At 51.0% G+C, this 69,809-nt stretch overlaps 3 protein-coding genes across 5 annotated transcripts; 1 reads left to right on the plus strand and 2 right to left on the minus strand.

Annotated features, from left to right (window-relative positions):
• Positions 1–18,608: 18,608 nt before the first annotated feature.
• On the minus strand, positions 18,609–30,866 carry Tspan17 (tetraspanin 17). The gene is made up of 9 exons (XM_026398186.2): positions 30,640–30,866; positions 26,897–26,947; positions 26,659–26,805; positions 24,998–25,168; positions 22,406–22,531; positions 21,574–21,621; positions 20,908–21,024; positions 20,769–20,830; positions 18,609–20,193 (listed from the first exon to the last, which is right to left on the minus strand). Exons 1-9 carry the CDS (start codon positions 30,724–30,726, stop codon positions 20,157–20,159), a joined length of 846 nt encoding a protein of 281 aa, XP_026253971.1. The 5' UTR covers positions 30,727–30,866; the 3' UTR covers positions 18,609–20,156.
• Positions 30,867–32,707: 1,841 nt separating this feature from the next.
• Eif4e1b (eukaryotic translation initiation factor 4E family member 1B) lies at positions 32,708–35,544 on the minus strand. The gene is made up of 8 exons (XM_026398175.2): positions 35,527–35,544; positions 35,344–35,412; positions 35,168–35,301; positions 34,720–34,815; positions 34,037–34,100; positions 33,232–33,345; positions 32,983–33,122; positions 32,708–32,822 (listed from the first exon to the last, which is right to left on the minus strand). Exons 1-8 carry the CDS (start codon positions 35,542–35,544, stop codon positions 32,708–32,710), a joined length of 750 nt encoding a protein of 249 aa, XP_026253960.1.
• Positions 35,545–45,317: 9,773 nt separating this feature from the next.
• Sncb (synuclein beta) lies at positions 45,318–53,987 on the plus strand. Of its 3 annotated transcripts, XM_026398238.2 has the most exons (5): positions 45,318–45,438; positions 48,654–48,695; positions 48,895–49,013; positions 53,363–53,452; positions 53,827–53,987. In XM_026398238.2, exons 1-5 carry the CDS (start codon positions 45,318–45,320, stop codon positions 53,857–53,859), a joined length of 405 nt encoding a protein of 134 aa, XP_026254023.1. In that variant the 3' UTR covers positions 53,860–53,987. The 3 variants fall into 3 exon arrangements, with proteins under 3 accessions (XP_026254023.1, XP_026254026.1, XP_026254025.1); XM_026398241.1 differs by lacking the exon at positions 53,363–53,452; XM_026398240.1 differs by lacking the exon at positions 48,654–48,695.
• Positions 53,988–69,809: the final 15,822 nt, after the last annotated feature.

Genomic DNA, 69,809 nt, shown 5'->3' on the forward strand with positions numbered 1-69,809 from the left:
AGTTGTTAAAAAAAAAAAGCATCTCATAATCCTTGCAACTTGACTCCCCAGAGAGTTCTGGAACTTGTGAGTCTTTTTTCTCAGGACAGAGAACGTAATTCACACCAGGCCAGTGCTGCCATTCCCTACCTTCTCCTATGACATGCATCCCTAAGTGTTGGGACCAAATGATGCCATGATGTCCCACGGACAGGGGCCTGAGTAGGGAGCCTCAGCCTCAAACCCCATGGACCCTTGGGTTAAGTCCCCTATGCTCAGGGGACAATCCTGATCTCTGTGCTGCAAACAGGAGCCAGGACCCTAGAGGACCCTTCTCTGCCTAAGCTCTGCATATCCCTGCCCTCTGCGGGCACCACCCAGTGACAGGTTTTACCTCTTACCCTGGTCCTGCTGGCTTTCCTGCCTCTTACCCACTCTCCACCCCATGTCTGTGGGCCACCATTCTCCAGATCATGCCTGCTTATTCTTTGCCTACCTCACTGGAAACCCCTGCCACATATCTGGTGGGGTCATGGCCTGGAGCTCCAGAGACCCTTCCATGAATTGGGTCTCCCCTCTTCTGCTCTGCTCTGACACCCTGACCAATCAGGTCTTCGCTGCTCCCCTCTCCACCATCCACATCCTGCCCAAGACAACCCCAGGCAAGAATCTTGGGGCATTTCCCGATCACAATCACCTGGGCAACAGGTAGAATCTGTCCCTGGGCTGAGCTGGCTGGAGCCACACAGGGAGAGACACTGGACAGCTATTGGGCAATGTCTCCTCCAGTCAAAAAACACACATACACACCTATAATCCCAGAGGCTCAGAAGGCTGAGGCAGGAGGATCGCAAGTGCAAAACCAGCCTCAGCAAAAGCAAAGTGCTAAGCAACTCAGTGAGACTCTGTCTCTAAATAAAATACAAAAAAGGGTTGGGGATGTGGCTCAGTGGTTGAGTGTCCCTAGGTTCAATCCCCAGTACCAAAAAAAAAAAAAAAAAAAAAATCACACACACACACCTCCAGCAAGTTCACTGCTCATCTGCTCCCAAGAAAGTTTGTCCCAGTGCCCAGGAAGAGGACAAGGATGTCCCTGGCAGCATCATTTTGTAACTGTGAAAAGCTGGAAGAGACCCAAGTTCATTGAGGGGACGTGGGGTAGTGAGCCACAGACAGGAGTACCATGTGGCAGTGCCAGGAATAATCAGACCCATGTGTATCCACGCAGAGCTCAAAAGCATATCGAGCAGGGGACAAAATTGAATGATACAGTACAGCACCTGTTAAGAACGGGGAAGAAAATCCTCAAAAGAGTACTTCCACTTTTAAGGTGTCTTTATGTATCTGTAAAATCAAGGGGGCAAAGCATCCGAATAGCAGCCAGTCCCATGGAAGGGGGGGGGGCAGATGGTCAGGTGGTAGCGGGGGCAGGTGTTACAGGTCTTACCTGTAACATTCAGAATGTTCTAACTTCTTCAAAAGAAGAATGTATGACACGTGTAATTTATCCTAACTGAAGAAAGACAAAGAATTCCAACAGCTGGGCCACATACCCCTTGTTCTGTGTCTCAGGGACCCTCCTGGCTCCCTCTCCCCGCCCTCCTCCCCCTCCCCCCAGGCCCTCCCTCAGTTCTGGCCTCTCCATGGACCCAGAGCTGGAGGCTGTTACATCTTCCATTTAAAACTCCTCATCCTTGCTCACATTGGGGAGTTTCTTATTCCCTTTCAGATGTAACTGTCTGTCACCAATAATAGTCTTTTTCGATTTCATTTCCTTCAGCTCCTGCCAGCCACTCCGAGAGCCCCTTCCCGTCCCTCCGCACCCCCCCCAGCCCCAAGTCAAGGGAAAAAAATACATTTTTGCCTTTACTATGATGTATGCGATCCCATAAAATAGTGAAACAGATATGAAAGGTTGAGAGAAGGTAGATAAATGGCTCCTATTATTCTACCAATCAAATGAAATACCTCTCCACATCCTCATTTGAATGATAATAAAACTCGGAGAGGCTGCTGGTTCGCTGTTGTCATTGCTGGCAGCAGCTCCAGCCTGCAGAGCCACAGGCCAAGGTAACCTTGGGGTGTCCTCTGCAGGGGCCTGCATTCCCCCTCCATCCACAGTCCCCCAGCCTCTACCGCTCCCCAGGGAATCCCCCCCCATCCCCTCTCCCTTTTGTGTCCCAACACCCCCACCCCCACCCACCTCAGCCCTGGACAATTGAGCTCCTGTTTGTCCCACAACCAGCTCCCTCCAAGGTCCACAGGGCAGAGGAAGCAGCCAGGGTCCCCCAGGAACGTGCTTCTGTGCCACCGCCTCTCACTGCCCTGCTCGGCCTTCCCAGCCCAGACTACCTCTGAAAGCCCCTGACCACCACCTGTCCAGCCGGATCACCCCTCTTGGGCATGTCCTTGCCATCACTTGCTCTGTTCGGTGACAGGACCACAGCTTTGAGTTTGCCTCTGTCTGTTTGCGCTGTTCAACTGGAAATTCCTGGCAGGCAGACCCAGGAGGACAGCCTCAGGCTTGTGCTGAGCTCACTAATTTCATGGACATTTCACAGACCTGTGAGAAGCCCTCTTAGGTTCTCGGCTGGGTCAGAGGAAGAGCAGGTGGGAAGTTCTTCCAGGGGCGGCTGGGTCAGAGGAAGAGCAGGTGGGAAGTTCTTCCAGGGGCCGCCTGGCCTTTCAGTGCTGGCTGAGAGTGAGACCACCTCCTCTCTGAGCCCCACAATTCCAAACAAAGCCTTCTGTCCTTTCTACCTCTTGCAGTTTGCAGTTCAGTGTTGCATGAATCTGAAGTGCTCCTCTGAGCTGCCTGCCACCACTCCCCACCCCCGCCCAACCAGAGGACACCTGTGGCTTTTGTCCTCTCTGCATCCCCACTTGTCAGGGAGCAGCACCTGGGGGCCTACCCCTTCCCAACCACAGTCAGGTTGGCAGGCTGTGACTCCTGAGCCCCACCTTCCACCCTCATGGAGTGACCCAGGCCAGGGAGGCCAGGAAGACCCCTCTCTGAGATTTCACATCTTCATCAGAATTTCTTATCCTGATGACAATATGTTGAAGACTTTCCTTTAGCTTCTCACCACAGATCATCCCCAATGATTTCAACTTCACAGTGATGCAAAAGTGTACTCCGTACATTCTTTTTCTTAAATTTTCAGCTCGTTATTCAATAAACTATGTGAGCAGCACTTTATAATGAAGTAGGCTTTGCGTTAACGATTTTGCGCAGCTGATGTAGGCTAATGGGAGGCTTCGAGCCCATGTCTGTGCCGCTGGGCTAAGCTACGACGTTCCATGTATTCATAGTATGAAATGCAGCTTTGATTTTCGATGTATGGCAGGTCTATGGGGAGGTGACCCCGTTCTAAGTTGAGGAGCAGGTTTAGACCCCAGTGCTGCCCTGACTTTTGCCCTTTTCTTTCAGTGAATCCCATAAGGTAGACAGTCGATTTTTGGCCCAAGGACTGATCAAGGTATGGAAAACGCCCCAAGTTGGCCCCTCGGATATTGGGATTTATTGTCATCTACTTTAACTGTGGCAACTCATTGTCTGTCTCCCCATTAGGTCTGGATCCCTTTCCTTCCCCCCGTCCTCCACTCCCCGGCTCCAGGACAGTGGTGGCTTGCTGGAAGAGACTGATGGCAACGAATGACACAGGGATAACGATACCCACTTTAGAGATGAGGAAGATGAGCCCTAGGCAACCAGTGACTCAGGACCAAAATCTCCATCTTTGCTCCCCAAGCCTGGGACTGAGCCTTTGCACCAGTAACTCTCACGTACCAGACTGTCCCTTTCCTGGAGCCAAGAAAGGGGCAGGAAGCAGAGTCCAAAGGGAGCGTCTCCCAGGAGACAAGCTGGCGCTGAGGCCTGTGGTCCGCAAGGGAGGGGAATGTCAACTACAGTGTGAGGGGTTCACTGACTGGGAGAATGGACAGCTTCTGGCTGCTTCAGGAGGTTGTCAAGCAGCTCACTGAATTGATAATAGGCCCAAACCCAGGCCTGGGGAAAGCGAGGAGCAAGGGGTCCTGGAGACCGCTCCAGCCATCTCTCAGTCCTGTATCAGGCCTCTGCTCAGCGCTCAAGGCCCTGTGACAGAGATGAGCCAGCCTGCTGAGTCCCAGACATGCCTTCCTCCTCTGGACAGCATAAGGCCTTGACCAGCTTCCAGGCTTCCCCACCTGAGCACGCGCCATGGAGGAGCAGGAGCCCCAAAGTGAAGCCCCGGCCTGAGGTCAACAAGGCAGGTTCCAGCCTCCCTTGGCCTCCCGAGGGCTGCTTTGGGATTCGGGGTGCGGTCTGCCCCTAAAGCTCAGATTTATAGCTGGGTTAGAATCACAGGCTTAGAAAGCTGCTGGGTCCTTGGAGGGAACGCAGACTGTACATTCTGCAGCTGGGGAACGCAAGGCCCACTGTCTTCATCCATTTTCTATTGCTATAAATGAACACCCCAGACTGCACGATTACAAAGGATAGAGTGGTATTTAGCTTACAGTTCTGGAGACTGGGAAGTCCAAGAGTACTATTGTGGTTTAGATATGAGGGGTCCCCCCGGAACTCCTGTTAAGATGATGCCAGAATTTTCAGAGATGCCATGATTGGGTTATGAGAGCCTTAACCTAGTCAATGGATTAATCCACTGATATGGATCAACTGAGTGGTAACGGTAGGCAAGTAGGGTAGGGCTGGAGGAAGTAGTTACAAGAGGTGTGATTTGGGGGTTTATATTCTATCCCTGGTGAGCACACACACTCTTGCACTCTTGCTCGTTGATCTCTCTCTCTTTCTCTCTCTCTCTCTCCCCCACACCTTCCTGGTGGCCATGTCCTGAGCTGCCTTCCTCTCCCAGGTCCTTCTGCTGATGTTCTGCTTCACCTTGGGCCCAGAGCTATGGAGTTGGCTATCAATGGACTGAGACCTCTAAAACCATGAGCCCCAAATAAACTTTCCCTCCTCTATGTTGTTCTTGTCAGGTCTTTTGGTCACAAAAATACGCTAACTAAAACAAGCACGGAGTTGCTATCTGCTTGTCACCTGGTGAGGCCTTCTTGGTGCATCATAACATGGCAGCGGGCCTCACATGGTGAGAGCGAGCAAGTAGGCTGCGGAACTCACTTTTATTGAAAAAAAAAAAAAAGCCACTCCCAAGATAAACCAGTAAAGCCTGACTGGATTAATCCATTCCCAAGGGCAGGTCCTCTATGTGAATCACCTCCCACAGGTCCCACCTCTAGCAGGACATGACAGAACCAAGGTCCTTCCTGCCCTGCTGTGGAGCCAGCTCTGAATAGGGCCCCTCAGGCTCTACCAGGGAAGAAGCAGTGAGTACCAATGACAGTGGCTGTGAGCCACATGCAGGCCATCAGAGGGCTGAGCTCCATCTCCTCGTGTATAAAATGAGGCTATACTACCAAGCTATTATGAAGAGTCAACAAACACTAAATTTATTTACCCACATGAAAATACTTAGACCAGAAGTGAAAACATATGTCCACACAAAGATTTGCACACAAAAGTTCATAGCAGCTTTCTTCACAATCACCCCAAACTGGAAATAACTCAAATGCTCCATCAACTGGTGATAAAGAAAGAAATGATGGTGTGAACACATGGTGGAATACTACTCAGCAGTAAAAGGAACAAACTCCCAACCTCTCGGATGAATCGCAAAAGCATTATGCTAAGTGACGGAGGCCAGATTCAAAAGGCTATATCTGTAGAACTCCATACACGGGTGAGTCCTAGTATGCAGTATGCCTATAAAGTCCCCCAAAACACTAAATTTGCCAGTTCTAAAACATTACTGATAGGAAAACACAGGATGAGGTTCCTGGGAGCCTCTGGTCACAACATATTTGTCAACCGATCAAAGCTTTGTAGTATATGTGTTTCTGTTTTAAAGACACCTTCTCTAATATATATTGTTGATTTACAAGCACCGAACTCATGGCCAACAGCTCCGTAACTCCTGCCTGAAGAAGCTTGTCTAATGCACATATTTTCTGTAAAAGCCACATCACAGCCTTCTTTTTTTTTTTTTTATTTTTTTTAGCCTTCTTCATTTTTACTCATTTATTTTTATTTTTTATATTCTTTGCAATACTGGGGATTGAATCCAGGGGCGCTTAACTACTGAGCCACTTCTCCAGCCCTTTTTACTTTTCATTTTGAGACGGGGGTCTCACTAAGTTTGAGGCTGGCCTCAAACCTTGTCTCCTGCCTCAGCCTCCCAAGTAGCTGGAATGACAGGCGTGCCCACTGTGCCTGGCTGTCACAGCATTCTTGTGTTTAGGAACACCACCAGCCCTTCACCCTATGCTTGGGACCATTTTAAACAGTGAAAATTCCAAGAAATAACACAGAAATGCAGAAAATATGGTGCATTGCAAAAAAAGACACTTCTTTGGTTTGAGACCTGAAGCAAGAAGGTAGAGCCCCTTCTTGGTCTGACCTCAGCTGGAAACCTGTACAGAAGGGAATCAAAATCTTCACCACTCTGCAAGTGGCCATGATTGGCCACGAAATCACCACCGGTATTGATTCGGGGATCACAAATAAATTTTTGTGGGTAGGCAAATTCGCAAATATGGAATCTGAGAACATCTAAGATTAAATATGCAGTTGCTCCTCCATCAGTGACAGGGATTGATTCCCAGGCCCCTGAGGCCAAAATCTATAGACACACAAGTCCCCTATAGAAATGGCACAGTATCTGCATCTGATCTATGCACGGATACCTTCAATCCTCTCAGATTCCTTATGATCCCTAATGCAATGTAAATTCTATTAATTAGTTGTTCTACTGTCATTTTTAGGGAAGAATGATAAAAGTCTGCACGTGTTCAGTAGAGATGCAATTTTCTTTTCAAATATTTTCAGTCAATAGTCAGCTGAATCTGAGGATGCAGAGCCTGCAGAAATGGAGGGCCAAATGTATATGAAACTCTAGAGGAAAAAAAAAATTAACCCAAGGTGACAGAAAGCAGCTCAGTTATCTGGCAGGTGGGGAGGAGCGGAGATTGATATGAAAGACCCACAGGGAAACTTCTTGGTGACAGATCCTGTCTATCTTGTCTGGCAGGTGGTGGTTACACAGAGGAATACATTTGTAAAACTCACTGAAATATGCACTTAAAATGGGTACATTTTATGACCTGTAAATTATACCTCAATTAAGTGGATGATTCAAAAATGGGTAATTAGCACGAAGCTGATTGTTCCTCAATTCCTTTTGGGATCTTGGGGCCAGCCCGCTGGGATGTTCAGTGTAGGAGGGACGAAGGAGCAGAGCTTGCCACCTCAAGATCCATTTAGAAAATCCATTGACATCTTTTGCTCCCATGAGACAGCATGTCTGACCCAGGCTTCCAAGTTCTCCCTCCTTTCCCTGCCATGGTCAATCAGGATTCTTTTTGTTTCAGATGATAGAAACCAAATTTGACCACCTTAGATTAAAAACAAAAAGAGCTCGGCCATCAGACATGGTTACAGATAGGGGCTCCATTCTAGTCACCAGGTCAAGGTTGGCCACCTATCCTGACTTGGGGACCATGGGCAGGAAGGTACGGCCAGCAGCAGCTCTGTAACATCAAACAGAAGCATCTTTGTCCCAGCAAAACCCAGAACATCATCCTTTGCCCACTTTTCCACGGCCAAGGGAGTAGACCATGCTGGGGGGAATGCAGTCTGGGCCCTGTGCCCATTCTTTTGAAGAACATGGACTGTGGGCTCCAGGAGAGGATCCCACCAAAGAAATATCCAAGTGCCAATGCCAGAATGTGGGAAAAAAAATGAGGACCAGGCAGAAACAGTAAATGCCCGGGCCCAGTGTACTGCGAGCCAGGGCTACTTTTCCTGAAACACATCAAGAACCCAATCCTGGCCAGGCATGGTGGCACACGCCTGTAATCCCAGTGGCTTGGGAGGCTGAGGCAGGAGGATCATAGGTTAGAAGCCAGCCTCAGCAATTTAGCAAGGCCCTAAGCAACTTAGCGAGAAATAAATAAATAAATAAATAAATAAATATGGCTGGGGACTTGACTCAGGGGTTGAGCACCTGTGGGTTCAATCTCCGGCACCAAAAAAAAAAAAAAACAACAACAAAAAAAAAAAACAGAACAACAACAATCCGGGAGGGAACAGATGGGAGGTAGCTCAATATTCTAGAAGCCTACAGAAAAGAATAGGCTATTCTGACACTATCTATCCCAAGGGAAAGAGCAGAAAGATGTCCCAGGGTCCAAGCCTCTGATTCCTGCAGCCCACACTGGCTAGAAAATGCTGCCTGGTTTTCTTCCTCCAGCCGGCTGCTCCAGAATCCAGGTACCGTCTATTTCTTTTGTCACAGAGATCCCATTGACCTAAACATCTTGCCCATATTTTTAGACCAACACCAGTTATTTTGAAAACTGTCTTTTCTCAGCAGAACAAGACTCTCTCATTCCACTCTGTCTTTAGAGGAATATTGTGTTTCTCTTTTTTGGCAAGTATATGATCAGTGGAACCTCTTGAGGACCCGTGAATTTTCTCAGATTCTTGCTGTTAGAGGGTTGTTCTGTCCCACATCCTCTAAGAACTTTCTTTATAGACATACTGAATTTTCTTCAGTTTAATAAAAATTTATTAAGTATCTGCTAACAAGAGATAAGAGATGGGTCCTGCCCTGTCTTTTCTTCTCATCTTTATACTTCTTATTTATTTTCTTGTGCTAATGCATTGGCCAGGACTCCAATACAATCCTAACTGCAGCAGTGAAAGTCAGTATCTTTGTTCTATTCCTGCTACTAAATATCAAGAATAAAGATTTTTTTCTATATGACTGATAGATGTCTTTTATCAGATTAAAAACTCCTATTATTTCTGGTTCCTAAGAATAGTCATTTTTTAAAATCATAACTTGATGATGAAATTTAGCCAATGCTTTCTCTACATCATAGTCTGCTGAGATCTGTAATCCAAAAGCTGTGCAGCCATCCCTAAGTATCTGCAGCAGACTGGGTTCCATGAACCCATTTAAGAACAAAATCTGTAGGTGCCGAGTCCCTATATAAAACGACATAGTACTACACGCAAATGGTGCACACATTTAGTCTCAGCTACTCAGGAGTCTGAGGAGGGAAGATCACAGATTTGAAGCCAAGCTGGGCATCTTAATGAGAGCCTCCCTCAAAATAAAAAAATAAAAGGGGTTGGTGATATAGCTCTGTGGTAGAGCGTTCCCAGTACTGCAAAAATTGAGTAAATGAAATAAAATAAAGAGCTGGTTATGGTTCAGTGGGAGAGAACTTACCCAACATGTACAAGATCCTGGGTTCAATTCCCAGTACCACAAATGTCTAAATAAATTAAAATACAATAAAATGGCTTTATAAATACAATAAAATTCATAGAACATCCTACTGTGTACTTTAAATCAACTCCAAATTAATTATAATGCCTAAATATGCTATGTAAATAGTTGATATAACATATTGTTCAGAGCATAATGAAAGGATAAAAGTCTGTGCATGTTCAGTACAGATGCAATTTTTAAAAATACTTTTGATCTAGATGCGGTGGTGCTTGCCTGTAATTCCAGCAACTCAGGAGGCTGAGGCGGAAGAATAGCAAGTTTGAGGCCAGCCTGGGAAACTTAAGGAGACCCTACCTCAAAATAAAAAAAAAAAAATTAAAAGGGTTGGGGGTGTGGTTAGGTGGTAAAGCACCCCTGAGTTCAATTCCCAGTATAAAAACAAAACAAAACAAAAACCCTTTGACCTTTTGACTTATGACTGAACCTGCTGATGTGGACTCCCAGATCCAGGCACCCACTGTACTGCCCTTTTCTGTAGTAGAGAGTGTGCGGAAACCTAGAGGAGGGAGCAGGGAGGATCAGGTCAGCAGATCCTTCAAGAATGCAAAGGAAGAGAGGATGCCTTTTGGTTGCAGAGACGATCTAAGCAAAGAGATGAGGGTGTAAACATTTCATCAGAGGGAACTAATCTGCATGGTCCTTCCAGGTAAAACCCTACCCTGGTTTGGGAACTCTTGCCCACGGTGGGTTCAGCTCGTGCCTCAGCCCCATAGGAACCATAACGGCAAATCCAACTTGGGTATTCACAGAGAAGTCAGCACATATGGCAAAAATCAAGAGAACAGTCAAGATTATCCTCGAAAATTGCTTAAATTGCCCATAAAAAAAAACATACGTAGATTTTATGTCTAAAACTCAGAAAGAATTCTAGAAGGCTCCTGCTTGCCTGCCAGGCTGACTGTCCTGCTTCAGTTTGAAGCTTTGCAGTGCCACCTTAATGCACATGAGCAGATTTCTTAGTTGCTAGGCGGGTCACCTGAATTGGGCTTACAAATTGGCCAGAAGTTTCACCACGTGGCAGGCCACTGTGCCGGGCATGCTGCAGAGAGTGGATGCCTTGTCCCAGAGGACCAAGAAGGCCCCTTTGTCTCTCTTCTCAGTCTGGCTGACGCTGGCCCAGACACACCTGGACGTTCCTCCCTTCCTTTGCAGGCACAGTGACCAGGTAGAGATTGCCATCTCCCCAAGCCTGGCTTCTCTGGGATCCTCAGACCCAGTTTGCTCAGGAAAGACCTTCCCCTGCCTTTGTGATCATTCAGTACTACCTCAGGAAAGGTGTCTGGCCTATCATGACCCCTCAGACCTGGCAGCTGTGACTATCCTTGCTTTCCTATCAACAATTTCTCGCAGCCACAGTAGCCTGTGAGAAAGAGTGAGCAGCTTGTATTTTTCCTTAAGTGCTCCAAGATCACTTCTACCTCAGGACCTTTGCACTGCTCATCCTCTTGGCCTGGACTGCTTTTCTCTCTCACCATTAAGGTCTTAGCACACATGTGTTCTCCTCAGAGACATCTCCCAGATTCCCTCTTATATAGCAGCTTTATCCAGTCACCCCTCATCACATAACCTTGCTCATTTTCTTCTGAGCATTTATCTCTATCTCCCACCCACAGTCAAGGATTTTGCCTGGCACACAGCAAGCACTTAATAAATACCTACTGATTGACTGAACAATGGAATCTTGTCGCGGTTCCTTGTCATTGGTCTGCTCTATGGCTGCCCTATCCATCTTTGGAGTGTCTTCTTCCCTCCCTCACATATAACTGGGGACACTGCACTGCCTGCCTAATCTTGGGGTCCCAGTGCTGACAACTCACCCCCAGGCTCTCCTGAAACTCATCCCACCTCCATCCTCCTGTCCCCAAGGCCTACTCCCCCCCCACACACACACACAACCACAGGCAGCTGAATTCCAAAGCCACCCTACCCACGTGTCCTCTCGTCTTGCCCCAGGGTTGGGGCTGGATGGTGCCAGGGCCAGAGTGGGCAGAGGCAGCTGTGGACATCTGAATCGCAGACCTGCCCAGAGTGTCTCCATCTCCTGCCCGCCTCTCCTCCCCTCGTGGGCCTCCAAGTGATCATCCCTGGGCGACACCTCCCGCCCCATTCATCCCCATTAGCCGCTGTCCACACCGGTCCAGAGGGAGATCAATTACCAGCGCTGGCCACTGAACCGTGCTAATGAGGATGTACACTCCCTGGGCTGGCGGCAGCCGAGTGGGAGGGCCAAGGGGGGCGAGGGGCGGAGAGAGGCCCGGGGGCTACCTCACTGAAGGCTTGGGGACAGCCGCCCTCTGCAAGATCCCTTTTTCGGTCCCCTCACCCCTTGGAACTGCGTTTTGGCTCAACTGTGAGAACAGCCCTGGGCTGGAGCGTTAGGGTGGCCCAGTTGGACAATGTTCCTGGACAATGTCAGTGTCCCCGGCCCCCTTCCCTCTGCCTTGTCTCCCTGCTTCCCCACACACCAAGGACCAGACTCCTAACCCTCTGCCCACCCTCGCCCCAGGCAGAAAAACCACAGCAGCCTCCAGCTCCCGCAGCCCCTGGGCCCTTGCTCTGCATAACCAGCTCTACTAGATTGTACTGATCTGTATGAAAAGACATTTAACCCCTCTCATAATGAGAGCCGCAAGGAGAAAAACGTTTTCTCCTATCAGATTGGCATAGATGGAAAGGGTGGTTAAAGGCAGTGTGGGCTCTGGTAGGGGCTGTCAGGAGGGGAAGGTCCCATCCTCTCTTATTTCTGAGACAGTAAATGGGTGTGACCTCTCTGGAGGGCAATCGGCCAATAGCTATGTAAATGAAAAATGCAGGTGCCCTTTAACCCGGCTGTTCTCTCCCAAGCATTTATCCTGCAGAAATACAAGTGTCCACACACAGAACAGGGATGATCAGTGCCTGGAAACACCTCACCGTCCATCTGGAGAGGCCAAATAGGCAATCGCACCCTGTCCGCACAGGGGGGCTTCCTCACCTGGAGGGTGGGACAGCCGAGTCTTGTCTCCCAGGGGTTGTGAGGATTAGGTCGGTTAACACAAATGAAACGTGCCAAGGAGTGTCCAGACAAGGCAAGTCTGAGTGCTGGCTGCCATTACGGGTTCGCTGTTGTGGAAAAGAACTGGCGGATCTGAACACACTGACGTGTGGTTATCTCCCCAAATGCTGGTAGGTGAAAAGCACACAGGGGATGTGGATTTGGTTCTGGCTTGCTTTGTTCCTTGAGATGCACGTTCTAACGAGCAAGCCATTTCTGGGAGGTACAGACAGAACTGGGGACAGTGGCTGCCCCTGGGGACCAGAAGGAGACAGAGGTGACCAGGGGCTTTGCGCTTATTTTTCCATGCAGTTTGTGGCTTTTAACCACCTGCCCATGCACCGTCTATCTGATCAAATGAATTACTGTGAAAGACTGGTATGTGCCTGTGTCTCCCACCAGACTTGAGCTCTTTGAGGACAAGGGCTGAGCCGACTGGGATCCCACGTGGAGTTCTGCAGAATCTGCCCAGGGGTGATTCCAGGGAGATGCCCCTGGATAGGGGTGTGGTGTGCTGCCTGGTCAGGAAGGGTTAGCCTCAAAGAAAGCAGCTCTCTGAAGTGGGAAGCAGACCTAGAGAGCTAATGCCCAGGAAGGACCCTCCCTGGAAGTAGGACTTGCGTGTGCAGATGCATCCAGGCTTCTGGGCATCTGAGGCAGCCTTCAGTCAGGGCTGGAGGCTTGGGCTGCAGCAGAGATCCTCCGTATGCAAGCTGATGTCTCCATCTCTCCATTCAACAGCAAAGGGGACCAAGGAGGCATTACCGTGGCAACAGCCACAGTGTTAATTGTGTGACTTGCACATGCCTGATTGGTTCAGTTCCAGGTCCCCGGATACATGGTGATTCTGCCCATCCAAAGCTGAGGAGCAGAAATGGGACCCCCCCCCCCCAGGCCCCAGCAGAGACCTGTTGGGGTCACCTCTGCCTTCAGTCTGACTTGGGGCCCTCCCCTCACTCACATTCCTCATCTTCCTGCCCAGTAAAGCTGTGGCTGCTCCAGCCAGAATCCTGGGGGAGAAAGCTTGGCTAGGCCTCTCACTAATCTAGGTGTGGAAAAAAGAGACCAAAGTGGGAACAGAGTAATTCTCTTAATGGGTGAAGAGGGAAAACATGGCTTATTTCTGCTAAGAAACGCCCATGCAGCCCCAAGACACCAACCAGCTTGATATGTGTGCACAGGGCTAGGTCTTTAAAACACTTCTTGGAGCTGGGCACAGTGGTGCATGCCCGTAATCCTAGCAGCTTGGGAGGCTGAGGCAGGAGGATCTTGAGTTCAAAGCCAGCCTCAGCAAACTTAGTGAGGCCCTAAGCAATTCAGTGTGACCATGTCTCTAAATAAAATACATAGGGTTGGGGATGTGGCTCAGTGGTTAAATGTTCAATCCCCAATACCAAAAATAAATAAATAAATAAATAAAAATAAAAAAGCTGCTCAGTGGTTCAATCCCTGGTACCAAAAATAAATAAAAATTTTAAGATATAACACATCTTGGAGACATAAAAACAAGATACAACAAGATGGAGACAGTGTCCCAATACTTAAAACACTCAGGAAATAATACTACACATTTTTCTATGGCATACAATATGAATGCAAAGTTTTTTTAAATATCTATTTTTTATAGTTGTAGTTAGATACAATAACTTTATTTTATTTATTTATATGTGGTGCTGAGGCTCGAACCCAGGACCTTGTAGGTGTGAGGCGAGTGTTCTACCACTGAGCCATAACCCAAAGTCCCACAAATACAAGATTTTTTAAAGGTGAAAAGTCTGAAGTTTGTCCAGTTGGCCTTCTGTATACATGCTTGGGTTCTGCATTCAAGGGCTCAATCAACCACAAATGGAAAATGTTTGGTAAAAAATGTTCCCTTGTTCCTGATGTGGACTGTGGAGTTAAGCTTATGATGGCTGTGTCTGTACGGAACAGGTACGGACATTTTTCCTCATTATTATTTCCACATAATACAGTATAATAATTAGTGACACAGCATTTATGTCATATTTGGAATCATAAGTAATCCCAAGATGGTTTGAAGTATAGGGGAGAAGCCATCAAAAGGAATGAAATCCTATCATTTATGGGAACATGCATGGAACTGGAAATCATGTTAAGTGAAATAAGGGACAGAAAGGGACAGAAAGACAAGTACTGTGTGACCTCACCCATATTGGAATCTGAGTTGATCTCAGGGCTGTGGCAGAGTACTTGTCTAGAGGCACAGGCTTTGGATTTGATCCTCAGCACCAACGTCATTAATAAATTAATTAAATTTAAAAGTTGAGCTGGGCATGGTGGCCAAAGTCTGCAATCTCAGCGACTTGGGAGGCTAAGGCAAGAGGATTGCTAGTTCGAGACCAGCCTCAGCAATTTACCAAGGGCCTAAGCAATTTAGTGAGACCCTGTCTCAAAAACAAAACTTTTTTTAAAAAAGGTCTGGGGATGTGGCTCAGTGGTAGCTCCCCATGGGTTTAATACCCAGTACCAAAAATAATTAAATTAATTGAAAAGTTGACCTCATAAGCTGGATACCTGGATGTACACATTTAATTCTCCCTCCTCAGGAGGCTGATGCAGATAGATGAATTGCAAGTTTAAGGCCAGTCTGGGCAACTTTGCAAGATCCTGTCTCAAAATAAAAAAGTAAAAAGGGCTAGGGACCTAGCTCAGTGGTAGAGCACCCCTGAGTTTGATCCCAGTACTTTATTAAAAAAAAAGTTTATCTCACAAATAACAATAATGTATTGTAGATTTCAAAAAGCTAGAAGAAAGAATTTTGGAAGTTTCATCACAAAGAAATGATAAATTCGGAGGAAATATTTCTAACCTGATTTAAACATTATGCAATGCATACATGTATTGAAGCATTATAGGATCCCACTAATATGTACAATTTTTGTTTTTTATGTATTAATGAAAAAATAAATTTAAAAAAATAGCCCAACATGATGGCACATGCCTGTAATCCCAGCAGCTCTGGAGGCTGAGGCAGGAGGAATTGTGGGTTCAAAGCCAGCCTCAGCAGAAGTGAGGTGCTAAGCAACTCAGCAAGATCCTGTATACAAATTAAAAAATACAAAATATAGCCGGAGATGTGGCTCGGTGATTGAGTGCCCCTGAGTTTAATCCCCAGTACCCGCCAAAATGATAATAATAGGATGATTCACATAGGTTATACTGTATAATATTATGCCATTTATTGTGAAAGGGACTTCAGCACCCATGGATTTTTGTATCTGAAGGGTTCCTGGAACCAACCCTCCATAGATCCTGGGGGACAATTGTATAGCCTACACTGGGAGAGCCTGAAAGGGGCCAGAAGAGAATAGTAAAGAGGCTTTAGTTTCATCCATTTTTAAAAATGGAATGGGTTCCTATTTTACTTGTGTTATTTTAAAAATCTTAAAATTAAAATAAGAGGTGTTTGCTCCTTTTGCTTTTTCAACAAGGCCCATCCTGACCACCCCACAAACCTCAAGGCCTGCACCACCCGGCAGATGCCCTCCGCACGCTCCTTCCTGGCTCTGATGGTTCCATGGCACACAGCGCCCCCCACAGGTCAATTCCCCAATATGATCTTCACGGTAGAGCAGAGGTCAGCCAACTCAGCCATGAGGCAAATCCAACCCCTGGCCTCTTTTAATCTAGCTTGAGAGCTAAAGATACAGTTTTCTAATTTTTAATGATAAAAAAATTAAAGGAAGTCTGGGTGCAGTGGCGCACACATGTAATCCCAGCAGCTCGGGAGGTTGAAACTGGAAGATCTTGAATTCAAAGCCAGCCTCAGCAACGGTGATACTCTGTCTCTAAATAAAATACAACAACAAAAAAAAAGGTCTGGGGATGTGGCTCAGTGGTCAAGTGGCCCTGAGTTTAATCCCTGGTACCCTCCCCCCCAAAAAAAAAATTAAAAGAAGGATGATAATTAGATGAAAGTCAAATTCCAGCATCCTAAATAAAACATTACTGGAACAAAATCCCACCTGTTTGTTTACACCTTGCTGTGTTTGTTGTTGTTGTTATTGGGGATTTTTTTTTCTTTTGTACTAGGAATTGAACCCAGGGGCACTTAACCACTGAGCCACATCCCCAGCCCTTTTTTATATTTTGAGATAGGGTCTCACTGAGTTGCTTAGGACCTAAATTGCCGAGGCTGGCTTTGAACTCATGATCCTCCTGCCTCAGCCTCCCGAGCCACTGGGATTATAGGCATGAGCCACTGCACCAGGCTCACCTTGCTGTTTTCTTCCATGAAGGTGAAACTGAGTGATTGTGCAGCATGTGTCTAAAATGTATCTCTTTGACCCCTTGCAACAAAGTCTGCAATGCCTGCTCTGCATAGCTCTGTAGCCAGTGTGTATATGTTATCTTTATTTTGTTCCCTTATGTATCCCAAGTGCCTACAATGGTGCCAGGCTCATAGTAGGTACTTAATAAGTCTGGGTGAATAAACAGAGAAATACATGAATAAATACATGTGTAGTGCTACTTCAGCCTCAAAAAAGTAAAGTGACACCCACCATTGCACACACTTTCTCCAGGTCTGGCAGCCATCACTGACAGCCCTGAACGCAAGCTTGGGTTTCCTTGGGCATTGCGAGAGGCATCCATGGGGCTGGCAGTGTTGTTTGCTCCAAGTCCCAGAAGAAGACAAAGGGCGGCAAAGCCTGGATTTGTTACTAACCAGGTGGGCTCCCAGGACTCTAGAACAGTGGTGCGGCTATGGGGATCACCCCACAATGACCCCTACACCTGGAGAGCAGCTTGCTGAGTGGAGCCACTGTGCTGCATGGGCTGCGCTTTGGTGCCCTCTGGTGGCCTTCTGGAGTGGCATCTCCAAGGAACATGCTTGCCTTCACCAGTGGTAATCTTTCTTCAGTCCTTATGACCACCTCACAGGGCCTTGTCGCCCCAGCTCTCATTCCCACCTGATTCTTCACTCCAGCGCTTGAGCTCTTGCAGACGTCTGGGGTAGCCTAGTGTCACAGATGATGGGGAATCTGCTGTCAGCCTCCCCTGTGGTTAGATTAGGCAGGTCCAGAGCTCCAGAGCTCCCAGGCTATGAGACATAACCCTAACCCTTGTCACTACCAGAGTGCATTCCAACCTGGCAAAGGGCAGGAGGGTGACCTTGGTCCCCACGGCCCAGGGACCCACCTAGATTTCTGGATGGGGACAGCCTTATACATTTACTCTGCATATATGGAAGGCTATTGGCTGCAGGTAAGGGCCCCTAGGTGCAGGGAACTGTTCCATGTCCTTCTGTGATCACAGCTAGCTGTGGTCATCACATGCCTCTCACATTGCACTCACTGCCCCAGTAGCTGTCGCTCCCTGTCTGCCTATGCCAAGGACCTGTGGCAAAAGGGAGGGCAGGGGCACAAGAACCCTGGCCCCTGGTCAGCGCCTGAGTGGATAATAGCAGGTTTGGGACAAGTGAGTGAATAGATGGACAGATAGGTGGACAAGTACATGGACAGGTGAGTGGGTGGATGAATAGCTTGATAGGTGGATGAAGAATGGATGTCTTGTAGTAACTGAGCTTCGGAGAACTCTGGGCCCAGCCAGGGCACCAGTCCTACCCAGTATTACCACCCCATCTTGCCAATCCTGTCTCCAGATATCCTGGCTCCACCACTTCCCTCTCTCCCTCATCCACTCCCCGTCTCCCAGCTCTCTTACACAAGCCCACCATAGCTTCAGGGACTCTGTGGAAGCTGGTACCAAAATTAGAACACTTCCCCCAGAGCTTCCCAGAGATGGTGCCTCCTCCCCCAGCCCCTCCCAGGCTCCCTGGCAATCACTTATTTTCTTCACAGCACATATTACTAACCACACTGTGTGCCCTCTTGTTTTCTCTCCCCCATGAGACAGCAGCACAGGGTAGGGACCTTGCCCTTCTCTCTTCTCTATGTATCCAGCATCTAAAGTAGATGTCCTACTCTCCTTAGGAGATGAAGGTTTCGTTACAGCCCTTGGTGGTGGATTCTCTTGAGTACACAGGTTTCACCTAGATGTCCCGAGAAGGCATGCTGGGTGTGGTGCAAACCTCTGGCTCGAGGTCAGAGCTGGTGCCTCCTCCCCGCTGTGTGTTCTGCATGACCTTCCTCCCCCTCAAGTCCCAGTTTCCTCATCTGGAAAAGAAACCTCACCTCACAAGGGTGTGGTGAGATTTGCGGAAGAAAATGAAAGCAAAGACATTTGAAATTAGAAAATGCAAGGCACACACAGAGTATTTTGAGCTGCATTTATTGTAGCATGAGCAGAACCACCAGTCAATGCCTGTCAGGAACCCTGGGGCCCCATCCAGACTGCGCGGTGAGCAACAGTGCTGGGTGTGTGCCTCACACCTGCTGCATGACAGCAGCTCCCAGCACACCTGAATGGCTAAGCAGCCAGGGCCCCAGTGGGGACTGTCCCCCAAGGGATCTACGGTGGCACAGAGATCAAAGTTGGGCCCTATGCTGTTTGTTTGGCTTACAGAGTTGATTTTTTTAACTAGTTGCCAACAACTTAAAATCCAGACTATCTCACATCAAAATCTGGGTTTGTGGCTTCTCTGTATTTCTGCCGGCTCCCATATCGCAGGAGCCAGCCACAACTGAATAGCAGCTACCACCTTATGATGAAGACCTGTATTTTGCCACAGTCCCCATGACATACTGTTCTCCAAGGCAAGTTGCCATTTTCAACTGGACTGCACAAATGTTCCTCTTGTCACAAAGTACAATGTCTCTGTGTCTGGTCTTCAGGTGGTCAAGTCAGACTGAAGCAGGCCTCAGACTCTAAAACCATCTTCACTCACTTGTATAACCCACCAGGCCCTGAGGGCCTCTGAAATCCAGACCTCTGTACTAGCCTGCCACCTCCTCCTCTTCATCTGTGGCCCAGGAAGGGGTGCGGCAGAGTCATTCCACATACACCCCTTCACATAAGAGGCAGACTTCCCAAGCCTGAGCTAGTTTGCTTCTTTAGAGGTTTTCAAATATGCAAGCCTGGAAGCACTAGTAAGCAGGGTAGGCCCTTGGCTCCATTGGGGTGAGCGAGGTTGCAAGAGGAAGAAGCCAGACCCACGGAATGCTGTGCTGGAGCGCCCTCTGGTGGCCACCAGATAGCTCTGCAGGCAACAGGGAAGATTTTCAAACCCGATTCCAAGCCCAGGAACCAACCCCAAAACAGGTTCCTTTCAACTCCATGGGGCCATACTTTGGGCTTCCAGTTGCTTCCTTTGCAAAATCTTCTTGACTCCCATCCCACCTCTCAGCCATTCCCTGGGCATTCTGTCACCCACCTCAGTCCCCAGCAGGGCCAGACTCCTTCCAGGTAGACCCTCTTGGGGATGGGGTCCAGCATCGCGGTTCTTCATATCCCTGTGCTTTGCTTGAGTCTTGGCCACAGCAGCTTTTGTGACATTTGCAGGGAATAATCCAGAGGCAGGGGAAGCCAACTCCCAGCCTACTGGGGGTGAGGCAGGGCACTTAGGTGAGAATAGGCCAGGCGGGACCTCAGTGACCAAGGAAGCTTTATGTCCCAGGTAATGCTGCCACTGAAGAGCTGGTGTGGCCCAATGGTCATTCTTCAAGAGAAGCAAGGAATCTGGACTTTTATGTGAAATGTACCAATTTTTAAAGGTTGTCTCAAATGCATAAACTACCCAGGCCAAAGACACCTTGTAGAGAGGTTGGGTCTGGGCCAAAGGCCCTCACTGGAGAGCTCTGTTGAGGTCCCACAGCTGACAGAACCTCCAAGTTGGTGGGCACAAGCCAGTAGTTTTCAAAGTTTTATCTGAGTAGTTTGTAGCCATCATCATGTTTGATCCTGAGAGGCAAGTGAGAGAAAGAAAATTCTTGGACCCATTTCAGAGTCAGACACTGAGGCCAAGGTGGGCTCCTGGCAGGCTTAAGAGCATAGCTATAGAGAAGAGCGCTCTGGAATTGTGTTGCAACAGCAACAGCAGGCCCCAAAGCTCACCCCACACAATCATGCACAGAAACGTGTGTCCCAGCGTGGGGTGGAGCAGGCACACATAGTACCACAGCAGCACCTCCCACTGATCTGGCCTGCACCCCCTTGACTGCACCCTTCCTAGTCCCTTGGAGAGCCCACTATGCCAGCACCCACACATGGTGGCTTCCCTGTGCACAAATACAAATGCACACTTACACACACACACACACCCTCCACGTACAGAGCTCTAAGACAAGCAGCCCAAGTAGAGCCAAAATGGCCTTCTCTGTGGGCAGACAGTGCAACCCAGCTCACAAAAATCTTTGGGGCTCAGGTCCAAGTAGAAACCTCCTGTGGCCTTGCCCATATAGTAGGAGGGTCCTGGGGGGTCCCCACCAGAGGCCTGGGTAGGCCAGGCATGTGGCCATGTCCTGCAGCAGCCTCACCAGTTAGCCTTCACTGCTTTGATGTCACTCACGAGGTTCTGGGCGAGGCAGATGCCAAAGATCTGTAAGACAGAGGGCAGGTGAGGAAGGGGCAGCAGGCACTGGGCAAGGGGAGGGGCACACGGGGCTATGGCAGTACCTGGAGGAGGGCGATGCCCACAAAGACGCCAGCCACAATGATCAGGTTGTCCTGCAGCCACTTCTCAAACTGGCCCACACAGCCTTTGGTGTGGATGGAGCCCTGCTGCTCCAGCTCCTGAGGGCACACAGAAACCAGGCTTGGCCTGCCTGCCACTGCAGCCTCGCTTCAGACCCTCGCCCCTCCTTCCTTCAGCCTGCGAAATTCATCCCTGCCCCAGGTCCCTGGCCTGCAGCACCTGCTCCCCGGAGCTCTGCTGCAGGGTCTCTGCCTCCCCGGCTCTCCCATGAGGTCTCAACATGGATGCCTCTTCTGGAGACAGGCCTTTCCTGAGCACCCAGCCCCTCTCCCCTCACCTTCCAGGTTCTCAGCCAAAATTGGCACATGACTGTCTTATGTATCCATGAGCTTGGTGCCTTCCTCCCTACACAAGCACAGGGACTCTGTCTTATCAGCACTGAATCTCTAAGTCTAGGGCAATGCTGGCCACATAGCAGGTCCACAGAGAGTGAAATGAGCAACGCCACCTATGCAGAGCCCACAGGCCCAGTCCCCTCAGTACCATGCCCTGGTGTCCAGGATTTCAGGTATCCCCCTAGTCCCATAGAATTCCTGAGGCTTTTCAGCATCCCCACCTAGCCCCAGCCCTGTCCCCAACCATCTCACCAGTTTGAGCCGGACATCGTAGCCACACTGAGTGTTGAGGACATCCTCCTGAGGGGAAACAAGCCATTAGTGCCTCAGTAAGGGCCATCCCACAGGGGCCCGTGGTGCCCGAGCAAAACAATGGTCTCTCTTTCTCAGGGAAGCAAACGGAACCAGGGATTGTGCCATGGAGCACCACGCTGAAGCAAGGCTCCCCCGGCCCCTTTGCCTCTCTCCCAGACACCAGGGCGTGTGGCTGCAGCTTAGGCCTGCTGCCTATTTATCTGGAATCCTGTCTCCTCGAGTTTTATAAGAATGAAGAGACACCTGGTCCTTGGGGTCACAGATGAACTTCTACTGCATACATGTCACTGTGAGAAATTTCTGCTCTGAACAAAGCCATAAGGGGTCAGAATCTCCCACCCCAGATCCCTTGCCTGCCCCTGGTCATACTGGCCTGCTGGCCTGGTGGGGTGGTGGCGACTATGGCTAGGGAGACCCCTTCCACACACACACCTGTGACCGAGTGTGATGCCAGCCCCAGGCAGCCTTCAGCTGGTCCCCGGAGCTGTGTTTAGTAATACAGGCTGCAGGAAGGCCCCAGGACCAGTCCCTACCCTCCAGGTTCCTTCTGTTACCGTCTTGGTAAAATCAGACACAGGTTTTGCTGAAGTGGGGAAAGGCCCAGCCCCAGCAGGCCTCAGTGACCAGCACCAACTGCCCTAGTGAAGTGACCTCCCCCAATACCCACATCCCCAGGGCAAGGCAGAGCCAGGTGGGGCCCTAGGGTGGGTTTTTCCCAGACAGGGTCTGTACCCTGTAACGCCCCCACCTCTCCTCCAGCCCCACTCACCGCAGGGTCCCTGACGCAGCAGGAGAAGGGGACCCCGCAGCGCTCCCGGCTTGGGTTCAAGTCAGTGCAGTTGAAATATATATTGAGGTTCCAGTCGTTGGGCCCTCGGGCTCCGCAGCAAGACCACTGTGGGGCAGAGGAGAGCCCAGGTGAGCCAGGCCCTTGGCTGGGAGCCAGGCCCACCCTGGGTGCCTGGTTCTGTTTGGGGATAAGAAGCCCAGGCCACAAGGAGACAAGGCTGGGTAGGAAGGGGTCTAGAGACAGCCAGGCAAGTGGGCACCTCCCCATCCCCACAGTAGACAGGCCAGGATCCACAGGGATCACAGAGTGGACAGAAGCCTAGAGCTCCAGGTTGGAGGGAGTCATGGGGTACAGGGAAGGGGGCCCTCAGCTTGTCCCCCTAACCTAAGAGGCTGGAGAAAGGAAGGGAGGGAGCTTGAGGATCATGGCTTCTTCCGAATCGCCCTGAGACAGGAGCTGGACAGAGCCCCCTGAGATAGAGGCACCCTGATCCACTGAACTGCACTGGATCTCGCCACACTTGCTCCAGAGATTTGACAAAGTTCTCTTTTTATGGTGCAAGGACTGGAGAGGAATCCTGTCCAGCCCTCCCCTCCACACACACTGTTTCCACTTCATTATCACCTGCTGGCATCACCCCCAGCCCCATCCCCTCTCACAGGTCATTCTACACTGCCCCCTAGGCAGGGGCAATGGCCAGTGCGAGGCCTGCAATAACCCAAGAGCCCACCATCTGGCGGCTGAGCCAGGGCCCCACACTCAACTGAAAGCAGACAACATGTGCCGCAGGAAAGCCACCCACAAAGGCTGGGGCTCAAAGGCAGGTGAGGGACCAGCTCAGGGGCACACAGGCAGGCCCCAAGGGCAAAGCCACAGGAGTGAGGCAGGGCCATGTGGCTGTGTGTGTGCAGGTCTCAGGGCACAGCTTAGCCTGCACCTGTGCCCTCTCACTGGCTCGGTGCCTGCTGTCCCTGCTGCAGGACAACAGTCCCCACTCTCCACCGCTGCTTCTTCACAGAGAGGCTTCCAGGTCACCATTCAGAGGTTTTCTCCTCACCCTTCTCCTTTTCAGCCCTTACCATGATTTCTCTCTCTCTCTGTCTCTCTCTCTCTCTCACACACACACACACACAGGCACCTGTTTTGCTTACTTATCATCGTTCTCTCCTGACGCCATTCCCAAGGGGACAAGTTCCATCTTTCTTCACCACTAAATTCCCAGCACCTGGCCCAGGGCCTGGCCCAGGGTGCACCCTTCACAATTCTGTGCTGAATGAACAAATGAATCCCACTGCAGCTCCCTGCTACATATCTGCCTCTGCATTGGGTTGAGCTCCTCGAGGAAGGCACCAGCTCCAGTCCATTTCTGGGTCCCAGAGCTGACTCTTGGTGGTAGATGGCATCAAGGACATGTGACTATGTAAGTGGGTGTGATCAGGTGACTGTGAGTGTGTGACTGTGTGTGGGTGTGAGTGGACAAGAACATGCAAGTGGGAGGCATCTAAGATTTTGGGAACTGTTTTCTGGCTGCTTCCCTACAGGGCTTAAGTTTGCAAGTGAGAACAGGGCTGCAGTGGGGATCTCAAACTATGTTCAGAAGCTGAACACAGTTCACTGACAGCTGCACTGTCAGTCATATAAAAGTACAGCACACGCAGTTATGTACAGCGCATACTACTTGGTAGTGGCAATAAACAACTGTTATTGGTTTACGTATTGACTATACTATCATTATTTTAGAGCCGATTCCTTCTATGTATTTAAAAAAAAAAAAAAGTTTAAAGATGGGTGTAGTGGCATACACCTGTAGCCCCAGCTACTTGTGAGGCTGAGGCAGGAAGATTACCAGGAATTTGAGGCTACTCTGGGCAAAACAGCAAGACCTCATCTCAAAAAAATCACTGAAAAATACTATACCATATAACACTAGCATCCGCATAACCCATCTGTGTTCACTCAGTCTCTTGTTTATATCAAGAGGCCATGTCAAGTTGATCTGTGTGGACCATCTAGATTTGGGTAAATACAGTCTGTGATGTTTGCACAATAATGAAATCACCTAGCAACGCATTTCTCAGACTGTATCTCCAACTTTAAGTAATGTGAGTATGATATAAATGAGAGAAGATTGACAGGTGTAACAAAACACAAGTGCTAGGATCAGTGGCAAACAGAGCCCCTCTTCCATTAAAGGTGGTAGTAGCAAGTAGTCCTGACTGATACTTTGGGCTCAAGAGTCAGTAGAAGAGAAAGTCAATATTTTAATGTCAAATTTCCCCCATTTAAGTGTGTCATACGCCCTGAACTGAAAGCTACCAGTTGTGACCCTCTGGTCTCTGTTTCCCAAATCTGTGTCCTACAGGGATCACCAGAAACTGGCTTCTAATGGGATGGGGCACTCCTGGGTCTCCTCCCTGGGGTGTGTTGGCCTGGATCAGTGAGGGGCAGTCCTAGCACACAGAGAACTTGTACTCTCTCTCTCTCTCTCTCTCTCTCTCTCTCTCTCTCTCTCTCTCTCTCGTGCCCATCGGGCACCTCCTTCATTTGGCCCATGCTGGATATTGCACTCACATATTCCTGAGCAAAGTCAATGAGGTTCTGGAGGTCAATGTCATCCCGGTAGGCCTTGACGTTGTTGTTGATGAAGAGGTTGAGCTGGTCTCGAATCCAGTCCTTGAAGACAAAGGCTAGGATCCCTGTTGCCAGCTCCAGGAAGAAGATGAGGCCGAGGAACACAGAGAACTGGATTGGGGACACACATATGGTGGGGGTCAGAGATGCAAGGCTCTGAGGTTGCCAGGGGGAAGAGTTCTACCACCAAAACCCAACGGAACCCAGAATCCCCAGAGTCCCCAGTCCCCATCCTCCATTATTTTAGTACTGTTTACTTTTTTAAAAAAATAGTCCTCAGTACTTTCTTTTCCCCCCTCATCTATTATGACATGAATTCACAGGTTCCAGCAGTTCAGTCTAGTTTTCACTGGTTCTCACAAAGTTTGCGTCTCTGGGTGGGGCAGGCTGGCACTTCAGCTGAACCCTGGTACCTTTCTCTTTGGCTTCTTTCTTTTTCTGATCATTTTCCTTCACACATTTCAGGAAGCTGTCTTGGCTCTTAAGAGTGCTTAATATGTTCAATATGCACATTAATTCTCTTGGCAAGAATCTTGCCCTTAACTTGCTTGTTTACAATAATGCCAACAGCATGCTGGGTAACACTGTAGACTCTTCCAGTTCTGTCATGGTAACATTTGTAGGGCATTCATTTTTGAACAGTATCCACTCCCTTAATGTTCACAATATCACGGTTCTTGTAGATTCACATACATATGGCCAAAGGAACAACTCCGTGTTTCCTAAAAGGCCTAGAGAACAGCGGGTTCCTCTCTTTCCCTTTGGGTTTGTCATTTTGGCAAGTTACAGGAAGGCAGTGATATTGGCAGAGAGGTTTTGGGTTTTTTTTTTTTTTTTCTGGAGGGGGGTATTCTGTTTTGTTTTTGGTGCTGGTGAAAGAATCCAGGGACTCATGCACCCTTAGCAAGCACTCTGCCACTGAGCTCCACCCCTACCCCCTTAGTGTAGTTTTACGATGGGAAAAGACAGTGCTATCATTACCTACCCATCCTTTGGTAATTACACCTGCTTTCCTGAAAAATCACCCTTGTGTATAAGATCAGTTCTAGGTTTCAAATGGAGCCAGCTCCAGCTCTCTTCTGACTCTGGGGGCACTGAACTGGATTTTGCCCAGATACTGAACTGGACAGTGCCACCATCCCACCAATCAGAGCACTACCTCCTCCTAGCCCACAGGGATTGGTCCAGAGACAGCCAATCAGAGCCAAGGACATACAATTGAAGCACTCAGAGAGGAGTTAAGAGTACCCACTGCCTCCAGGAGGAGTTCCTGGAAGGTCAGGGTGAAGCCAGCACCTGTTCCTGAGCTTCTTTCCACCCACAGGGAATGGAACCAACAGAGACCTGGCTAAGTGACCTATGGACAGCATACTCCTGGTTTGTTTTTTGTTGCTGTTTTTCACATGAGCCGATAAATACACTTTCATGCTTAGGCCACTGGATTGTGGGCACTTACAACAAAAAGAATCCTAACAAATATAGACCACATGAATCTAATGATGACAATAGCATAACAACAAAGCTACCTGTTACTAAGCACCAACTATACTGCAAAGACCAGATGGGAAGAGGCTGGGTCTCCAGGGGATGGGGGCACTTACAAACTTGAGCAGGAAGGTGTTCTCCCTGAGGGCTCCAATGCAGCCTGCAAAACCCAGCACAGACATGACACCTCCAACCACCACAAACAGCCATACTGGGTCGAGACCTCCCAGATCTGTCAGCGCTGAGATATTGGAGAGAACTCCCTGTGCAGGGGGAGAAGAGGCAGGTATGAGAGGCTGGTCTTCCCACAGCCTCACCCCAAGGGCAGTCCCAAACCTTACCCCAATTCCTTACCTTCTCACCCCAGGCCCAGAGGCCAATGGCCAGGAACAGGGCTCCCAGCACCTGCAAAAACCAAAAGCAGAGAGCTCAGGGGTGGACACTAGCACCAGGTCACTCACTCATCCTTCCCTAGTACTCAGGGGCCTTCAGGAAGCCAGGGGAGAAAGAGGGACTCGGGCTGTGAATGGAATCTAGAGTCCTGTCCACCTTCCCAAGGTCACATCTCAGTGTTTCTTCCCTACAGGACAGTGTGAAGGATTGAAGCCACCCATAGCCTCAAGAAGGACCTCAGGAGTCCCTTCCTGGAACTTCAAAGTAGAACATATGCTTCTGCCCAGAAGCAAGAGCAGCTTACTGAGCCCCTGCTCCTATCCCAGGCCCATGCTGCAGCGCCACCCCCCTAGCCTCCTCTCTGCCCATTCCCAAACCCAGCCCTCCTGCAGCCCTGTAGCCCTGAGACTGCCATCTGACCCTCCTCCATAGCTTCCAGGTCATCTCCCATCATGGGTTTTTTATTGTTGCTTTTGGCAGTGCTGGGGATTGACCCCGGGGTCTTGCACATACTGAGCAAGCTCTTTAGCACCAAACTACACCCCAGCATCTTATGATGAGAGCGTCCAAAACTCACAATCAGTGACCCCCGAATGATGAGGAATCTCAGTGCAGAGTAGGATCCTGCTAAGGGGCCCCAGCCTACCCCTAGGAAACATCTCACCACAGCTCTGCCTGGGTCTTCTTAATACCAGCTATGTCCACCTAGACAGCCCCTGGCACCACCCTCATCTTTCCCACCACCTGCCTCAATTCCTCACTGGAAAGAGCTCTGAAAGTTAAGGTCAACCACTCTGTCATGCCTGGTCCTGGGTAAGTCCCTAGACATCCAGATTCAGGAGACTCCACCAGAGAGTACAGAGACAGCCACTGCTCTGTGGCCTTCCATTTTCTCAAAGGGCCTGTCAAACTGTCAAAGGCACCCCTGACCACCCTTCTCTTCTCTGACAGTAGGTTCCACCCACTACCGTACTCTCTCTCTGGAAACATCTTTCCTTCCCTCCTCCACACTGGGTCCAAAGATGTGCAAGCAAATATTACCTCTTCTGCCTCACCACACTTATCCAGCCCCCAGCTTTTGGACTGGGGACCAGCCAACACTTTCTCTCTCCTAAACCACTCCTTGGTTAACTCAACCCCCCTTCCTCCACTGCTTCTTCTCAGACTCCTTCCCAGGACTCTCTGCCTTCCCCTACCCCATACATACAGCCATGCCCCCAAAAGTCCAACCTTAGCCTTCCACCCTTCTTCCTCCTCACACCCATTTCCCACCCTTCCATAACACTGGCATCCCCAGAGCTCCACACGAACTTCTCCCAGGTTTCAGACCCCTATGTTCAAATTTGCTGCTGCAAACACCTCGGTGTCCAGGCACTGTTCCAAGTGCTGGGAATATACCCGCCAACAGAATAGACAAGCTGTCAGCCCTCATGAAGCTTATGCCATACAGGAGAAAGAGACGTGAGCAAACAAAGATATGTCAGGTACCCACAGATCCTTTCAAGAAAATCAGACCAGGAGATGCAAACTGGAGTGACTGGGGGTTCTGGGCATGCTTTAGATGACTAGAGAGACAGGGGCACATTAGCTGAGGTTTGAATGATGTTTGAAGGGGGAGAGTATTCCAGGCAGAGGGCTTGGCAAAGGCCTGAGTAAGATCATGTATGGTGATGCTGAAGGGTGCCAAGGCCAGAGCCACAGGGCACTGAAGGCCACAGAACAAAAATGTGGGCTATTAGTAGTAGTAGGTACTGGGGATTGAACCCAGGGGTACTTTACCAGTGAGTACATCCTCAGTCCTTTTTATTTTTGAGACATGGTCTCACTAGGTTGCATAGGGCCTTGCTAAGTTACTGAAGCAGGACATCTCCTGACTCCACCTCCCGAGTTGCTAGGATTACAGGCATGAGCCATGACAACTTGCTATCAGCTGTATTCTAGAACAGTGAAAAACCATGAGAAGATTCCAAGCATGGCAACACCAGATCTGCTTGACATCAAAAAATTTTAAAAATAAAACACATAAAGGCTGGAATGCAGCTCAGTGGTAAAGCACTTATCTTGTATGCATGAAGCCTTGGGTTCCATTACCAGTGCCAAAAAAGAAAAAAGTCTCTGGGCCTATTTCATAGGCATCTCCCTTGGGCCACCTTGAACCAAAGCTGAAATCTATCCACTCCCTCATGTGGCCCAGTCCTGTCAATTCAGCCTTGGGCTCTTCTTGGAGCTTTCTCCACCTTTCCCAATGCCACTGCCCCTCTCCGGTCTGACAGCTATGAAGCTATGTCCCAGGCCGCCTCTCTGTCTTCCCCACCTCCAGGGCCTGCCCCTCCAAGCCAGACATAGCTGCTTCAGTACAAGTCAGGTCAGACCATTAATCCCACCATGAAGCCCTTACTATTCTATGCTGCCCTAACACAAAATCCAAATGCTCAACTCATCCTCAATCCCCTGCCCAGGCCCCCCAGAACAAAGCTGGGTCTCTCCTACCTCTCCTTCTTGACACTGGGGGTTACCTCTTGTTCACTACTCTCCCTCACCAGCACCTACTGCTACTCAGCTGTCACCTTAGTTGGCTATATGACCATAGATAAATGACTTAACCTTTCTATGTCTATCCCATCTATAAAATATGAACAATAAGGTAGTTGAGAGAATTCAACTCATTAAAACTCATTTAACCTAGGGGGCAAACTTCAAATCACAGGTTCCTAGGCTGGAAAGCTGAGACTCAGAGAAGAGAGGCGACTTGCCTAAGGCCTCCCAGCTAAGCCTCCTATACCCAGGCCTCCTGACCCTGACCAGTGCTCCCTGCACACTGCCCACACTCTCCAGAGTTCAGCACCAGTGAAGGACATCCACCAGAGAGGCAAGCTTCAGCATCATGTGGGTGAAAGACGGTGACACTGAATCCTACTGACCACAAGTGAAAAGGCCTGACATTCTGACCCAAGGCTTGGGAAACAGACTGCAGAGGTGGCAGCTTTGGACATGGGATGGGGGAGGGAGAAAGGAAAGATGACTCGGCAGGGCCAGGGGCACAGATGCCACTCTGGGAGAGGCACAAGCAGCTCCCTTCTGTGAGCAGGGGCAACGCGGCTTGCGAGCCTGGGTTCGGTCAGCTGTGGAATGCTGCATTCTGTTCCCCAGGGACAGCACCCGGTCTCCGAACAGGAGAGACTCCTCACCCTGCGGCTGAGGACTCTGGCTATTGCCCTTGCCCGCCTGCCTCCTGGTACCCGCTGCGGTAGGGAGAGGGCTGTGACCCACCCCACTTTGCGGGAGCCTAGGGCGAGGCATCCATCCCCGGTGCTGGAGGAGCTAGGAGGGGAGGACAGGCCAGAGTGTCCCCTCCGACAAATCCGGGCAGGGATTCTTCTCCCCATAAGGGGGTGGGGCAAGAGAGGGGCCAACCCACGTACAGCATGGCCCTGGGGTCTGGAGGCGAACACTTCTTCCGCCGCTGGGCCTTGGGGTCACACCGGGAGACTCCGCAGCCCCGCCGCGGAGGGTCCCGCCCCCCAGCAATCCAGGCCTCTCGGGGCTCCCTCGGGTGGTCCAAGGACTCGGAGCGGGGGTGAGAGGAAGGAGACGGGGACGGTCTGAGCCGCGCGCTCTCGGAGCAGGAAGTGGCCTCCCCCAATAGGGGACTGGACCTCCTTCCACCAGCCCAGCACAGGGCCCGAAGCCGACCCCGTGCTCACCCAAAAGACAATGTTGAAGCCAAACAGGAAGTATTTCCCGCAGCAGCCGACCTCGGGTTCCTGGAAGTGCTGGTGCTTGCCGGGCATGGTGAGCGGCCACCCTCCGGCCCGGAACCGGAGCCGGCGAGCGGGCCCAGCCCTCAGCGGGCCGCCCTGGGCTCGAGCCGCCGCGGGCCTAGCCCGGCGGCTGCGGCTTCATGGCCGCGGCCACACAGAGCGCCCGCCGACCCCGCCCGCCCCGCAGGGACCGCCCCCGGCGCCGGGGCAGCCCCACCTGGAGCGCAGAGCCGTCCCCTCGGAGCCCCGCCCACAGCCCGGCTCGGTGCCCCCGAGGCCCCGCCCCCGAGTCGGCTCTACCCACAGCCCGACTCCGCCCCCTCGGAGCCCGGCGTCTGGTCCTGGCTCCGCTCCCAGCCAGAGTTTGTCTCCCTGGAGGTCGGCCTCTGAGTCCTCTCACAGACCGCCTCACCAACCTCTGGCGTCCTTTAGACCTGCAGGAGATGCCTACTGAGGGCGCCAGCGACCGCCACGTGAAGATTTACAGATCCCTCAGCCCCTGCAAGGCTCAGTTCCAGCGGCACCCCGGTGTTCGCCCTTGCCGTCTAGAGTAAAAGCTGCTGGTGAGCGGATCGCGAAGGTTAACACACCTGTCGCAAGTCTAATTACAGACCGTGCATTGCATTCAACAAAAATTCAGCTGATTCTCAGACTCGGGTCAAACAAGGACCTGAATCTTGTGAGTGCCAGCCCGTTGGTCTTTCAGTTTTGCTGGGAACCTGTCCCCCACCCCTTGGTGGTTGAGGTCTCCCAGTAACCCCTCTCCCTCATATCAACTTGGACCCTGGTGGGCCTCCTTGGTACCTCAGAATCTCACATGAGCTCCTTCCAGGCAGGGCGGGGACTTGAGGGAGCCTGAATCTTAAATTTTTGGAGCCCTCTTTAAAAATAATTCCAAGTTTGAGGCTGGAGTTGTAGCTCAGCGGTAGAGTGCTTGACTAGTACGTGTGAGGTACTATGTTCGATTCCCAGCACCACATATAAATAAGCAAATAAAAACTAAAGGTCCATCAACTAAAAAAAATTACAAAAATAATTCCAAGTTCGTTAAGAAGTATTTATTTAGAACAAGTACCTAACTTAAGCTTCATCATCTTCAGGTGAATCCACCTCTAACAAAACTAGAGCAGGGCGTCCACTACCATCAAGCTCCTGTCCTAGGGCCTGGGCCTAAATCAGGCAAAGCAGACTCCACTGGCTGAAGGTGAGAAGCCATGGAGGGCTTCTCAGTTCTCGGCATCCACCTCTCTATATACATATATATACACAAATAGCTGGGTTCTCCCTCTAGCCTTCCAACACTTGAAGTGGGGGGCAGGAAGGGCTGCCCCACTCCAGGGACCCAAGCACAGGTGATCTAGGGAAGGGACAGGATACAGGAAGGGCACCGACAGATCCAATGAGATTCATCACAAAGAGGAGACACCCCATCTCTGAACTCCCACTCTCAGCATATCAGTGGTCTCCAGCCTCTCCATCAAAATGGAAAAGGCTGCCCCCTCAGGCCACCTAGTTCCCTTCCCAGTGGGCACAGATTAAGTACTGGACCCATAGAATTCTCCTGTCATCAAGCCCCCTACCAAGACCACCCCATATCCCACCCCCAGGTAAAAGAAGGAAACCCAAGAGATTCTTGCACCTTGCTGCTGCACTGTCCCCAGGCAAAAAGAAGGACTCAAACTTTTCCACCTAGCTGCCCCTGGGCCTGGGCCTAATACCTGTTAGAGTACTTGTATGAACCCAGGCATGGTGTAAGCCCCAGTAGTCCCAGCTGCTGGGGAGGCTGAAGTGGGAGGATTGTTTGAACCCAGGAGTTTAAGGTTAAGCTAGGCAACATAGAAAGGTCTCATCTCAAAAAAATAAAAGTGTTCTTATGCACTCCAGAATATGTAAAAATCACGCTGTCTGCCCCCTCCCCCAGCCCAGGATCAATGGTGTAGTCCTGCATACACCACAGCGATGAGGCTTATGAGGTGGTGGCCCCACATGACAGAGTGATGCCAAGACCCCCTCACACCATAAACTTGTTCTTGGCAAGGGAGTTGCTCTTGGTGGCCGCGTCTACATGGGCCTGGTACCCAATGATGGTCTTCATGGAAAGACCCAAGCGCTCTTTGTATACATGCCTGGGCAGAGAGAGAGCAAAGGAGATGTGAGTAGTCAGAAGATTCCCATTCCTTTTATACTGGTGGGTAAAAAGAATGGAGAGAAGGCACTGCGAGTTCCAGAGGTCTCACTTGCAAGCCAGCTCCCAACCCCCATGTCATCCCTGGACCCAGCCCTCACCCAATGTGCAAGACGCTGGCCTCGTTCTCAGCCTCCCTCGTCCACATAGCAATCTTGTCACCCTTGGTACGGATGTTGATGACAGCCCCACACACCTCGGTGCTGTGTTCCTCAAAGCTCTCCCCAATCAGACACAGCAACTGGGCCCAAAGTGGGGATGGTGAGCTTTCCAGGTGGGCACAGGGACAGCCCCTACCACCCTTGAGACCACTTCCCCTGAACCCTTCCCCCACCACCACCACCACTCACTGTCTCCAGCCACAGACGATCCAGATCAATGTGGCGCTGCTGCTTGGAGAGACTGACCAGCCAGCGGCCACCCCGCTTATTCCTGCTGTCTTCCCACATGGGCTTGATACCATCCTGGAAGGCAGACGGCAGGTCAACTACCTCCCTTCCTTCAAAGGGAAGCGGGACCCAGCTGCCTCTGTGTGCTGCCTTCTCTGCCCTCTGCTCAGGCCCTAAATAGGCCAACTTTTCTCCTAGCTTCCATTCTACACAACCAGGTGCCACTCAGCCCACCAGAGAGACCCCTTTGGAGCCCCACAGGACCCTGACCCAATTTGTCCCTGTTCATAGCCTTGTCTATGCATGCATGCATCTCCTTTACTGATTCAGGTTCCTTAAGACGAGTTCAAACGGAAGCACTACAGGAGGCCTCTGGGGCAGAGGTTTCTGTGGGCAGTGGTGGACATCCCCAAACCTCACTGGGCGGAAGTCACCTGGGGAAATCTGTAAACGCCTACGTCAGCACCTCCAGGGTAGGGCTGGAGGAGAGTGTTCAGAAGCCAAGCAAGAAAGCTGGACTCTTCCCTCTCCCCCTACCCTTCCAGACTCGGGTGTTCTCCAAGGTGCAGCTCAGGCCTGACATGCTTTGTGTGGGCTTCTGTAGAGCAGCCCCTCCAATCAGAAATCACACCTCTGCCCTGAAAAAGTCTGTTTACGGCTCCCTCCACCCCAAAACCTCTCCTTGGAGGGAGGATGGCTGCAGAAGCTGGGAAGAATCCAACCCTTGTCCTTTTGGGGGGAAGGAGGGCATGAGAACAGAACTCACCTTGAACATTGCGTAGTCACAGCCAGAAGAGAGCTTACTAGCCAGCTTGATATGACTGTACATCCTGGAGAGAGCCCCCACCCCATGCTGAAAGTCAAGTTTGTTAAGCTGGGTCCCAGCTGATCCCCATCCCTCTCAACTCCTTGTGGGATCCACTGATTCCCACCACCGTGGGGCCTTCCTGCTTGTGCTCACTCTGTTCCTGCTGCTTGGAATTCCCTCAAAGCCCACCTTCCCCCTGGAGCTTCCCCAACCATCCAAGTCCAATGAACACTGCACCCTGGGGAGATTCCTGGTGCACCCCTCCAGTGAAGGGCCCCCTAGGGTTTATACCACGCTTCTCAAATAACCTCCCTTGATTGCCCCCAGACACTCTGAGGCAATCTGATCCTCACTGTGTGGCTAAGTTCAGAGAGAAGGAACTTGCCCAGGGTCACAAAGCCATGAAATGGCAGCCTGGGCTGCTCCTGGCTTCTCCCACTCCCTAAGCTCTCCCCCTAAGCCCTCAGAAGCTTCAAGGGGGTGGCTATGGCCCAATCCCAATGCCTCCTGGAAAGGAACACCCTCCCCCATCCCTCAACAAATGCTGAAAGGCCCCAGAGATGTGTGACAAGCAACTGAGTTGTAACAAGCAACTCCCAGCTCAGAATCCCCTGGCCTGGCCCCAAGGGACACACACTCACGCCCAGAAATCCTCCACGGTGTCAACCTTGGTGACCATATGCAGATTATCTTGCCAAGCCCTGCTACGGTCATTCTTGAAGAACCATAGAGCCCACCTGATAGGGGAGAGGAAGCAGAGACACCCCCTTGTCTACCCCCAGCAGCACCTGGGCTAACAGGGAGGGAGGTCCCTGCCCTTTAAGGACAAAATAGGGAGATTTGGGAGCACACCCCCCATACACACCCCACATGGTGACTAAAGTTAGTTATCCTGAAAGGTTGAGGAAGCAGTGAAGTTTTAAGCCCAGAATCTCAGCTGGGTAAAGCTGGAAGAGTCCACAGGCCCAGTGCTTAGGCCAGCGCAGACATTTCACAGATGTGGAACTGAGTCCAAGGCCACCCGACCAGGGAGCACAGAGGATGGCCCAGCCACAGGGGTCCGGTCCAGTTCTTCACTCTCCTCCTTACCTGTTCTGCAGGGGGTGCAACTCTAGTTTGTTCTCCACGGGCCCCTTGTCCTGAGCTTTTGTCCTCAGAGACAGCAAAGTCCCAGTCCCAGGAAAGTTTGGAGCGACGTCTCCAAAGCACGCCGCCACAGCTGCCTCCTCTTGCTCTTGCTCCCACAGGCACACTGACTCTGCCACCTCCTCTTCCTCCTCCTCCTCCTCTTTCTTCTTCTCCAAGGTTTGGAGTCCACCCTCGGCTTCACTTGCCTGACCAAAGAAGAGTCAGGGTCACCTGGGAGCCCTGACTCTGTCTGCAGCCCACTCCTATATCCATCACCCCAGCTGGGCCCCTGCTCCAGAAAGGGCAGCCGGTGGACTTACAGAGCTGGAGGCAGCCATGCTAAGGCTCAAGCTCCACGGGGCACCCAGCAAGTAAGGGGGTCCCCAGATGCTGGCTTTTAACCTATCAGCCCTAGCCCCACCCTCCTGCGGCAGGGGAGAGGGAGGAGCTGCATGCCTGTGGGAGGGGCCAGCATGCCGGGAGGTGGGAAGCTTATCAGAATCCTTCCATCAACAAGCATTTAGTGAGTGAGCACTTCAGCTTGCAGGTGGGGAGTTGAGACACACCTGTGTCCAGGCTGACCCAGCCTCTCACAGTGGGGGCTGAAAAATGAAGGTAAGGGTCAATATTTGGGATCTGTCCTTAGGAAAATTGGGGTCTGCATCCTGCTGAGGGTGACCCCTGAATTTAAAGCAGTCTGCCCCACAGATGACAGAAGCAGCCACACTGACAAAAGCATGGGGGGTCTCCGGGTACCATTCACACTCTCAATTCAGCCACCTCATGTCATCCAAGGCATTGAGTGACAAGATATTTATCTGGTCTCTGAAAGCATCTGAGTTTTTTTTTTTTTAAGGTAATAATTGTCTAACATTTAGAAACAAAAAGATTTTATGTTAAAATCCACACTTTTGCCTTCTCTTGTAAACTTGGGAAGGTCTGGCACCACTAGGCCCTCTGTCTTGACGGTCCACTATCTGCTGTGGGGCTGTCCTGTGGAAGGGCACATGAAGTTCCATGGAGTCCCACATTGCATCCTGTTCTGAGTGTTGTCCAGCTGGACATTGAGGGTGAGGCAGAGAGCCAGTCACATCCCTGGGGTCAAGTCCTGCCCTGACCTTGGCCAAATTACTGAACCTCCTTGAGCCACAGTTTCCCCATCTGTAGAATGGAAATATCAATATACAACCCGAAGCTTGTGTGACATAATCATACCTGGCCCATAGAACAAGGTCTGGTTCTGTGCTCAACAGAAGTCAGCTGAGGTTTACCCCAGAGCAGGGAGGCATGAGGAAGGGGAAGGAAAATGGGGTACACTCTGGCTCAGGACTCCCCTTCCTGGCTTTCTAAACAACACCTTTTCTTCAGCACATGACCCCCTGGAGGCTGATAGTCCACTGTTGTTCTATCTGCATCCTCAGCCATTCCCTGGGATGTACCAGGCACTCACTTAGGTGCCAGGATGAAATGAGCAAAACGTGAGAGCCTGGGGTGGAGCTGAGAGGTGGGGTGCTCTCCTAGCATGCTTCAGGCCCCCTTGGATTCCATCCCCATCCCCATCCCCAGCACTGCAAAAGCGGGGGGGGGGGGCAGCTCCTGTGCTCAGGGCTACTGGAGAACATGGGGCACTCATTAGACCATCTTACAATCACCTGAGTGCTTACAAGCACAGCCCTCTGAAGAACAGGAATTCAGGGATGAGAGAAGATAACAAACTCCATAACCTCAACTGCTTTGGAGCAGCTATTCTGGAGTGCAGGGATCAGACTCACCTGCGGGGCTTGTTAAAGAGAGACTGCTGGGCTCTGCCCCAGAAATTTCTGACTCCTTAGGCATGGGCTTGAGCCTGAGAATTTTCTTTTCTAACCAGTCCCTTGATTATGCTAGACAAGGACCCCATTTTGAAAATCACTGGCTTAAAGGCAATTTGTACACTGAGCTGAGACCTAAAGCATGAGCGGGAGGTTTCGACATAGACAAGGGAGGGCATTTCAGGGAGTACAAACTGTATTGGACATGCAAATGCCCTGGGGCAAAGGGAGCATGAGGTGCTGGAGGAAGAGAAGAAAGGCCAGTGTGGCTGAAGCCTAAAGGAGGAAAGAAATGGGAAAGTCTTGATGCCAGGATCAGTACAGAGCCACCGAGTGCTTCAAGTGGTTGCAGCAGGGCTGGGCACGTGACCACATGTGCATTTCAGCAAGTTCACTGAACTGTCATGTAGGGACCTGTGGCTGCAAGAGAGAGCAGGAGAGCTCGGCAGTGGTGCACACCTGTAATTCCAGCAGCTCAGGAGGCTGAGACAGGAGGATTTCAAGTTCAAAGTCAGCCTCAGAAACTTAGTGAGGCCGTAAGCAACTCAGTGAGACCCTGTCTTTAAATAAAATATAAAAAGGCCTGGGGATGTGGCTCAGGGGTTAAGTCCCCCTGGGTTCAATCCCCAGTACAAAAAGAAAAAAAAAAATGTGAGCAGGAGGACATCAGTTCGTACGCTAATGCAGTTGTCCAGGTGACAGAGAATATGGAGGGGAGATTACAGATTTAAGAGATATTGAAAAGGAAAACTCAGTGATACTTGGTGACAGATGGCTCTGGAAGCACAGCATGCCCAAAACTCAGTGGCCTAAAACAACAAGCATCAGTTATTATGCTCACAAATCTGAAATTTGGGGAGCACCAAGGAAAGATAGCATGCTCTGCTCTGGAGCGAGACCAGCTGGGCTGGCTCACTCACTGAGGCTGCAGGCATCTGGTCATTCACACATGGGGCAGTTGACGACGCTGTCACCTGGAACCTCAGCTGGAGATGTCAGCTGGGACAGCTCTGCGAGGCTTCTCCACGTGGCTGCTTGGCTTCCTCCAGCGTGGTGACTAGGTTCCCAGGGTGAGTGTCCCAAGAGACTGAAAGTAGACGCTGCCAGTGTCTTAAGGCCAGGGCTTAAAATAAAACCTGGCTCGTCATCAGTTCCATTGTATTGTACTAGAGACAGAGGGCCCAAATTCAAGGCAGGGGTCAGATCCCACTTCAGGGGGAGGAGTGGTGAAGAAGTTCAGGCAGAAGCAGTCCTGGAAGAGGTCAAGCTTGAGGAGAGATCACAGGCATCATCTCAGTCGCCTTAGAGTCCTGGCCCCCTGCCTGGCTTAGAAGGACTGTCCCAGCCTCTGCACCTCTTCCCTCCAGCTTCCACATCTTCCAGCCTGGGGCAGTCCCTGGAGTCTGGGGTTGGGGTGACTAATAAGAGACCTTAAAGGCAAGTTCCTGGGTGCTGGGGTCCTGTCCCCTCCCCAGGTCCACCCTGGCCTGTCTGTAGGGAACAGGAGCACCTTCCCGTGGCATTGAGCAAGCAAGGGCTCTTGAACCCCAATCCTGCCATTTGGTTCTGAAAACATCTCCACTCTGCCCATTCCTCTCCCTCCCTCTTGTCCTCATCCCAGAGAAGCCTCAGCGTCCCTGGCCTTGGCCCCTGTCTCAGTCCCTCTGTCACTCTCCTTGTTTCCATTCCTGTCCCCTACAGAACATTCTGTGAGCGTCTCAGGGTCATCTAAATTACTCATCTGATCACTTCTCTGTCTCAAACCTTCCAGGACACCCAAGATGTAATTCAAAGTGCACCTCCAGGGCCTGCATGACTCAGCCTCACAGGCTCCTGAGCATCCTGTCTCCTCCGTTCACCACCAGTCCCATCTTCTCTCAGACCCACCTCCCCTACTGTCCCCCTCCCGCGTTCTGCCACACTCATACTGGCCTTCAAGCATGCAGATCCTCAACTGGCCAGGCCCACTGCTGCCCCAGGACTTCTCATTGGCTGCTCCCTGTCTGCCTAACCTGGCTCAGGTGGGGCCATCCCTGCCCGTGTGGTTAACCCCACTCCAGCACTTCTCTCCTTCACTTCAGGGGAGGAAGGAGAGGTGACTATTAGATTTAGCAAGATGAGGGCTGGGGTTGTGGCTCAGCAGCAGAGCACTCACCTAGCACGTGCAAGGTGTTGGGCACCACACAAAAATAAAATAAAATAAAGGTATTAAAATAAAGATTTAGCAAGAGGAACATCGCTGTGGACTTTGGCAATAGCTACACAATCCAAATTCGCTTTGGTTTGTTTTATTTTTCAGTACTAGAGATTGAACCCTGAAGTGCTCTATCACTGACCTATATCCCCAGCCTTTTTTCTTTTAAAAAAAATATTTATTTTTTAGTTTTAGGTGGCGCAATATCTTCATTTTTTTATTTTTATGTGGTGCTGAGGATCGAATCCAGTGCCTCACACAAGCTAGGTGAGCGCTCTACCACTGAGCCACAACCCCGCCCCCCCCAGCTACCCCCCCAGCCTTTTTTCAACTTTTATTTTGAGACAGAGTTTTGCTGAGTTCCCCAGGCTGACTTTGAACTTGCAACCCTCCTACCTCAGTCTCTCTGGTACCTGGGATTACTGGCATGTGCCACTGTGCCTGGCTCCCAGTGGTCTTATGTGGTTCTAATTCATTTGTTAATTATCTGTCCATCCTAATACAAGATTAAGTTCCAGAAGAGAAAGGACTTCATTGTCTTTTTTTTTTTCTGCTGACTTTCCTATACCAGTGCCCACCTTGTGGGCACTCAGGAAAAACTGATTGAAAAGAACAAATGCCAGTGGCCTCCCCACTCTGCATGTCAGTGCCCCCATCTGTATAATGGAGATGACCATGCCTGCTTGGAAGGATTGCTTTCAGTGCTTACTGATGTCATGGATGGAGCACTCGGCACACTGTAGATGTTCAATAAACGTCATCCATGCTCCTCCCTGATCTCAGCTTCCCATCCTTCCTACCCTGCAGGGTGCCAGCCTGCCTGCCTGTCTTCCTGCCCATCCTGAGGTCTCTGGACAGCAGGAATGTTGATACATTTTTAATCCCACAGACAAGCACCATACACAGAGTCATAAAGGCACAAACAGTTGACAGAGCCCAGGCAGGGCCAGGATCCCTGCGATTCTCTTCTGAGAGCTCTCTGCTCCTGCTCTTCCACCTGGGATTTTCTCCCATGCCCTTCCCCACATCCTGCCCCCCTTCTTGCCTCCAAAGCTTCAATAGTCATTCTCCTTAGAACACTCTCAGGAAGGAGAGAGGAAAGAGAAGGATGCACAGGACCATTTTCCAGGGAGAGAGAGAACAGGAACAATGAGACGTCCTTGAGAACTCACAAGCAAAGGGCCTGACCAAGAGAGGCCCGGGAGACTGACCTTTGCCATCCAGTGCCCTGAAGATGTGTGGCATGGGGAATCTGTCGTGCTAGAAAGTGACAACCCAGTATCCAGGACCCCTTCTTGGGACTGTACATATGAAGAGACAGAAAAAGGTGGCAAACGTTAACAATTGGTGAATCTAGGCAAAGTACGTTTGGGGTAGTTATTATACTCGTGGCGCGACTTTTCTGTAGGTTTTATTTACTATTCCTTCAATGTTTCTCTAGGTTTGACATTTCCAAAAATAAGGAAAAAAGAAACAGTGGCAGAGATACTAGTGGTTCACTGTAAACATTCTCTCTTTTTCACAATTATATTCTTGGAAGTCATGTGCTCAGCTAAACGGCCACCCTCTTCTGACCTCCCTGCAGCTCAGGTGAGCCAGGGGACAGAAGTAGAAGTTGTTGACTTGAGAAAACTCCTCAGAAAATACTCGTTTGCACCCTACTTCCCTTCTTCCTGCTTTCCGCACAGTCATGCTGATGATGGCTGGAGCCACAGCAACCATGAAGTGATCTTGAGGATGGAATTCACATAATAAGGCTGCATCAGAAGGGTAGAAGGAGGCTGGGTTCCTATGACTGTGAAGCCACCACGCCATCTGTAGACTGCCTACCCCTGGGCTTTTTTAAGTGAAGGAATGCCTGTCTGCCTTACTTAAGCTCCTGCACCAGCAACCAAACTTCCCACCTGATTTGGAATCTAACCTCTTCTCGTTCCCTCCGCCCTCTGGACTTCCCCACTCCCCAGATCCTCTGCTGGGAACTCTCTGCACCACTTGTAAGATCCTTCTCTTTCAAATCCCAGCGTTGAATATCACTCTCTCCTGGAGGCTTTCCCTTCGTTCCCCTTCCCTCTGTGGACTCTGTAACTCCCTGTGCTGCGGTTAAGCTCCCCAGCAGCCCACCTGCTGTCAATCCAAAGCCGAATCATCTCCTTTGACCTCTCTGCAGCTGACCTCCAGATCCTAGGCTTCTGTCACTCTCTACTTCTGTCTGAGTCACTGCACTTCTCAGTCTCTTCCCAGCTTCCTCTGCCTCTGGCCACCCTTAGGGCTGCAGTGCCACAGGGTTCTCTGTTGGTGTGTGTGTGGGGGGGGGGGCTCTCCTCTTTTCACTTTCCACGGACCCCCGACAATCACCATGCCTCCATGGCGTCAGCTCCCACCTCTCTGCCAATATGACTCCAAATCCAGTCTCTAATAATTTGCCTTGGTCTGGCTCATGGAACCAATGGTTAAAGCTTCAGGAATTTGGGAGCCAGTTGTCACTGACTCCCATGGCTCCCGGCAGAAGCTGCCACCACCACCACCACCTCCTCTCATCAGAACAGACTGGCCTCTTTCCGTGCTTCCTCCTGGCACCAGCCTCAGGTTCCCATCCAGGGTGATAGGTCGAAGGCTGCGTGTCAGTCATGTGTCTGGGCTAAGGGAAGACTGGGAAAGCAGGTACCTGGCATTGTCAGTCCTCAGAGGGGGAAGCAGTCCCTGCTTCCTAAGGTAGGGCACCCCCAAACATCGGAAGTGAAAAAATCCAATTTCCCTTAAAGCCAAAAATAACTCCAGCTTTCTGCCACGCCAGTTTTAAAAATCATACAGGTAAATACTCTCCAAGGCAAAAGAATAAAACAGCCCAAAGATGAAAGGTGGTTAAATTTAAAAGTTCCCCTCCTCGAGCCCTCTCAGTCACACTTCCCAGAGGCAACTACTGTTTGCAGGGGGTTTTTTTGGAACACTTTGCAGATGAGTTCTTCAGACCCTCGGGTGGGATGAGGAAGGATGGACTCTTCACTGGGGCTGGAGATGGGGAACGGGGTGGAAAATGGAGATCGTGCGGCGGTGACGGGGCACCGGTGGGCTGGTGTGGACGTACCCTGGGGGACGGGTCTTCTCTGAAACTGTCTGGGTAGCGGTGGGGACATGCGTCCGAACCTGTGTGTGGGGGGGGGGGCGGTCTGAGCAGGCGATTGGTTCCAGGACTCTCTGTAGATACCAAAATCAGCAGATGCTCAAGACCTATAAAATGACAAAGCACTTGCATATAACCTACACTATCCTCCCATGCTCTCTAAATCATCTCCAGATTACTCATAACATCCAGTACAATGTAAATGCTACATAAATCGTGGTCACACTGTATTGTTTAGGGAATAATGACAAGAAAAATGTCTGTTGTGTTTAATACAGATGTGATTTTTTTTCCTAAGTATTTTGTTCCATAATTGTCTTTTTAAATATTTTTTTTAGTTGTAGGTGGACCCAATACCTTTATTTTATTTATTTCTATGTGGTGCTGAGGATACAACCCAGTGCCTCACAGTGCTAGGCAAGCACTCTACCACTGAGCCACAACCCCAGCTCCCCGTTCCATAATTGTTTGAATCTGAAATGGGAAATCTCTGGACACAGTGGGTCAACTATATGTATGTATTTGTATATAAGGTGCCTGTGTATAATGTATAGTATGGGATAAGTATATGTGTATATACCAATATATACTTATATGTTAATATATGACTCTATTCTGAGACGTAGAAAATTATATTTTTATTTGGCTTCTTCAACACCTAACTGTTTAGCATCCTACTTCTCTCATCTAACACCATATTTTGACACATTCCCATATCAGTACACATGGGTCTAGCTCATCCTTTCTAACCATAGCATAGCATCTCACTGGGTGATTGAACCCCAATTAAATAGCCAGTCCTCTACAGATGGGCACTTATATTCTTTTCAGTTTTTTTTCTTTTGCTACAATAAACTGTGAACATCCCTGCACAAAAATCTGTGTGCACTTTGTGAGTAGAGATCCACAGGATAAATTCCTGGAAGGGGAGCTCTTGGCTCAAAAGGAACATGCACTTATGCTTTGGGTAAACATTGCCAAATTGTCTTCCAAAACCCTGTGCCAACTTGCAGTCTTACCAGAGTCCTGTGAACATCCCCACCCCCAAACCTCATCATCTGCCTCTTATATACCCTGCATTTCTGGCCACAGTATGTTTGGCCATGTCATATTCATAGCCTAGAATTCCCTTCCTTCCTTGTCTTCTCATCTTTAGGGTCCCAACTCAGACATTGCCTCCTCTTTGCTGCCTTTCCTGAACCCCCTAAACTGTCAGAGTCCCTTTCCTTGAGAGTTCTATATTTTTTTAGAAATAATTCTATCATTGTACTGACTGAGGACTACCGTGGCATTCTATGACCACTTTTACAATCCCCACCATAAAAAGCAATCTTAACGTTCTCATTCTCCGTTCTGGTTTTCCTGGGCTGCTTTGCCTTTCAACTGTTCCAAAGCAGGTCTTACCTCAGTGCCTTTGCACTTGCAGTTCCCTCTCTATAGATCTTGCCTTCACCCACTTTATCCTTGCTGTTTCTCTGGGGTCTCTGCTCTAATGCAACTTCTTGCAGAGGCTTTCCCTGACGATTCTGTCTCAAATACTCCTCCTCTGGTCACTCTGTTAGGCCCCTATTTTATTATTTTCATAACACGTCTCACAAGCTGTGAAATGATCTTGTTTGGTTTAAGAGTTGATGCAGTAGCATCTATTTTCCATTCTGCCTCCCATCTTCGCAAGCACGTATACATACAGAGGGGATCATGTTTTCCTTTCCTCCTGTGGCCACCCTCGAACCTGCACCCTTGCCTCAGTGCTCAATAAGCATACTTTGAATTAACCACCGTGTTTTACAGAAAAAAACTAAGCCTCCCAAGATCCCATAGCTAAATAACAAGCACAACTAGGATCAGCACCCAATTGCACCTCAAAGCCAACCGCACTATTTCTTCCCTACTCTTAGCACGCCGCATTGTCCCTCCTCCCTCACCCCTAAAACACTACACGAATCTCACGACCCTGGTTCCCCAGCGGCGCGTCAGAGGCCGGTCCCTGGAGGCTCGTTGGCTCCGCGGAGATGTCACCCTCCCCGCCCCCTGTCAGTCAGACCGAGGGGGCGGCGCGGCCGCCGGTGGGGGGCGCTGAGCTCAGAGCTGCCGCAGCGCCGGAGCCGGAGCGCGCGAGCTAGCAGGGCGCTAGGAGCACCCGTGGTGGCAACGCACCCAAGACCCGGGCACCGCTGCGCCCCTGCTCAGGGTCCGTGACTGTAGCTCCTGATCACGGCCAGAACCCCCACTGGCCCCGAGCCCACCCCAGCCCGGCCTAGCCGAGCCCCCGCGTCTGCTAGCAGCAGCCGCCGCAGCCGCCGCTCCATCCCCAGCCCGGGCCCCGCAACCAGGTGAGGCGGCCGCGCGCCGGGGAGTGGAAGGGGAAAGGAGAGGAGCCTCGGGTGGGATGAGGAAGGATGGACTCTTCACTGGGGCTGGAGATGGGGAACGGGGTGGAAAATGGAGATCGTGAGGCGGTGACGGGGCACCGGTGGGCTGGTGTGGACGTACCCTGGGGGACGGGTCTTCTTCTCTGAAACTGTCTGGGTAGCGGTGGGGACATGCGTCCGCGACCGTGTGTGCGGGGGGTCCGTGCGCGTTTGAGCATCTACATGTCCTGAATGTGCACGTGAGCGTGTCCGTGGTATGTTTGTGTGCATGTGACCGTGTCACTCACTGTCTTGTGTGTATAGGCAGGTCCCGAGTCTTCGCGCCGCCGAGCGCAGCATCCCGGTTCCGCGGGGCTGCAGCTTGCAGGGCTCCGGATAACCGAGGCGGTGGCCCCTCCCGCGTCCCCGGGTTTCAAGGACGCTAGGACTCACCGAGGCCCTAAGGCCTCGCACGGGGGACTGGGAGGAAGTGGGAGAGGATACGGGACCAGAAGGGCGCCCTGGTCTCAGGGAGGGAGAGGAGGGGACACCTGCGTCCCTTGGGAGGGGCTGGAGTGAGGATGCGGAGCCAGAGCACCGGTTCCTGTGTGTTCGTCCTCCCCAGGCCGCCAGGATGGACGTGTTCATGAAGGGCCTGTCCATGGCCAAGGAGGGCGTCGTGGCCGCAGCCGAGAAAACCAAGCAGGGGGTCACCGAGGCAGCTGAGAAGACCAAGGAGGGAGTCCTCTACGTCGGTGGGCGAGGGGCGGGGTTTCTGGTGTTGCAGGGTTCGGGTGTCCCCCTAGGGGAGGAGGACAGAGTCCTCGGAAGGAGTAGGGGTTCTGGGCAGAGGAATATGAGTCAGCAGATGGGGCGGGTCAGCAGGGGTCACTGGGGACACACAGCTTGCCCATGGAAGCCTGGGTCAGTGACAGACCAATGGAGTCAGGGAGTGCCGTGTGATGAAGCGAGGATTCAGCTGGGGCCAATGCAGTGATTAAATCAGAGAAAGCAGACAGACTCCTTTTTCTTATTCTTGTTTGTTATTGATAACAAGCTACCTGGTGTTGAACCCCTACTCTAGGCCAAGCACTGTGTGAAATAACATAAGACCCTATACCTCATTTAACACTGCCAGCCCATTCCACTGATGGGGAAAACTGGGGCTCCCGGCTATCTAATTATCTTGTCCAAGGTCACACAACTGGTAAAACCTGAAGCTGGGGTTTGAACCTACTTTGATAGACTGGGAAGCCCCATCCCTCCTCTTTGGGCTCTCTCCACCTGCCTCCAGGGCCAAGTTGCTCTCCAGGCTCCCCCTGCTTCCCAGTGCCTATGGGTTCACCATTGCTATCTCTCCACCTGTCCACCCTCCTTGCAGCTGCCAGATGGAGTCAGGAAAAAGGCCAAGTGCTTAAAATCTTCACCCTAAGTGTAAAAGGAGCTTTAGAGTCATTTGCATAAAGAGAGGAAAGGCTGGAAATTGATGTTTGCTGATTTTCTTAGCCCATATGGTGATTCAGGACTTGCTTGTGGGAAGCAGGTATAATTATCCCCTGTTCAGGCTCAAAGGGGTTGATAATTTGCTCAAGGTCATGGCAGATTTGGATTGTGCTAATCTTAAAACTATGTAGTGACCACCTACTATGTGACAGGCATTGTGTGGATGCTGGGGCTTTATTAGTGAACAGCAGATAAGTGTCTGATCTCTTGATGGGGATAAAGAGCATTTCAGTAGTGGAATTTTTGATATCCAAAGGCAGGAATGGGGAATTTTTTTTTTCTTTAAGTACTAGATTGAACCCAGGGGCACTCTACCATTGAACTTCACCCCAACCCTTTCAATTTTTTGAGACAAGGTCTTGCTAAATTACAAAGGCCAGCCTCAAACTTACAATCCTCTTGCCTCAGCCTCCCAAGTAGCTGGGATTATACACACGTGCTACCACACCTGGTTAGGTTCATTTTTTGGATAAGATAAAAAGAGGAGATGACATTTGAGCTGAGCCCTTCATAATAAAGAGCCAAGTGGAGAACAGGGGAGGCAGAAAAGGCAAGGGGGATGGTCTGGAAAGCCAAGGGCAGGAAGCAGTGATAGGAGATAAGGTCAAGTTTGTGGATGAGAGTCAGTTCAAGAGGGGACCAAGGCACCAGGCATTGTGGAGCACGCCTGTAATCCCAGTGGCTCAGGAGGCTGAGGCAGGAAGATTATGAGTTCAAAGCCAGCCTCAGCAGTGAGCCCCTAAGCAACTTTTATTTAGAGACTCTGTCTCTAAATAAAATATTTAAAAGGCCTGGGGAGGTGGTCTGGTGGTTAATTGTAAGTGTGGGGAGAGATTGTAAGCAAGAGACTGCCATGATCTGACTTCAGATTAAAAAGGCCTCTCAGGCCCCTGGGGATGGAACAAATTACAGGGAAGCCTTCCACTAAGAAGTAGGGTAGCCATCAAATGAGTGTGGCAGTGGTGACAGAGACAAGGAAAAGTCTTGAACTCTGGCCTCCCTTCTGCCTCCTCCCCAGCCCTTTCACTCCTATTGACCCCTCACACTATTCTCTCTGCAAATAGACCCCACCCCAAGCCATGCTGCCCTTCTTCTTAGATTGGTAACTTCTGTTCCTCCCCCTGCCCAGAAACCCCCATGGACCCCAGTCCTCACACATTAAAGCCTCAGCTCAGCTCCCTGTAGCCTGGCATCCCAATGCTCTTCATTTTCCTGCCTCAGTTTACCTTTCCAGCTTTGTCTCTCACCATACCCATTGCTCCTAGCATGAGGACCAAAATCATGCCTCCCTGAGTCTTGCCTGCATGGTTCCTTGAGCCTGGATCACTCTCTCCAATCTCCTTCCTGAATATCCACCTGTTCATTCATTTCTCAAGGTCCAGGTAGTGTCCCCTCCCACTTCACACAACCCCTGGGGGCTGGAGACCCTCTCAGCACTACTTGAGGTTCAGAAATTGAACATGCTCTTCTCTTACTTCCTCAGACAGTGAGCCGCTAGCCCACTGCCTGGCTCAGAGCATATGCAAACCAGGCACTTTGGGGAGGAATGAGGGGTGGGCATGTAGCCCATGCTCGGGCATCTCCTGATTCCAGAGGACCTTAGCCCTGAGAACCCTTCTTCCCATGTGGACCCCTGCTCCTCTCACCACATGCCTCAGCGTGCCCAGATGCCCATTTCTGAATTTATCAGTGGTTGTCTGGGTTGCTAAATTCTCAGCATGAAACACACCCCACTCTCTCCCTGTAGGACCCTTGCAGCAGATCAGGCCTTCTTACCTTTCCCAGTGCCCACACCCCATTTTGATGTGACCAAGTTGCTACCCTCCTGGGAAGGCACGGCCAGTCACAATATGCATATCACCTTTAGAACCACCCTGCGCCTAAGACTCCCCATTTTGGCCAGAAGGAGGGCTTTGACCCTTGATAGGAAGAGTCTAGAAGAAATGGAGTTGGAGGCAGTGGCACATGAGCAGTCATACATCAGGGACACCTTTCAAAATTCATAGTCCCCCAGCTCCACCTGCCTCCATCCTGGGCTAAAATATTTACAGAACAGAGTGGGTAGCAGGAGTTTTAGAGTCAGAAAGGCCTATAGGACTCAGTCACTTACTGGTTGCAGGGCCCTGACTGAATTCGTTCCCATCTTGTGAAATAGGGACAACAGTGTCCCCCTCCCAGGGCTAGGGAGAGTAATGCATGAAACGGTGCAAGTCACATACTTTACACAGTGCTGGCACTCAACCAACATCCCCTGGGAAGGTGGTGGAAGTGGGGTAGGACTGGGAAACCTGAGAAAGTAGGTATGGAGGGCTCAGTGTGGTTAGCATGGGGGAAATGGGGACCCAAGAAAGCAAATAGTGGAACCGAGGTACTCTCTATCACCTGGGTCCCCCTGTCCACCATGTGCTCTGCTGGCCTCTGTTTTCTCATGGAGACTCCTTAAATGTGTTCTTTTTCCTCCCTGCAGGAAGCAAGACCCGAGAGGGGGTGGTACAAGGTGTGGCCTCAGGTACCCATCCAGCTCTGGCACAGCCCCTTCCCTCACCCAGCCCGTGATCTGGCTGGGGTACAGAGGGCAGGAGGGGACTCCCAAAGCTTCTGTGAGGGGTGCTCCCTGGGAAGGGCATGCCCTGGGATATTGTGTGGGGACATCTATGCCTCCTTCACCCTGGCCCCCAAATCCCTTCCTCACCCCCTCCCTGCTCCAGTGGCTGAGAAAACCAAGGAGCAGGCATCACATCTGGGAGGAGCTGTGTTCTCTGGGGCTGGGAACATCGCAGCAGCCACAGGCCTGGTAAAGAAGGAGGAGTTCCCCACCGACCTGAAGGTGAGTGATCTCCCTCCCCCCGCCCCCTCCTCTCTCTTTCTCTTTCTCTCTCACACACACAAGGCACACAAATAAACCCGTCACCATGTTCCCCTTTGCCCCTGCTAACCTGGGGAACAAGTGTCTTTGTGTCCTGTTCTGCAAGACTACACTAGGCTCAGCTAGGAATGAAGTCTGAAGGTCTACATGGGTGCACTGCATCCAGGGATGTAGCTGGCTGGGTGTCCCCTGCTTGCCAGTGTGATCCAGACCACTTCTGGCTACATCTGCCTGGGCCACTGACTGTTCGTTCATTTCTTTTCATGGAACAAAAATCCATGGAATTGTTCTAGAGGTTCCCATGTGAAAGGGTTCCTCCATTTGTGCAACTGATGTTGTAGCAGCAGAAGACAGTAAAACCCAAGTCCATAAATAAGGTAATTTCAGACAGGATAAGTGCTATGAAGAAAAGACAACATGGATGGCACATGCCTGTAATCCCAACAGTTCAGCAGGCTGAGATAGAAGGATCACAAGTTCAAGGCCAGCCTCAGCAACCTAGTGAGGCCCTAAGCAACTTAGTGAGACCCTGTCTTGAAATAATGGATGTAGCTCATGGTAAATTGACCCTGGTTAAATCCCCAGTACCTCCACAAGGAAAAAGAAAATATGATGTGGGTGATGATATAGAATCAAGAGAAGAGAGGCTACTTGAGGAGGGAAGATATCTTCTCATTATCTCTGAGAAGATGATGTTTGAGCTGGCACCCAAGGGAGGAGAAAGAAGATGTGCAGGAATTATATTTCAGGCAGGTAGGAGCAGTGAGGCAAGTGTGAGCCATGATGGCGTCAGAGTGGTATGACCTGTCTGTCACACATTTGTGCACATATGCTACCTCAGTAGAGTGGTGGTTGCTACTCGTGTATGAATGGAGACAGAAGGCTTCATTAAGACACCCCATAAGGAAAGAGTGGTGAGCTCCTGAGCCCCATGGAACTGGGTTCAAATCCCAGATCCACTACTTCCAGGCTCTATGGCCCTGGGTGGGTCCTATCATATCTCTGAGCCTCATTATCTGCCTGCAACACGGAAAACATACCCAAAAGTACTCTTAGGTAAATTGGGGATGATATAGATCAGAGATTCTTAAACTTAAACATGCACAGAATCACAGGAGGCCAGATGAAAATACATAGGGTTGGCCCCATCCCTAGAATTTCTGGTTCAGTAGATCTGAGGTGGGGCCCAAGAATTTGCCCTTGATGCTGATGCTACAGTTTTAAGGACCACACTTTGAGAACCATTGAGATAAAGAGAGCCTGGCCTCCATACAGTAAGTGCCCAGTCATGGTCAGGTAAACAGTAGCTATCTACCTGCAGGAGATCATGGCATCACAGGTGTGCAGAGAAGTGTGCCCATGACAGTGTGCCCTGTGGTCCTAACCACGTGTATACCTACATCCCTCCTGTGGGTGCCCCTGTGTATCCGTGGCTGTAGGCGTCGGGCTCTTTGTTCAGTGTTGGGCTGGGTGATCAGTATATATTCTGTGACCATACCCATGGGTCTGGGGAGACCCCATACACCCCCAACTCCAGACATTTTGCACAGTTGGTTCCTTCCTCTGTCAGAAGTCTGGGTCTTAGCTCAGAAGTTCGAGTTTCGAGTTCTTTCTCTGCATTTACCATCTGTACATGGGAACTCATGTCCCATTTCCAATAATTATGTTAGCACTAATTGCTCCCGTTCATTGATCACTAGACATTAACACGGAGTGACTTACCAAATCTTCACCATGTCCCTTTGAGGAAGGTACCAAACTAGCCCATTTTATAGCTGGAGGAACTGAGGCTCAGAAAGGTGAAGGGACTTGCCCAAGATCCCAGTTCCTGCCCACTTCCTTTATGAGGTGGTTGGGAGGATATGCTCAGGTGCTGGCCCAGGGCCAAGGTGTGTGCTAGGTGCTGAGGTGCAGAGAGAGGCAGATGGGGGCCTGACCTGTTGGCCTCTAGGCTTTTTGTGAAAGGTCTTTGCACAGAATCATCTCTCCAGCCACCTTTCTCCCAGTGGTGCCTGTGGACACATCAAGGCTGCTTTCTCAGGGAGGTGAGGATCAGGGTCATGATCCAAACAGCAGCACTTTGAGGCTCCCTGGGGTCGGGGAACCTGTTTAAGCTCAGGGTCAGCATTTCTGAGTCTCCAGCTTCCAACATGCTTTTCCTACATGACCATGAAGTCCTCGCCGTATTCCTTCAAGGCACACGGCATCCTCCTTCCCACCCCAGGCTGCTGTGATCAGAGGTGAAATGACTTGTCTAATTCCAAATCGCTAGTGAGGCCAGGCTGGGATGTGTTTTTATGTGACTGGGGCGGGGGGTACAGGGGATCAAAACCAGGGCCTCACTAATGCTGAACACATATGCTCTACCACTGAGCTAAACCCCCAGCCCTTAAATGACTTTTCATTGAAGTACAACATACATGCAGCTCCATGAAATTTTCAGAAAAGGAATGTCCCCATAATGATCAGCAGCCAGCTCAAGACACAGAATATCAGCACCCCCAGCCCCTCCTATTGTGCTCCCTTCCAAGTCCCTACCCCTAGGGCCGAGACTAGGGTGAGGCAAGGGAGGTGTGGGGGCACTCACACATTGAGTCTCCTTTGCAGGATTCTGGGAGCAGGTGCCTCCCTAACACTCACCATATGCACCTCACTTATCTTACCCCAATCCTGGCCCTACCTAACCCCCTCCAGAGGTTCACACTTCCTGACTTCTGTCACCACAAATTAGTTGTGGTGTTTTTAAACTCCACTTCAGTGTCATAAAGTGCATGCTCTTCTGTATCTGGCTTCTTTCATTCAACGGGAAGTTCTTGAGATCCAGCCCTGCTCCTAGAGGTGCCGTCATTCTTCATTCATTCATTTTTTTTTGAGGGGGGCAGGTACCAGGGATTGAACTCAGGGTCACTCAACCACTGAGCCACATCCCAGCCCTATTTTGTATTTTATTTAGAAACAGAGCCTCACTGAGTTGCTCAGTGCCTCGATGTTGCTGAGGCTGGCTTTGAATACAAGATCCTCCTGCCTTAGCCTCCCAAGCCACTGGGATTACAGGCGTGTGCCACCATGCCTGGCTCATTCTTCATTCTTGTTGTATACTATTCCACTGTGTGATTGGACCACAATGTACATATCCATTCTGCTGTTGGTTACACATGTTGGTTGTTTCCAAACAATGTGTTCAAGCTGGGTTTTTCTTTCTTTCTTTCTTTTTTTTTTTTTTTTTTGTGTGTGTGTGTGGTGCTTGGGACAGAACCCAGGGCCTTGTGCATGTGAGGCAAGCACTCTACCAACTGAGTATATCCCCAGCCCTGGCATTTTTAACACTGTAGTTTTCACCTGGATTCTTTCTGGTCAGAGCTGGGTAACTTGGGGCAAACTAACATTTCCCTACCTCCTGGGCCTTGGTGTACCCATCTCTACAATAGGAAGAATAAGCCAGGTCAGGATCTAAAACCTCATATACCCACAGAGTCCACCTAAACAGGTACTAGAAAGGAGTGAAGCTACCTAGATAGTGCTAGAGCAATTAGAGTGCCAACATCTCAGGGCCAACTGAGGGTCCCAGCAGTGTGCTAGCCCACGTAGGGTTTTGTACAGCCACACAGGTGCCCTCAGTTGTTGTGTGTGCACATATATGTACTCACCTGCAGGAGGCCAGCCATGTGCCTATCAGCCCCCCACATGCATTCCCGCTGGTCTGCGCCCATCTGGGCAGCAGATGCAGGGGGGAGGGGAGAGTCTTAGCTCACACATCCAAGCAACACCATGAGCTGTTGCTTCCAGCTTATCTTAAAATAGCAACAGCGAAGAAATCAGGCCACACTGGGCCCTGGGGGAGGGATGATGGAAGGTGGCAGGGGAATGGCTCAGAGCCCCTGCTTAGCCCTGTCCCTGAGTCTCCATCTCCCTTCCACCCTGGAGGGGAGTCTCCAGGGTTCTGTCTGAGTTCCCCATCTGGCTCAGAGCCAGACACAAAGGAGCTAGGGATAAATGGGTGACTGACTGGGTGTGCTGTCTATCCCCCTACCCCACCCAGTCCAAATGATAGATATGGAGGAGGCTGCCAAGTGCTGGAAGGAGGGGTGCAGAGAGTCTAGCACCCCCTCCACACTCTCAGCTTCAAGCCATGATTTGAAGGGATTTCACCCTTCACACCTCCACCCTACTTCTAAGTTGCTCCAAATAAACAATTTAATTAAAAATTCTCCTTGCACTGCCAACCCCACGTAGCCTTCCCCATTCTTCCAGCATAGGATTTTAGGGTCCTCCTGGCTGCCCTCACCAGCCCTACCCTTTTCTGCCCTCAGCCAGAGGAAGTGGCCCAGGAAGCTGCTGAGGAGCCGCTGATTGAGCCCCTGATGGAGCCAGAGGGGGAGAATTATGAGGAACCACCTCAGGTGAGGGGGTGATAGAGTCAGGCTGGACCTTGGGCACTCAGGATGATTGCTGCGGTCCCTAACTGGGGCGGGAGGTTACTGGCATGATAAGGTTGGGCCAGGGGGCTTCAGCCTTTGCCTCTTTTAGAACCCAGGCTGCAGGAGGTGGGAGCAGGGAGGGGAGGTCAGATGGGGCCTAGCATTGAGCTCCAGGCAACCCCTGCCTAGAAATACCCAGTTGTCCCCAACTTGGGGTTCCTCCCTTGGTCAGGGGGAGGCGCATGCATTGTTCCTCCTCAAGGGGTGGGGATCTGGGGGCCAGGGTTTGGCCACTTGGTCTCCAACCCCTTTTCCCATTTGCTCTTCTCTACTCCACCCCTAACCCACTGATGCAGGAGGAATATCAGGAGTATGAGCCAGAGGCGTAAGGGTCCAGAACGGCCCCCCACCAGCAGCACAATTCTTTCCTTGTCCCTGCCCGCCTCCCAGAACCAGGGCTGTCCCTCTACCCCGTCCCCCAAAACACGAGATCTTCCTTCTGCTCTGAGGAGCCCTCTCAGAGCCTGTGTTTGTGTCTGTCTGTCTGTCCTACCTGCCCGCGTCCAACCCTGGGCGTGAACCCGGCTGGGGCTGGGGCTGCAGCTGTGGCTGAGAGTCTCTCCTCACCAGTGTTGCCCCTTCCTGCCCCTCCTGTCTGGTGTCTGCGTGGATGTCGCATGTTTTATGTATTTTTAAACAAAAATAGGAAAGCAACCGCTCCTCTCCCACCCGGAAAGAGGCTCTCCGAGGGACCTCCGGGCAGCCCCAGAGCACCCCACCCCACTCCCACATCACACCAAGAACTTTTTTTTTTTTTTTTTTTAACCAAAACCAGGAGCCAGGCTGTGCCATGCCCCCTCCCCCAGCCGGCCCAGTCCGAGCGCGAGCGTCATGTGTTGTGATTGTGGCATGGAAAGTCCCCCACCCCACCGTGTGAGCGTGTCCCGGGCGGGCAGGCGCGGCCGCCCCCCGTGTGTCCATGAATAAAGCCAATCTGTCTATAGCCAGCGCCTCAAGGGCAGGGTTGGGCTGGGAGTCGGCGAGGGTGGGGGGGCAGAGGCTGCTCTTCACTCGGTGGAGTCTAGTAAGCTCAGCCACGTACGAAGCTGACCACCTGGGACCTTGGCTTCTCCGTCTCGCGCCATGACCTGGCCGGGGAAAGGGGACCCCACAGGACTGAGACCAGCAGTGGACTGTGAGATAGGAAAGTGGTTTGGGGCGCCACCTGCTGGGCTGTAAAGAGCTCTCTGAGGTGCGGGGTCAAGGGAAGCTCCACGCCGCAGAGGCAGTGCGGGTGCGCGGATGCGCACGCTCGCTCAGACCAGCGTGCACGAGCCTGGTGCCTGCACTGAACCCGAGAGTACGAACCCTGGGCAGCCGCACGTGGAGACACGCGTGTGCTCTCGCAGCTGGACAGGAGCCACGCAGAAACCTTCGGAAACCAGCAGCGCAGACACAGAGACATGTTAATGCGCACACAGCCCTGCTCTCACCTGCCCAAAGCAGAAAAACAAAATCCCTAAACAGGCGGGAAAGAGCCATTGTCCCCCAGAAGGGGACAGAGCTCCGGTCTCCATCCCTCCTAGAAGGGCGCCTGAAATTTTGAGGTTTCAGCTTAAGAGTGCGAGCCTCGATAGAAATGTAGGAAAGCGGTCCTGGAGCCCTCGCCGGTCAGGACCGGCACTAGGGGGCCCCAAACACCGCCTCAGAGTGAAATAGAAGGGGATGGAGATACTGCGGGTTCTGCGCAGAGGCTCCGCCCCCGACAGCACGAAAGCCCAGCCTTTATTGGCGCAAAAACTCCCGTTCCTCGGCCTCGCCCCCATCCGTGCATCGCCCCTGCCCTCTTTTGCTGTACAGGCCCCACCGCGTCCTGCAGAGGCTCCACCCCCAGCTTGCGGGAGCCCGCTCGGCTTTGCCGCAGAGGCCCGCAACCTTGACTGCGCACCCCGCCCATTTTTATGCTTTGGTAGATCCCTGTTTCTAGCCGAAGCCCAAGCCTTACCCTCCAGCTGCAAAACTGCAAGCTTGATTTATTTAATAAGTCCCAAGTATTAGCGTCTCTTCCTACCTGAGTTATTGCAGGCGAGAGGCGACGTCAAACCTGGGAAGGTCATGAAGCTGGAGACCAGTCTGCTCCTGTCACCTTGGTCTGCAATGTAGGGGCCTTTATGCCCTGAAGCAGGAGGCATCTGACAGACGGAGGGTGTGTGTGTGTGTGTGTGTGTGTGTGTGTGTGTGTGTGTAGAACAAACTGGTGGCCTTGGATTTTGTGATTCTCGTGAGGGTGCAAGGTGCTCAAAATCCCCTTGGGCTGAACTAAGACACGACTTACAACCCACAGTCCTAGGGGATTGCAAACTTGTGGCCCTTGGTTGAATTTGGCCTCTAGCTATGTTTAATTTGCTACCACAAGGTTTTAAACTTTAAAAATTTGAGTGTCTCCTGGGCACGATGGTGTGACTGTAATGTCAGAGACTAGAGAGGCTGAGGCAGGAGGATTGAAAGTTCTAGGCCAGCTTCAGCAATTTAGCAAGACCCTAAGCAACTTAGTGAGGCCCCGTCTCAAAAAATGAAAAGAACTGGGGATGTAGATCATTGGTTAAGCGCCCCTGGTCAATCCCCAGTACCAAAAAATAAATAAATAAATAATAAATTGAATATCTTTGGGTTGAGCACACCTTTTCCATTTTGCCATAGTCCTTTCCTTATTGTATTACTCCTATCCTCTATTTTCATGAACAGCTTGGCCTCTAAAGAAGTTTGCAACCTCTGATCCAGCGACCAGCACCTGATCCCCATTTTTAGATGACAAATCCGTATTCACCATCTGGTCTGTGGGGAAATTTATTCCTCATTCCCGGGTGCCAACCCCTACCTACACCTGGTCCTACTGAGAATGGTTCTGCTCAGAGACCAATGTTCTCGTCTGCCAGGGTTACTTTACATGCATTCCAGGCACAGGTCCAGAAGCATCAGCAGAGGATGCCAGGCCCGGGTCAGAAGGCAGTCCTGGCTGTGTGTGTATGTGTGTGTGAGCCCACACAGATCATGGTCTCATCTCATGTGACAGGCACAAAGTAATTTCCCAAGGGCCCAGGCATGTGGTCCTTAACTCCATTAATTTCACTTGAAGCCAGCTTCAAGGCTTCTTTGTTATTTGCCCCAATTTGTGAATGAGGAAATGGAGCTCAGAGAGGTAAAACCACATGTCCTGGTCATCTTGCTGGGAAGTGGCAAAAGAAATATTGAGCCCCAAACCTGAATTCAAAGCTTAACACCTTTCCAAAATGGGCTTTCTGTGGCTTTGTGGAGAAACAAACAAACGAAAACCAATAGGAAAATGCAGAGAAGCAGCAATGTGGAGATTACAGACACTCGTGCAATGTCGTGGAACCCAGGAGCAACACTGTGTGAGTTAGTGGGGTGTTCACACTTACAACTGAGATATGGACATGCATTTGCACTATGTCTGTATCTGTGTTTGTGTGTGTACACAGATGTTGCCCTGTGTGCTGAGTTCATTTAGTCTTCCAATAGTGTGTTTACACACTTGTTCTCCTCTTAGAAGTGAGGGACTTCGGGGAATAGCCCTGCAGGTCAATGCTCTGACAATTCACCTCCCAGAGATCACACAACAATCAACAAGATAATTTCTAGTTTTATGAAGCACATAAAAGGGAGCCATGTGATAGAAAGTCACAGGGAGGGGGCGATGGCAACACTAAAATAAGGTGGCTGGGTCAGGTGTCTGAGGAGGTGAGGTGGAATTAAAACCTGAATGAAAAGAGGTGGTTTGGGCACAGCCAGAATTGCACACCAGAGAAAGTGCCCACCCCTGTGCCTGGGCATGTGCATAGAGGGAGTGTGGTCAGCAAGGCTCACCCCACCAGGCCTCAGGATATCTGAGATCCTGCACCAGCCCCACCCCTCCTGGCCTGTGCTGTCTCCTCCTTTGCCTGGGCTCTTTCCCGCATCCAGACAAGCTGCCCTCAACCGTGCCTGATGAAATGCTTCCCTCTTCTGAGCTTTCCCACTCCTCTGACCAGAAGTACATTCTGCTCAGCTGTGCACACAGACTCCCCCTTCCCACCCACGTCAGCCCTCTCTGGACCCTTGCTGGGCAGCTAAGCAGAAAATGATGGCGGGCTGGGGGTCATCCCTGCATCCCTGCCATTGTCTGTCTTCCCTCGTCTCCCCACCCCCATCCCCCAGTAATGCGGCTTCCCAGCTTTCTCTGGAACTTTATTTTTGTTTTCTCCCTTCCCTATTTATAGCTCTCTCCCCTCCCAACCATCCCTGCATCCATTCTGTTGCCTAGAAACGGGCTCTGGGCTGAGGGTGGGGGAAGGCCAGACGGAGCCCAGGCAGGGGGAAAGGAAGAGATGTCACCCACTCCCCCCGCAGCACCGCCCCCTGGCTCCCAGAAGCCCACTCAGCCCTCTGCCCAGCACCCACAAGTGTTTCTTAAAAGGATGAAACAAAATGTGAGAACCAGCAGTCCTTTGTGGAGTCGTTCATAGCTTCTCAAGCTCCTGATGAGAGTGGCTTCACTCGTGACTCTTAATAGCCTCTATCCTACCACAGGACTGGACCCATTATTTTCAGATGGGGAAACTGAGGCTTCAGGAAGCAAAGGTCCCCACAACCAACGCTTTCTCAGAAGAAACTCCAGGCTCTAAATTTGATAGTCTTGGTATATTAGTCTGAAACATGAAAGGTTTGAAAGCATAAATAATTCCATAATTCATGAATTGCAAGAACGTAAAGGAAAAAATGTTTCTACATCTCTGCCACAAACCCTGCTGCCAGACACACCTCTGCCATCCCTTCTTACATACCCCCAATGCCCTTACCATGGCCCTGCCATGGCTCAACCATGCCACACTACTATGCACCTTTGATGCCCAACCATGTCCCTGTCATGCCCCTGTAGTACCCCCACCATGTCTTCCTCCTAGCAATCGCCATATTACCTTGCATGCCCCCCAACCGTGCCCTAACTTTGCCCGAATCGAAGCTCCAGGGCTTACTTCCCACAGAATGGACCAGAGGGCTGGGCTTTCATCCTGGCTCAGTCATCTCACTAACGATGTGACACTGGTCATTTCATATAGTTCTCTGAGCCTCAGTTTCCTCCGCTCCAAAGCTAATTTCCACCCCCTAAGACCAGTAGGAGAATTAAATGTGATGCTGATGAGAAAGAGCTTTATAAACTGCACTACTGTGAAATGTGAGTGATCAACTAGAGTAGTGAACAGTGTTATTGTTGCTGTTATTATTAGAACCCAGACATTGAGGAGGCAAGTCAAAATGGGCCCTGGTATTGGAGAGGGAGCCCCTGGTCTCAGTTCAAACAAAGGACACCTTTTCCTGGCAGAATGAGGGTCAGGGTGAGGGCTTCCTGAAAGGCTCTCTTGTGCTTTGTCCTCCTTCTCAAGTGCCCCATCCCCCGCTCCCTGCCCCCACTCCAAGGCCCACCTTTGCCTTCCAAATAGGCTTTCTGGGCAGAATGGGGGAGGGGGCTGCCAAGGAGCAGCTGGGCCATGATTCAGCCTGAGTCACCCATCCAAATCCTGGGGCCGCCCCCAGCTGGGCCAGGGCCTGCAGCTTTGGGGAGGGTGAGGGGGTTGCAGCAGGGGAGGGAAGGGGTCTGTGTGGGCATCAGGCTGTGCTCATAAAGTCCCAAGTCAGGGAGTCTCATGAATCAGAGGGCAGCCAAGTGAGAGCCTGGGAGTGAGAAGGCCAGGGATGGGAAGACGGCTCCATGGGCATCAGTTATCTGGGTTGACAGGAGGCTGTGTGTGTGTGCTTGCACGTATGCACCCAGGCATTCGGTGTTGAATATACATCTGGGTGGGGCTAATAGTGTGGCTGCAGTGATTCCCAGGTTGGTCCCCTTCTAGCTGTGTGACCCTGGCAATTTACTGATTCTTACTTATTCAATGGAAATAATAATTGTATTGTCCAGGTGATTTTCCTTAAGGATTAAGTTAAATGAGATGATGACTATACTTAGGGAGTCAGTAAGGCCTACTACCGTCACCATCATCATCGCAAGCATGTAGAGTTATGCATCTGAGTGTCTGGACAACCTTCAGGTAGTGTAAGGTCTGGGTGTTTCTTAAAGGAGTCAATGTGTGTTGTGCGTGTATCCCTGAAGCGCAAGAACGTTATGCAAGAACTTTACAGAAAGTTAGGATTATCTGTCACTGCCCTGTATGATAACCCCTACCTATACACACACACATACACACAGAGCACACACCTTTCCACCCTAGACAAGGACCAGTGTACAGGTGAAGGGGTCAGGAATCATGGCTGCTGTGGTATGGGGAATCTCAGATCTTCTCTAAAGCCTTTAGCATCAAACAAAGCTGGAATGGGGGTGGCTGGCTAGTCCGCAGGAGTGGGTGGTCCTGGTGTGAAAGAAGAATTGTGTTTGATGGAATGGATATGAACATGATAGAGACATGAAAGAGGAAAGGACAGCGTGTGTGTGTGTGTGCGTGCGCGTGCACAGAGAGGCATGCACAGGGGTGGCATTGGGGGCTGTCGGCTGTCTGCTCTGGTACAGTCTGCTTGTCTCCATGGTGCCTGTTGCCACACACGCTTGCTTTTCAGAAAGTCACCAGGATTGTTTATTCCACCCCCGGCCTGGGCGCCAGCCAAGGAGCTGCAGGCCCTTGTTTATCTTCTTGTGCGCACGCGCGTGTACGGCTCCCCAGCAGCAGATCAACCTGAGCTATACGCACGCACACACACTCACATGGGTGCGGGTGGCCATGTGGGTTGTCAGAGGGGGATCCCAAGCCCCAGGCCTAGGCAGAATCTGTCCCCATGAGAACAAAGATGCCCCTCCAGCATGTGGACACATCAACAATTCAGCTATCCCCAAAGTTCCAGGAAAGAGAGTAATTTGCTCTGAGTTTGGTCCCCTGCTCTACCCCCACCCTCAGAATAAATCCTTGGACATCAGTTGACCAGGCCTGGGTCACTACCCACCTCTAGAGCTGGCAATGGAGTCCACCCCACCCCACTACACAAACTAGAGTGGGGAGTTTCCCAGGAAAATGGAGGTGCTGTGGTCAGAAAAGGGTGTATGAGCTAGGGTCACCCGAACAGAAGCATCCTCTACAGTGGCTACCTTATGTCAGGCACGTGGTGTATTTTCTCTGAGATTGCTAGTGTTATATGTGGTAAAGTGAGGTTCACAGAGACCTCAGTCAAGGCCGCACATTTAGTAACTGACAAAGCCAAGACTGAACCCAGACTGCCTCCCTGCCCATTTGAGCTCCATTCCTGTCTTAATAAATTATTTATTTTGTTGTCTGAAGATTTCCATTAAAAATGGTTTTATCAACAAGTCCCTTCGGAACAAGAGGGGTCAGAGAGCATGGAAAAGGACACAAATGCTATGCCTATGCAGCAGTCATGGACAGAGCTCTGCACATCCCCTTGAATGCCCTGACCATTTCTGCCCCCACCAGGACTTCCCACAGTCAGTACGATCATCTTTGTCCAAGACACTCTCAGGCTGCTGCTGAACACATATCATCCCCATGCACTGTGGACCAGAACTGCCCAGGAATTAACACACAGCCCCATGCCACAAACTCTGGGGATGGGACTTAAGCAACATCTGCCAGATGTGGGGATATGCATTCCCCAGATCTCTTTCCTTGGCCAGAGGAATTCTGAAATGAACATTTGCCTCATTTTCCAAGACTTCCCTGCAGAATTAAGTTTCACTCACCCACTGTGGTGGCTGGCTTAATAACCACCTCTCATTGGCTGCCTTCCTTTCCTGGGTCACCTTTACACTCCCCTACCGGTGTCCTTGCACCACACAAATAAACCACATGCCTTCGGTGTTCATGTCAGTTCTGCAAGCCACCCCAGGGATCTGGATCCCACCTGTCCCTCCATCCTGAGTATCTGGCCCAGCCCTCATGCTCTGCCTTGCTGGCCTCCTCCCTTTTCCCCCTGCCCCAGGCCTTTCTCACCAGGATTTCAATGCCTTTAAGTCTCCTCCATTTTAACCTTGTATCGCCATAGAGATCAGCATCCCTCTTTTCTCTCTCAGAGCCCAAATTTCTTGAGAAAGGCATCTAATTGTTCTCTCCACTTCCTCCTCCCTGCCCCCTGCCCAGTGCCTGGTATCATACCTAGGGTTCATGCTAGGCAGGGACTCTACCACTAAGCTATGTCCCCAGCCTTAACTCCACCTCCCTACTCCCATTTGATCATCAAACTCCCCTACACCAACTTGGCCTTCCACCCCCTCCTCTCCACCCCTCTACTGACTGGGCTCTGATGGAATTTGCAGTTAACCTTCTTTTCAAATTCAGAGGGCACCTTGCAGGCCACATTTTGTCTTCCCATGTGATTGACACTGCCCTCCTTCTGGAACATTCTCTTCCCTTGTCTTCTGAAACATCACACTCTCTTGGGTTTCCACTGGCTTCTCAGACTTTGTGCTTCTCATCCTTTGCAGTCTCCTCTTCTCAGCGGTTCCCTCCGTGCTCCTTCCTCCGGCTGACCCAGGCCCTGCACGTCTCCCTATTTGGTGGATACTTTCCCTCCACAGGCTGACATGTCTCTCCTGGCCTCCATTAACAGTCTCAGGGGGTGGGCTTCCTAGTCCGTTTTCAGCAGTGGCCACTTCAGAGTCCAGCTCTGGGCTCTTATGTCTCACTGTGGCTAGAACATGAGCCCCTCCTTTCCCCTGGACTCATCAGATATAGATCCTCCATCCACCTGGATTTCTAAGGCAAAACTTCAGAGGGGCAGCAGAACCCTCTCTCCTCCATGCCAACCTCCAGCCCCTCTTCTCCATACCAAGAAATGTCACCACGATTCACGTATCAGCGAACCTCACCTGCCGTGGCTTCTTCATCTGTGTGTGGGATCTGCTCCTGTCCACTCTCCTTCTGCCGGAGGGGGAACTTTTTAGATCAGTTTAGTTCCTGCCACCTTTCATGTCGTGTGAACCTCCCCAAGATGTGTTTATCTTCACCATGGAGTCGATAATATTTGCCTTGAAGGACTGGAGGGAATGAAGTGACGGATGCAGAAGGGTGCCCTTGTACCAGTGAGTGAATAATTTTTAGGACTAGGAATACAAGGAAGCATCCCGGCTGTGTGTGTGCTGTCCGTGGTGCTGAAAATTGGTTTGGCACTTAGCTTTCTCCCTTTCCTGGGATCCAGGCTGAAGATGCCAGTTTAATGGATTTTCTTCATTTGCCATCGGATTTTAAAAACAAAAAATTCTTTTAAGGTCACAGTTACTTATGGTTCACTGGATAAGGGAGAAGGCTAAAACAGTGAAACGTGAAGTTGCTGGAGTTAAATTGCATACATTTGTAATGCCAGTTCCACTATTAATTGTGTGACCACAAACAAGGCACTTATCTGTATCTGTTTTCTTATCTGAAAATGGGGATATAATACATTAATCTTTCTCCTGAATGATTGGAAATGGAAATTAGATGAAACCTGTAAACAAAATCTTAGTACAGTGTTTGTGCCTAACTAAGAGTTTCATTTACATTAATTGTTACTATTTTTAGTAGATGGTTTCATAGTACAGGCAAGAGAGGGTTTTATCACCTCCAGGACAATTACAGTTATTTTCTCTTCGGGGAAATTGAAAGAGCAGGGGAGCACTTCTCTGCCAGGAAACGTGGAGGAGGAGAGCAGCGAATCCTCATGTCTTTGGCAATTCAGATTCAACTTGAAGTCCCTGAACTCCTACTTCGGGCGCCTTCGGCCTTCCAAAACTCCTGAGGTGATTAATGTTAGCCCCATTTTCCAGATCAGGAGACTGAGGCTCAAAGGGGGTGAAATGACTTGCTCAGGAGTATGCAGGAGGAGGAAAACCCAGCTTACACAGACCGGAGAGTGGGCGGACACCCTGTTTGGGGAGGACGGCAGAGGGAGAATGAAAGGCTCCTCTCCAGCACCACCACCGCTGGCGTCCCCTCCACCCATAGGAGCGTGGGCAGCGGCGAGACAAAGGGCCGGGGGCGGGGCGGGGGCGGGGGCAGAGAAGGCCGGATGTGCGGCCGAGAGGGAGGCGGGAAATTTCCTCTCCGAGGGAGCTTGGAGATCCCGACGACCTGGGTCCCCATGCAGGCGCCGCAGGTCCTCGGACCAGTGGCTGCCGCTCTCGGAGCAGCAATTCCCTCCTCGGTGAAACTACAGAGCGTTCGCGGGGATGCGTTTATTGAGATTTGAGAAGCAACACGCCCCGCCTTCTGCTGGCGCGCAGCAAATGGGCAGCCTCTCCGCCCCTCAGTCTCCGGGTCTGTGAAATGGGAACCCTGAGGAGAAGGGCGGGGCACTCTGGAAGACCGGGCCGACGGTGAGGGGCGGCAGGCGAGGGGCGCCCCTCCCTCCACCCAGCTCCCGTTTCCCCGCCGGCACCGCCCCCTCCCGGGTTCCGAGGCCGCGAGTCGGCCAGCGCGCATGCCCGGGGCGGGGCGCGGGGCGGGAGCGCGGACCGGCTCGGGGGACGGCAGCGAGGAGTCCGCGGGTCCACCCGCCAGCCCGGCCCGAGGCAGCCGAGGCCGTTTGGGCGGCGGCAGCGGCGGGAGCCAGAACGTGGCGCGCCGAAGAGCCGGAGCATCGGCCCCGCGGGGTAAGCGCCGCGCCCGCACCTGCGGTTCCCTCCAAGAGCGCGGCTTTGACCCCTCTGGTTCGCTGGCGGCAGCTCTGCAGCCGCTGTCCAGGGTCCTCAAAGCCCCTCCGCTGGGGGCTCTGGCACCGCGCAAGGCGAGGGACGGGTTGTGTGTTCGAGCGGCTGGGGGCGGCAGGTGTCAGTTTCCAGGCTCCTCGCTGGGGCGGGGCGGGGGCGGGTCCGGCATCCTCGGCCCGAACCCCCGAGGGGCCCTGCGGGCCTGGCCGCGGTGCGTGTAGGACTGGAGCCCCGCGTCCGGCCTGGACGCTGCTGGCTGCTTTGTTCCGCACGGCAGTGCGGGAGGGGGCGCTTCCCGCCACCGGGGGGAGGGGGTCCGCCCGCGTTGATTCATCTCCTCCCCAGAGTGAGCTCCGCGGTGCTTGAGTGGCTCTACTGGCACCACTGAGCACACTCACCGTTGCACACCCAGTGTGGCACACACTCTGGGACACGGTCACACACTGCGTTGGAGATCACCTCATCCCAGGGCCAGGCCACAGGTCCACACACACACCCGCTGTGGCCCTTGGTCATTCCATCAGACTCATACACACAGCCACCTGTGTACCCACCCAATTCACCCAGTGGGAGCTTTGAGTATACACTCAGGCACAGTTAAGCACTCACATTAGCCATCACAGATCACAGCATACTCAACTCGATAATGCCCTGATCACAACACACTCCCAGTCTCCCTACTGTGGTCTGATTGTGCCTGTTCACACCTGCTCATGGTGTCCCTCCTGTACCCCCAGAACCTGGAATAGACGGTCACCCTTGTGAGCACACTCCCTATCATTCCACACACAGGCTTGCTGTGTCTTAGCTTGTTGCTTACCCCACCCAAACTAGCATGCCCCTAAATGCCCATTCTTGCTCTCCTATGGATGGATGGATGCATGGAGGCAGTTTCTAGGGGGGAAAGTCCCTTTGGTAGATTCCTTCTCCCCAAGAGCCCCAGGCAGGAGGCTTTGCTGTTCTAAAGGGACTAGTGGACAAGGGGCTGCAGACCATACTCACAGGTACACAAGCTTTTGTCGGTCTTGTTACTATGGGAAGATATATTTGCAGGTACCTGGCAGCTCTGGTCCTGATTGGGGGTGTAGGGATGGCTCCAGACTGCAAAGAAATCCTAGAGAGAAAGGAACAGGCTAGCCAAGTCTCTGGGCATTCAATGGGGCTGCTATGCCTTTGAGTGGAACACAAGTGCCTGTGCACTAACCCAGACCAGTCTCCCGTGAGTGAGACCATGAGGCCATGTGGCCATATGTGCATACTCACAGGGTCCAACAGGCCCCCATGATGTGCAAACACACAGGCCATTCTGCACATATGGGTTATATGTACGCACACCAAGCTTTTCTTCAGCATACCTCAGGAGCCAAGTCCTAGCTCCAGATTGGCCTAAGCTTGTACAAATCTCCACAGGCAGTCTGCTCACTCCTTTGCACACCAGGTGAGCCAGCCTATACTCCTACACAGTCATTTCAGCCTTCTATCTCAATTGGGTCACACTCACCTGTTTATGCCCAAGTGTGCAGATCATCTGTTCATCGGGTGTGCATGTCCCGCAGGTGGGTGTATGTATGCAGGGACATTCTTGCTTCCTCTACTGCATGCTCCATTGTACAGTTGCTGTGAGATCCACGGGATCCAGAGGAGCCTTGGCCTGGTCCCAAGGAACACAAAAGGGTTTTAAGAGCCAAGCATTAGTGTCCCCGATCCTGTCTGATATGATTGGGAAGAACCCAGGCTTTGGCCTCAGACAGAACAGGCTTTGAACGACAGCCTCCTTCCCCCCACTGTGTGCCCTCAGTCGAGTCACTTCTCCTTCTGACTTCAGTGTCCTCTTCTGTGGAATGGGGTGATAATGTCCCCCCATGCAATTGGCGTGGGGTCCAGATGATGAACTGGGCCTGAGAGTTCTGGACCCAAGGCTGAGCATAAAGTAGGAAAGTGGTGGTGTTGGGTTCTAGAGGGAGGGAGTGGGGAGGAGGTGGATCCCCAGGCCTAGGCTGCCTCTTGAATTAGTGACTGGAGAATACTGAAGATTCCTTCAGAGCCAGGAGGGGCCCAGAAGAACTGGGAGCAGCAGAGCTTCTTGCATTGATCTTTGAGCCCCATTCAGACTGGGAAATAGAGGCCCCGAGAGTACAAAAACTCACTCAAAGTCAAAGAGCAAGTTAATGGCTAAGCTGGGTCTCTCACCCTGGCCAGGCTCTCTGTCTCTACCCTGGAAGCCCCACCGCCCATCCTATTTTAGAGACAAAACTTTGAGCAGGGAACTGGGAATCCAGCCTTTTCCAGGAAGGCTTGCCAAAGGGACATCATACCAGCTGGGCCATGCCTACTTCTCAGAACCTCAGCTTACTTCTCTGAAAACAGGACTATAGCACCTACCTGACAGGTATGCAAGGTCTGCCTGACTTGTCCGAGGTCACTTCCTGCCTTTACTGGCATTCAGTGCAGGGGTCAAAACTTTGATGGCCATAGGTCAGGAGGGTAACCTATATGAAGGGTGAGCTATAAAAAAACAACAGCATGAATTTAGTGATCAGTAGCAACAGTCAGCCTCAGTGTCCAGGACACCCTAGGGAGAGGTGAGGATTGCAGCTAATTGGAGAGTGCCTCCCCTGTTGCTATGCAGGAAGCATACTCAGATTGTCAAAATTTAATTTTCCAGGAGATTCTGGAAATCTAATTCTCACATGGAATCTTCTAATTTTTAAATGTTGATCACCTTGCTCCTTTATTTAAAATTAACTTTTTAACTTTTTTTTTTTTTCAAGCCCCGTGGGTCAAACAAGCATGTGGGAAGACCAGATTTTGCTGATTTGCATCTCTGCTGCAGCCCCTGCCCCCTCCTGGGAGCACAGCTGGGCTCTGACACGCTGAGTAGATAAAAACAGGCCTTTCATGTACACAGCCCAGCCCTGAAGGGAGCAGAGTCCCACACACCCCTCATCTTCTTTAATTCTCGTAACATCCCTGGGAGAGCAAAGGGTGGCTTCTTCAGGGTCCCCAGGGAGGACGAGGGTCTTACTTGAGGCCACGCAGCTGGTAAGTGGTGAGATGTCCAGACTTTTTGCCCAGGGCTCACCCAGGAGGAACTTGTTGGCTGGGCTAGTGTTTGCAGACCCCAGGGCCAAGATATTGGGCTGAAATGAGGCAGTGACCCAGAACACCCCCTTGTAGCCTTTCCTGACTACTTGGAGCTGTAGCTTGAGTTTCCCACACACTGGCAGGTAGCTTCTGAATTCCTGCTTTCCAAAGGAGGAAGCCGAGGCGGGTATGGCAAGCCGATCTTGGCCCTCTCCAGAACCTGGGCCCTTTCTCTTGCCCATCCAGTCACTCTGGCTTATAACCTCCTTCTCCACAGCTGCCAGGATCAGATAGAGTGGCTGTCACAAGCTAGTGACTTTGGGGTCAGAGTTGACCTACAGAAGTGTTTTGGCCTGTGTGATAGTTAAAAAAACGAGACAATGTTAAAAATGTAGAAAATCCAGATTATGACTGTGCTCAATAAATTAGGAGACCTGGCCACCTAGAAGCCACTTTCATTTCCCTGCCTAAAATGCTCCAGGGGGTTCCTAGTACCCTTAGGAGAACCCCTACTCCTCCCCCAAGCCCTGCAAGGCTGGCTGCTGCCGCTTCCCCTGCTTCCAGCTCTACACCCGCCACTCTGGCTTCTTCCCCAATGGCTCAGATGTTAACCTCAGAGAGGCCTTTATTGACCACGTGTCCAAACCGGCTGCCCACTCCTTTGTCTCCACAGCATCTAGTATTTGAAATGATATCACTTGCTTGCTCCTTGTTTGCTGCCCCTTCCTGGTCTACCTGCATTGGAACCAGGGACTGTACATCCCTCGCCCACAGTTATGTTCCAGCACTAAGAACGGGGCCTAGGACGTTGCAGATGTGCCCAGTAAATGTCGAGCTCAGGGATGGATCTGACCACAGCTGGCAGAACTGAGTTCAGTGATGCCTTCCATTGGCCACAGTCCCCACCACACCCTCCTCTCCCTCACTCTAAGGACGTTGGGAATCTGTCATCATCTCCCTTGTTCTGTTGTTTTTCTTAAATTTTTATTTCCACCCACATCACTATCAAAAGGTAAGCCATGCAGACGGACCCCATCTATTCAGCTCAAATCTGATCAATCCCTGTGGATCGATAATATTCTAACTCCTTTTTATGCTGATGAAAAACACATTCAAAGGAGTCCGGCCAGACCTCTCCGGTGCTTCAGACCTGACTCCCATCTGACTCCTCCATGACCCCCCCCATAAGTCCCATAGGTGCCCCAATTCAACTCTTTAAAGCCCAGTGCCCTCTGAAAAACTGTTCTTTCTCCTGGATCCCCATCTTAAGTTCATGTCTCCCACCCCGCCAAGTCTCAAGCTCAAAGCCTGGGGCACCCAGTGGTAACCAGTACTGACTGAATCCCCATCAAGAACCTGAGGTCAAGTCAGGGACCCAGAGGTGTAAATGAATACATGCAGAGTGACCTGCCTGGTCAGAGGAAGAGCAAGAGGTCAGGAAATCCAACTGGGGGTGGGGGGTGGGGAGAATGCCAATTAGAGGGTGAAGGATTTAAACTGAGACCTGAAGGTTTAATAAGAAATAACAAGGAAAGGAGGGAGCAAAAGAGTCCCCCAACCGAAGTGTATAGAGGTTGAGCTGGCTCAGGACGTGACGCCGTGGGTGAACCCAAAGAGGCCACCTTGTGTGTGTCTGTGTGGTGTGAATGTGTATGTGAATGTGTGTGTGTGTGGTGTGAGTGTGTGTGGTGTGTGTGTGGTGTGAGTATGTGTGTAGTGTGAGTGTGTGTGTGTGGTGCGTGTCTGTGTGGTGTGAGTGTGCGTGTGTATGTGTGTTTTGAGGGGTGGGAGTAGGTAATGAAAGATAAATCCTAGCAGGTAAGAGGGTACTAGGGGATTAGAACCACACTTTAAAGATAGGCTTGACCCTAAAGACAACAGGGAAGCATTAAAGTTTTCTTTTTTCCCTTGTTTTTAAAAATGGTACAGTCATTCACCACATAACGGCATTCTGGTCAACAATAGACCACATACACAGCAGTGGTCCCATAGATTATGATGAAGCTGGAAAATTCCTTTTGCCTAGTGACATTGTGTCCGACATCACATCTTAGCACACATTTGTGGTGATGTTGGTGTAAATAAACCTGCGCTGACAGTTGAATAAAATTATAGCACATATAATCATGTACAGTGCATATTTGATTATGATAATAAACAACTATGGTATTGGTTTATGTATTTACTGTACTATATTTTTTACCATTAGAGTATGCTCCTTCTGCTTATAAAAAACAGAAGTTGGGGGCTGGGAATGTGGCTCAGGCGGTAGCGCGCTCGCCTGCCATGCGTGCGGCCCAGGTTCGATCCCCAGCACCACATACCAACAAAGATGTTGTGTCCGCCGAGAAGTAAGAAATAAATATTAAAAAAAAAAAAAAAGTTGGCTGTGAAACAGTAGGCCATGCTTCACCAGCAGTGGCTTCATACACCTAGAGTGTACTGTGTCTCTTAATTGCATCAAGGGGCCGCATGGAGTATACTCTGTAATATTCACACAATGACCAAATCATCAACAATGCATTTCTCAGAACACATCCCTGTTGTTTAGCAACG

Source organism: Urocitellus parryii, chromosome 1 (genome assembly GCF_045843805.1).
Source record: "Urocitellus parryii isolate mUroPar1 chromosome 1, mUroPar1.hap1, whole genome shotgun sequence".
Lineage (NCBI taxonomy): Eukaryota > Metazoa > Chordata > Mammalia > Rodentia > Sciuridae > Urocitellus > Urocitellus parryii.

Bases quoted from the DNA above. Each gene is read 5' to 3' on its own strand.
- Tspan17 (XM_026398186.2), bottom strand. From the start codon at position 30,726: ATGCCCGGCAAGCACCAGCACTTCCAGGAACCCGAGGTCGGCTGCTGC. The intron at 26,948-30,639 runs GTGAGCACGGGG...TGGTTTTTGCAG, and splicing joins GCTTCAACATTGTCTTTTGG to GTGCTGGGAGCCCTGTTCCT. The intron at 21,622-22,405 runs GTGAGTGGGGCT...GTTTCCCCTCAG, and splicing joins GCTGCGTCAGGGACCCTGCG to GAGGATGTCCTCAACACTCA.
- Eif4e1b (XM_026398175.2), bottom strand. The intron at 33,346-34,036 runs GTGAGTTCTGTT...TCTGCCTTCCAG, and splicing joins GTGACTACGCAATGTTCAAG to GATGGTATCAAGCCCATGTG. The intron at 33,123-33,231 runs GTGAGTGGTGGT...CTTTGGGCCCAG, and splicing joins ATCGTCTGTGGCTGGAGACA to TTGCTGTGTCTGATTGGGGA.
- Sncb (XM_026398238.2), top strand. From the start codon at position 45,318: ATGGACGTGTTCATGAAGGGCCTGTCCATGGCCAAGGAGGGCGTCGTG. The intron at 49,014-53,362 runs GTGAGTGATCTC...TTCTGCCCTCAG, and splicing joins AGTTCCCCACCGACCTGAAG to CCAGAGGAAGTGGCCCAGGA. The intron at 53,453-53,826 runs GTGAGGGGGTGA...CCACTGATGCAG, and splicing joins ATTATGAGGAACCACCTCAG to GAGGAATATCAGGAGTATGA.